Genomic DNA, 72,089 nt, shown 5'->3' with positions numbered 1-72,089 from the left:
ATGTAATGTCTTTTTAAAATTCATTTTGCTTATGTGTTAAAATTATTTTTGGCATGCACAATTAAAATGAATATGCAGGTTCAAATTTAATGCAAATATAATGTAATCATATATAGTGGTAAGGCCATACTATTTTATCAGCTAGAGTACTCTAAATATCTTAAAACCAACCAAAATTATATCTTTGGGAACATTAGATGCTTCATAAATCTTTAAAGTTCTATACATAGATTTTGGCAAAGATTTCCTTTCAAAACAGATTCTGAAATATACTTATATACATTTTTATCTTTTTATATAATGGGTAACATAAAATTCATGTGGGGTTTTCAAAATGTTTGTTTTGTTTATTTGTTTTTTCTTTTTATCAAGGGCTGCTAAAAACACTATTGGCATAAAAAATTTAAAATGGACCTGTTACCATTTACAAATATCGTTTTAAATGCTCTAAGAAGTAAAGGTAAGAATTATAAATATAAGATGTTGATAAAAGTGTGAAAATAGCCGGGCGGTGATAGTGCACACCTTTAATCCCAGTACTCCGGAGGCTGAGGCAGGTGGATCTCTGTGAGTTCGAGACCAGCCTGGTCTACAAGAGCTTCCAGGAAAGCTTTCAAAGCCACAGAGAAACCCTGTCTCAAAAAAACAAAAACAAAACAAAAAAGTGTGAAAATATATTTGTTAATGAATTTGAAATCTGTTTTTCTGTTTATCCTCAAAAGCAGAAGCGGCTAAACTGAACTTCATTAATAAGAGTGATAAAAATGAAAACTTCCCTGCATTAAAAAAAAATATATTGAAAGTACTGAAAAGACAAATCACAAACCTGGAGAAAGCATTTGAAAGTCACACCCTCTCTCTCTCTCTCTCACACACACACAAAGACTTAAGCACTGTATAAAGAAAGGTCATAACTTCATAATGTAGAAAACACATGAGATGACTCCATATTAAAAAACAAAACAAACCTGAACTGAGACCAAAATGTATTCAGCCATAAAATACGGACGAAGGATCTGAATGGACATTTTCCATGAAAGAGTTACAGGTGGACAATACACATACTTAGTTTGTTCAGTCTCATTACACTTGAGGTCATCCAAGCTCAGTGTAAACAAAGCAAAACAATCTCACCATCAAAACAATTGAAAACCACAGTGAGGTAGGGCTTCCTCCTCTTACCTGATTATAATCTAGACAGAAACAACAGAGAGCAAGGGGAGACCTCAGGATACTGCTGTATTGCTGTATTGTGGGTGGCAGCTCGTTGGAAACAGTCGGCCACTTCCGCAGACTTTAAAGATCCTGATCATTAGGCTCATTAGAGAATAATAAGAGCAGATACACATGCACCGCTTACAGGGAACTGGGATGGGGACGCAGCAGCAGAAGGGTGTGTCCCTATTTCTCAAAGTCAACGCCCACAGCCAGTTAAACTCCTCAAAGTCCTGTGATAAGTCTTCCACCCACTCTTCCTGCCCGCCCAGCTCCTGGGATCCCTGCTGCCACCACTTCCGTGCTCAAGCCAAGGACTGGCCAGGAGTTCCACCGGATGCACCTATCTGTCTTCCCTGCCCACTCAGAAACAACTGTGCCGTCTTGCTCCGTAGGATTCCCATTTCGGAACACAGGTAAGGATAACCTCGATTCTGTCCAAGAACATGATGGTATTTCCACCCAATTTCCCCCTTTCCTTTCCCAGCTTGCACAGTCCTCTTACCTTGTGTAGCCTACACAGGAACTCATGGTTTGCTTGGTGCTGTGTGTAGGACACCACAGGAGCTTAAGCAGAGAGGCACCCTGGTCTTTTTCTAATCATATTTTGCCTCAGTGAGAGAATAAAGAAAATAAAGAATTATGTTCTTGGTGATGTCTGCAAAGATACATGGACGTAAGAAAGACTTGAGACCGAAATGTAGAACAGGACAAAAATATGGTACATGAATAATAATAAAAAAACCAATAATAGTCAAAAATTGGGAACAAAGCTAATATCAGTCAAATTAGAAATGAGAACGTGTGTACTTTCTGTTATAAAATAGATTTAATATTAGGTAAAACAAAACTGTCTATATCCTACATGACAGTACTTTCAAACCTTGTAAACATTAAAGCCAGTCACAAAGCACCACCCATTTTCTATCAACTACACGAAGAAAAGCTCAGAGTAAGGAAACAAGGATATTACATAGCTAAGGGGTCACAGCCTGTGTCCCAAAAGCCAGGTTATACACATACAGAAACATACACACACACACACACACACACACACACACACACAAAGCCAACCAAAGAAACCAAATTAATTGTGAAATGCAGAAAAAACAGATTTATTCATTGTGATCACTTCAGGAAGACAGACAATGAAAGCCAGTCACCCTTAACCTACTCCATCTTTGGGATTCTGACAAGCCATGTGCATAGCTAAAGCAGTCCACCATGGTGTGGTCCCTTGCCACCATTATCTTAGCTCCTAGGCTCTTTAGAAAGCTTTGTCTACATACCTTGTAAATGGCCCTCTTGAGGACAGACTCCTCCTGGGTGCCCCCAAGGCTTCAGACATTTCTTCTCCTAGCAAAAGGTCACTGGGAAACTTCTAATTTCTTGGGGTCCATTCTTTCAATAGTCTGATAGTCACAGAGAGAAGCAGAAGTGTCTCAAAATATATTCATTCCTGCAGGCTGACTAGTTACAAGAAAGCAGAGTCCTGGTTGGGCAGAGCTGGACCCAATGGGCTTCTATCTAGGATAGAATAAGCTCTAAACTTAATTTCAGTGTTTAGAATTCTGAGCTTATACTGTGAACCGCTGACTCATATACCTAAAATCATTTAATAGTATGGTAAATGATTGATATTTCCAACATTCATATGAAGACACACTGTGATATTTAAAAAAAAAAAATGTGACCCAAGAGTTATGTCTTTCTTTCAAGTTCTTTATCAAGGAAGCTACATTAGAAGAAGGCGGGAGAGAGAGAGAGATCTCACTTTCCACTGTTCTCCCAGTACATTATGCATTCAAGGTCACTGAAAATCATGAGTCATTTCACAGTTTCACATAATGCCTTCTGGTTTTTGCACTTGGTATCCAGAGGCTATGACTACCCAGTGTGTGTTTGCTTTTGTGAGTACAAGTTACACTTTAACTAATTATTACTCTGTCTATCTCTTCAGGAGCAGAGCAATCACCATTTGAAAGGCAGTTCTGAATTTAACCAAGATGTCTGTGAAAATTATAGCAGCCCTGCTCCTGCTACAGCTGAGTGGCTTTTTTGGACCTGTGAGTGGTGGGAAGGTGTTGGTTTGGCCAGTGGAATTCAGCCATTGGCTCAACTTAAAGACAATCCTAGATGAGCTTGTGAAGAAGGGTCATGAAGTGATTGTTCTAAGACCTTCAGTTTCCTTTTCTTATGAGGTTGAAGACACATCTGCTATTGAATTTGAAACATACCCTACGACATATGACATGGATGGTTTAGAGGAATTTTTCATAGAATCCATCAATAAATACATTTATGAGCTACCAAAGCTATCATTTTGGAGATACTTTTTAATGTTGCAAGAACTGTTTTTGTTAGAATCAGAATATTCTGAGAGTCTCTGCAAAGATGTTGTTTTGAACAAGGAACTCATGACAAAGCTACAAAATTCAAGCTTTGATGTCATCCTGGCAGATCCCTTCTTACCCTGTGGTGATCTGCTGGCTGAGATTCTCAAGACACCACTTGTGTTCAGTCTCCGCTTCTTCCCTGGCTCCACATACGTAAAGTACAGTGGCGGACTCCCACTACCTCCTTCCTACGTGCCACCTGCCATGTCAGAATTGAGTGATCGGATGACGTTCATGGAGAGGGTACAAAATGTACTCTATGTGCTTTGTTTTGACTTCTGGTTCCAAACATTTAATGAGAAGAAGTGGAATCAGCTTTACACTGAAGTATTAGGTGAGTACTGTTGAGTTGGAATTGTTCCATTCTCAATTGCTGTGTCATTGAAGGAGACTTGAAAGAAAAGGATTGGCAGCAGAAGGTTTTATCTCTCCTAGGTAAAATGGTGAAAAGTCTGAAATTATCTGTTAAATTCAAAGCATTGCAGAAAAGCCTATGTCCCAATGCCAAATTGAAAAGCCTTGGCTACTGGGTTCCAGGAACCCAGTTCCAGAGAGGGAGGAGTGATGAGCAAAGGGGTTAAGACTGGGCTGGTGAAACCCACAGAAATAGCTGATTTGAACTTGGGGGAGCTCAGGGACCCCAGACTGAGAGCTGAGAGGCCAGTGTGGGACTGATCCAGATCCCCTGAATGTGGGTGTCAGTGAGGAGGCCTCAGCACTCTATGGGGCCTTGGGTAGTACATGGGTATTTACCCCTGGCACATGAATGGACCTTGGGAGCCCATTCCACATGGAGGGATGCTGTCTCAGTCTGGACACATGGGGGAGGGCTGAGGCCCTGCCTGGGATGATATGACAGACTTTGGAGATCCCCCATGGAGGCCTCACCCTCCTTAGGGAGCAGAGGCAGGTGTGGTGGGGACTTAGGGAAGTTGGTGGGTGGCGGGGGAAGAGGGGAGAAAGAGAGAACTGGAATTGACATGTGAAGCAAGCTTGTTACTAATTTTAAAAAATTTTTAAAAAAAGAAAAAAAGAAAAGCCTCGGCTATGACTTGCACAAAACACTTCACTATGGCACATACTCACCAAGCAGTACTTTGTGGGTTTCTCTAAGCAAGTACATAGCCATTTACTATTTTACCTCATGTTTTAGAACAATTTTACCTGAGTGGTGTTACAATAAATCTTTCCTGCCAAAAGCCGCCAAGCACTACTGCCATGTGTGTGCTTTATACCAGCCCCTTGCTCGAGTTAGGATCCCAGATAGTACACAGAGACTTCTATTATGTACAAATGCTGCTTGGTCAATAACTAGGATTCTCATCTGTTAGCTCAGTCTTAATTATCATAAATCTATATATTTTATAAGACTTATCTTATCGGATGCCTTCCATTTGCATCCTCCCTTGCTGGTGGATCACATCACGAATTTGGAGGAAGAGAGGAACGGGAAAGGGACCACTTCCTGCTTGTCCTTCCTTAAATATGAGTCTTCCTGCTATGTCACTTCCTGCCTGGATTACCACTTCTTTACTACATTTCCCAGAATCCTCCCACCTAACTTGCTGCCTCATTGGCCAAACAGTACTTTATTCAACAATCAATAAGATAAACAGACACAGAAGTACATTACCCATCAGAGTGGTATTTTATCATAATCATCATCACCAACACTATTATCAGTATTATTTATTTGTGTACTGGTTGGTAAGCTGAATGTTAAGGTAACACATGTGGAATTCAAAGAACAATCTGTGGAGTATATTCTCTCTTTACACTTTTACACACAATCTGAGGATGGAAGTGTGTTTGCCAACTTGCATATCAAGTGTTTTAATCCATTGGCCCATCTGGCTGACCTCTAAAATGGTTGTTTTAAACTCATTCAATTGCATTCGAGAGTGACAGAGGGCTGACACATATTTAAACCACAGTTATCTAGACAGGATGGAGAACTTATCACTCCTAAGATAGTTATTTTATGTAAAATTTGAACATTTTCTGACCTTACATAATGAATTTCTACCACAATTTTGACAAATACTGTCTCTGTCTTAGACTCAGCAAGTTTATGAATGCAGGATTTTAGGAACCCATGTTCAGTCACTGGGTGTTTAAAATTCTTCTCTTTTAAACCTTTAATAGTGCCAGCAAATGGCTCACTATGTAAAGGCACATGCCCCCAAACCAGAAGACATTACACCCATTCACAGGATATAAGTAGTAAAAAGACAAAAATGCCTTCCTACAAATGTCCTCTGGCCTGTGACCTCTACACACACACCCAGACACACCCAGACACACACACACACACACACACACCCAGACACACACACACACACACACCCAGACACACACACACACACACACCCAGACACACACACACACACACACACAATGTAATTAAGTAAATAACTTTTACAATCCTACAATGCTTGTGTTGACATGGAAATTAATAGCTTTAGAGTTTTAAATGGTGTCTTTTTAAAAGAAAAAATGTAGTAAATAAGGGTCTCTTTCTATATTCTAGGACTTACCACTTATTATTTGCAAACATATACATACATTCAGTCATAATTTAAGAGCAGTACCAGGACAACAAGCTCAGGCATAATCAACATTTTCATGGTGGTCAGTCAGGAGGATATAGTAAGAACCTGTCTCAAAATGAAATCCTGAAACAGAATCCCCTCAAATGTTTACATTGGACATGGCAGCACATACCTGTAATCCCAGCAGCTGTGATGTGTTGGAAGCAGATCTGGAGTTCAAGGTCAACTTTGACTACATAGTGACATAGGGACCACCCTGGGCTCCATCAGAAAATCTCAAAACAAAATAGCACAAAATTCTCAGTTCACTTAGAGGAACATACATCAAGGTTCCAGCAACTACACAGGGCAAACTAGATAGAGAGTCCCGAGAAAGGTGTTTCCTTTAGTATAACAAACATGATTCATATATAATGGCATTTGATTATACTTCAGTGGCATATCTAGATATTTGTTAATGCATTTCCAAGGTGTGTTACAGTAGTGTTATCTTCTCCCAAGTATCAAAAGTGCTTTCAGAAAACTACCTGGAATATTCATCTTCACCTGATGTTTTTGTCACTGTTGTACCTTCACTGTTCTGATTCCTTTTCAGGAAGACCCACAACACTCCTGGAGATAATGGGGAAGGCAGATATATGGCTCATTCGAACCTACTGGGATTTGGAATTTCCTCACCCTGTGTTACCAAATTTTGATTTTGTTGGAGGACTGCATTGCAGACCTGCCAAGCCTCTGCCTAAGGTAGATATATTCCTGTTTGCTTGCTTCTCTTTGCCTTGCACATTTGGCAGGAGTGATACATTTCATTCCCTCAGAATGTTTGTGTCAAACTTAAGAGCATCACAAGAAATTAAGAAACTGGCCAGTAGAAACAAGAGTCTGAATTTCCTTTATTGAGCTCTATGGGACATCTGAGGATAGGGGCAGTTAGAGCACTACTCAGCACAGAGAAAATCTCAATAATTCATGCAGAACATACAGACAAGTGACAGGGACACTCCACAGGAAAGTGCTGAGTATACAGAGACACAGAGTGTGCACAGACTTACCCAGAAACACCAGCAATTCTACTTCAAAGACAAACTGTGAGCAAGCAACAAAACTATGGAAATGTTACACTGAGGAAAGGCCAAGTGGCCTGGCAGTAAAAGTAAAGAGGAGAGATGGAACACACACAGGGAAATAGTTTTGCTTAGTAAAGAAAACTCAGTATGTCTCTGATCACTAAAATCTGCCCTTAGTTAATGATTGTAAATTAATTGTGTAAGCTCATAGGATGATATCACTTTGAAGGGTCAGAGGAATGCTTTGTGATTTTAGCTAATATAATACTTCATGATGCAAGAAAACTGAAAGGTTTTTTCTGCTCTAGAAAGAATTGTCCCTGGAGACCCCTCCTTTAGTTGTGCAATGACAGCAACATACAATCTGATATTATGCCCAAGACTACATGTCTGTTTCCAAAGCTACTTGAGATGTCTGAGAAGTAACTGAGAAGTCTGAAAGCTGAGGGAAGATTCCTAAGTTCTGTGCAGGCCAGTGCTGTTTACAGGAGCTGTGTTCAGGAATATTATTTTGACAGGACGAAGGTGTGTTACATTTGTTTGTGCTGCAGAATGGTACTTTAGCTATGTAGAGCTGTGCTTCTTTTGTTTATGCTGCATTTGTTTTGTGTTGCATTCGTTTCACCTTACCTGCCTAAGGCACCTGATTGGTGTAAAAAAAAGAGCTGTACAGCCAGTAACTAGGCAGAGAAAGGATACGCAGAGCGGTCAGGCAGAGAGAATAAAGAGGAGGAGAAATGTAGGCTTGAGAAGAAAGGGAGGAGGCAGAAGCCAGGCAGCCTTCAGCCAGTGAAACCTAGAGAAAGCAAGAAAGTAAGAAAAGGTAAAAAGACCAGAGATAAAAGGTAGATAAAGAGAAACAGGTTAATTTAAGTTAAAAAAGCTAGCCAGAAATATGCCTAAACTAGGCAAGCATTCAAAACTAGTAAGTCTGTGTGTTATGATTTGGGAGCTGGTTAGCGGCCCTAAAGAAAAAGCCTGGTACAAAGATTTTGTCTTAACATTAAGGGAATGTCAATACCAACATTTTGGTTGGTATTTGGAGGGGGGTAGAGGGAACACTTAAAGAGTGTGCTCAGGTGAGGTTCAGTGCTGGAGAGCTGGCCCCACATGGCCAGTGCAGCAGAAAGGAAGAAAGAAGGAAGCAGAGGTAGAAACATGTTTACTCATGATAATTAGGAATAGTATAAACTGTACGGAAATTATAGGAAATAGTTTTCAGTCTTAAAATGTTTCAACAGTTTTGATCCTTTGGATGGGAATTATCCCTCCAATGTTCTTTCTTCCTCTCAGTAGACACTAAAATTTAATGTGCATTTGAAAGTATATATTTGACAAAATACATCAAGGATACAAATTGCAGGCCTTCTAGGTGGCTGGGGCTTTAAAGGCACTTGGAAGAAAGCCTGTGAATCTGAGCTAGATCCTGGGGCCTAAATGGTAAAAAGAGAGAGTTAAGTCTCAAAATTGTCTTCAGATCTCATACACAAAATAATAAACTTAATGAATTAATTAAATTATACCAATGAAAATCATTTAAAATGCACATTTTAAAACATTTTGTGAAGCCAAGTGGTGTTGTCATATACCTTTACTACCAGCACTTGGGAGGCAGAGGCAGGAGGATCTCTGTGGGTTTGAGACCAGCCTGGTCTACAGAGTGAGATCCAGGACAGGGCTATGCAAATAAAACCTGTCTCAAAAAGCAAAACAAAACAAAGAAACAACAAATAAAAACATTTTTGTATATTCCAAAGTTGGTAAGAGACAGGATTTTAAGAATTCCCAAACTAAAACTCTGAGTAATATATAGTTGGGTGAATGTACTATTTACCTTGATTTAAGTGTGAATAAAAAAAATCATTGGCATTTGTTTCACAATACACTCATAGGAAACTATACATAAAAATAAGTATATTTAATTATTATTCATAACAATTATTCATAAAAGAAACAATAAAAAGAATTTCAGCAAGCAGGTGTTAGTTATAAATGTATACTGTGTGCACATTACAATTATTGTATCAGAATTCTTAAGTATCTAGTCAAGCATAGCACAGGTGTGCTTAGAAAATGTAAGGGGGTAGATGCAAATTTGACATTGTACTTTCTTTTAGGACTAAAGATTTAGATAACAGGATTTTCTTCCTAAACATATATATCATATTGTGGTTTTATTTGTGTGTGTGTGTCTGTATTACACAAATAGAATAAAAATAAATTAATTGCTGTGTGTGCTTGCTGGGATTGGACCCAAGGTCTTGTGCACACTAAGCTCGCAGTAAATCATTGAATGATATACCTAGACTAAAACCATACATTTTGTTAAAGCAGACATAGTATTGCATGGCAAGTATGAGTAAATTTTAATTTTATTCCTACACTTTTCTCTAATGGGCATTTTTATTATTCCTTTTATTTTTTGAGATTAAAGTTACATCATTTCCCCCTTCCCTTCCTCCCATATACCCCTTTTTGCTTTCTTCAAATTCATAGCCTCCTTTTCATTAAATGTTGTTATATACATATTAGTGTGTGCTCACATATGTAAACACATAAATACAACCTGTTTAGTCTGTATGAATGTTTTCAGGGTTGACCATTTGGACAAGAAGCTATGAAATGAAAATAGTCTATCTCATTAATGGCAGTTTGAAACAGGAATTGTTCTAAGAGTACAGAGCAAAGTTCCTACTGCATAGATAAGGAGGCTTCAAAAGAACATCAGCAACTTAGAACACTGAATGAAGCTGCTTCGGGTAAAAGAGTGTCCCACACATACATCTGAGTTATAGGGATGCTGCATTCCTCAGGACACTGGGAGGTCCAGCTAGAAACTATGCCTTTGGAAAAATGCTATGAACAATGTCTGACAGTGAGAAATTTTTCATTTTTTTTATGTTTGTATGTTTCTTTGAAACATAGTTTCTCTGTATAACACCCATGACTGTCCTGGAACTCACTCCATAGACCAGGCTGCCCTCAAACTCAGAGAGATGCACCTGACTCTGTTTCCCAAGTGCTGGGATTAAAGGTGTGTGCCACTGTGTTTGGCATCATTTTCATTTGTGTAAAGAAAGATTTATTTCTGAAAGAAAGATTAGATTATGTGGTAGTTTGAATGTAATTGGCTCCCATAAGCTCAGAGGGAATGGCACTATTGGGAGGTATCACTTTGTTGGAGTAGGTATGGCCTTGCTGGAAGAAGTGTGGCACCATGGAGGCGGGCTTTGAAGTCTCATATATGCTCAAGCCATGCCCAGAATCTCAGTTCACTTCCTGTTGCCTGTAGATAAAGATGTAGAACTCTCAGCTCCTTCTCCAGCACCATGCCTGCCTTCAGGCCACCATGCTTCCTTCCCACCATGATGATGATGGACTAAACTTCTAAACTGTAAATGACCCAATTAAATGGTATCTTTTATAAGAGCTGCCATGGCCATCATGTCTCTTCACAGCAATAGAAGCCCTAACTAAGAAAGAACAATTAGAAGGAGAAATATTCTTTTTAGGAATGGTAAGTTGTACCCATTGTTGTATTAAAGGAAAAGGGAAGACAGTACCTTGAAAACAAGTTCTAAAAGTGAATATGTGCTTGTAGCAAGATTTCTGGGACAATTTTGGCAATGCATTTGATTTTGTTGTAGAAAAGCTCACTGAATGATATACCTAGACTAAAACCATACATTTTGTTAAAGTGGAATCTGTAAGGAAAGAGCTAAGGAGTCACATGCTAGAATGACATTCAGAGAATTCTTGACAAACACCCCATGGGAAAAGTAAGGGACAGAGTAAGGGAATAGTTCCCAATGTAGAGGCAGGGAACAACTAAGACTTCTACTGAACAGGTTCTTTTTCATCCAAGAACCTACAAATATAACAAAGATTCTGCCCGTCCACTAAAACTGAGATATCTAGGGAACTGGCATCCTTTTTGCCCCTGAGTTCTAATTAAACTTAAAGAAGATGGTTAGGTCACTAAAAAACAATACCCAGGATCACTAGCATCAGTAGATGTTTTAATTCAATACTTATTAGCCAGTCAGTCATGAGTGAAAAACATGGTTTGACAAATGCCCATGAATGAAGAGTCCAGAGCTTCGGGACACCAAAGATGAATCTGTTGCATTCTGCAGTAGAGCACCATAACTGTTATGGGAAAAAAGTCATTCAAGATATTTACTATCAGATATCCTCAAGGAAGGACTATGCAGGAAAAGGGAAATATGTGCAGGACAATCAGGACTAATGTCAGCATCTGGGTCACATTAATTCAATAAGATTCTGTAAGAGCAGTGGCTCTCAAACTTCCTAATGCTGTAACCCTTTAATACAGTTCCTCATGTTGCGATGACCCCTAACCAAAAAATCATTTTTGTTGCTACTTCATAACTGTAATTTTACTGCTGTTTATAAAGCTGTAGTGAAATGATTTTGGAGATAAAGATTTGCCGAAGGGGTCATAACCCACAGATGGAGAACCACCATGTTAGAGTGCAGCTTCTGAAATCTGAGTGCACATGAAATCCCCTGATGAGATCAGGAACTGTTGGTAGCTGCTGGGAGAGGGAAAGTCAGTTCTCTCTAATGGCATGATGCATGGTAGGGTGTCCACATACCAGTGTAGGCCCATCCCCAAGACTAGATGGGGAAAGTAGAATCAATGGGGAAAGATGAAAGAGAAAAAAGGAAAATTTCTCAAAGTAAAATACATTGAATGAAATTCTTTAATAATAAATAAAATATTGCTAAAAATTGACTATGCCAAAAAAATACACAAACACAAAATACAAAGAGATGAACCAAAAGCCAAGTTCTGAACAATGAGCTGAGATAAGACTAATATAATTTGCGTCTCGGGATTTCTATTGCTGTGACTAGAAACCATGACCCTGGCAACTCTTATTAGGGAAAGCATTTAATTGGGGCTGGATTATAGTTTAGAGGTTTGATCCATTATCATTATGGCAGGAAGCAGGGACTCATGCTGCAGACATAGTGCTGGAGAAAGAGCTGACAGGTCTACGTCGGGCAGCATGAACAGAGGGTGACACTGAGCCTGGCTTGAGCATCTGAATCCTCAAAACCCATCTCCACTGACACATTTCCTCCAACAGGGCCACACCTACTCCAACACAGCCATAGCTCCTAAAAGTACCACTCCTTATGGGCCAGCGGGGCCATTTTCATTCAAACCACTACAGTCTGGCCAGGAAAAACATTTTGTGAGGTATACAGTTGCTTTCTCTGCTTTTTTTTTTAATGAAACAGACAAGAATAAGAACCTTCTTGTCAACAAACACATTTCTACATACATATACACATATGCTTGCACATGTATGTACAATAAAAGAGAGTGATCTCAAATAGGAAATATTTTTCTAACAAAACTAACAACAAAAAAAAACATGCTACTGAAAAGAAAATGGAGTTTTCTGTGAATTAGAAATGGATTTCTGCATCATGGATTCCACTCCTGGATGTGCAAGTAACAGAAGGATCTCAAGAACATATCTGTGGAAGGATAATTATAGGCGTAGCAGCAATCTAAGAACAAATAAATAGGTTTTTGGTAAGCAATACATAGTATACCAATACAAAAACATATAACTAAGCCCTTAAAATCCATGGAATAAGGACACACGATGACTTATAAGAATCATAATGAAATCACACCAGGTTAAATAAATATAAGAATATCATAGAGATCATGACACATACTATGTTCTAGTCAAAATCAGGGAAGCATAAAGGAAAGTTACAGTAAACTAGAGGCTGGAAAGGGAAATGAGAATTTTGGACTTAATTACTTCAAATTATGTTTTTCAAGATGAAAATGAAAAAAAGAAACGATGACTGTGTTCCAAGGCTGTTTCTGTGAGCACATACATACATGTAACAGAGAACTGTAACCATCCAATTGGCTGCAACTGTACATCTTATATGTGGGTGTGAACAGTTTTAAAGCACCCACTCCTCTAACATTTCTAATGCTGCTCCGTGTCTTCCTGTGGAGGGTGGTGTCAGTTTTTATGCAGGAGGTTTGGTGTTGCTGCTCTTTGTGATGGGCTGATATTTCATTTACAGGAAATAGAGGACTTTGTCCAGTCTTCTGGAGAACATGGTGTTGTGGTGTTTTCCCTGGGATCCATGGTGGGTAACCTAACAGAAGAAAGGGCCAATGTGATTGCAGCAGGCCTCGCCCAGATTCCACAGAAGGTGAGATACAGTGCCTCACTGTTTCATCCTCACTAAGATGGTTACATCCTGTTCAGGTGTGACTGCAGAGACCACCTGTGTGACACTGAAGCTGTGGTGATTCCTCTAGATCATCTCCGAAGTCATCTGTGACACAGAAATATGGGGGACAGGTGCCAAATAGTGGGTGGTGTTTTTGATTAATAACTTTGTTATTAATATTGTGTTTAGAAAGAAAAACACTTAAGTGTTTCTGCACTTGGTATTAGAAAGGCATTATAGGCAGATAACAGAATCTGCCTTGTTATTTCCTCCATTTTCCTCGAGGAAACTGGGGACTCTACACATAGTACAGTGTAATCAGACTGCTATTAAATTGTAACCAGTAACAACCAGTAGCAATAAGCAGAAAATTGGCAGTGGTAGGAGAAGAGAGGAGGAACATTCTTGAAGGGCATGTGTTGCTCACACAGAAGACCTGAGCTTACTTCTGAGCCTCCCTGTCTGGCAGCTCCACAACTGCCTGTAACTGCATCCCATGGGATCCAAATCACTCTCTGGCCTCAGATGACAGCCACAAATATTTCCCATACATATGAACACACACACACACACACACACACACACACACACACATGCACGCAAACACTAACTTACACATAAATGAAAATAAGTCCTATTTTTAAAATGCAATTTGTACTATTCTGGATTGTTCACTTTCCCTTCATCTCATGGGTTCTCAACCTTCCTAATGTTTTAATAGAGTTACTCGTGCTCTGGTGACCCCAACCATAAAATTATTTTTGTTGCTACTCCATAGCTATAATTTTGCTACTGTTATGAATTGTAATGTAAATACCTGATTTTTCTGATGGTCTTAGGGAATCTCTGTGAAAGGGTCATTTGATCCCCAAAGGGGTGTTTCAGATTATTGTAAGAACAGAGAGAAATTTCGGGTACAGATTTAGATAGGAGGGGAGATAAGGAGTTGTGGGAGAAGAAACCGTGAGTAGAATATATTTCATAGAAAAAAATCTCCTTTAAATAAAAGAAAAATAGCCAGGCGTTGGTGCCGCATGCATTTAATCCCAGCACTCGGGAGGCAGAGGCAGGTGGATCTCTGTGAGTTGGAGACCAGCCTGGTCTACAAGAGCTAGTTCCTCCAAAGCCACAGAGAAAACCTGTCTCAAAAAAAAAACACACAAATAAAAGAAAAATATAAAATATAAGTTTAATAACTTAGAGTTGGAGTTGTAGTCTTAAATTTGTATTCTTGGCCAAATGAGATCACAAACATTGTAATATAGGCCTATGCACAGTACTATTTACCCTGCTATTCCAAAAGAAAAAGACAGGATTTGCCAGCCTCAGTTCCAGCTGTGGAGACTGACCTGTTAATTCTGAACAAGAGATAACTTGGGAACTTGCTCTGTACTTAGACAGTGTCACACTTCAAGAGTCTAATCTAATAAAATACCTATATAGAAGGGATTATAAGTGAACTAATTCAAATACCATGGGCAAATAGTTGTAGTGAATTTGGAAAATTAAAAACTGCTATAAATATGTATTGGAAAAACAAAACCAGGTATATAGTAGTAACTTTGATGGATTATTGATCTAGAATTACATTCACACATTTCTTAACTCCTGATTGACATCACTGAGCTTAACTTTGCCTAAGTTGCTGTTGACTAAATGTGAGGTGACATGCTGAAACTTGAACAAGCATGAGAACAAAAGCAGGAGAGTGAAAGGCACCTGCATCCTGACTGTGGTACTCTTCATGGTTCCCATCATCCATCCACACTGCCTGGCTCTTAGAGACTGGGCATTTATCTCCATTGTTTCTTAATCTAGCCAGAATTCTAACAGGAGTAACTTGATATTTGACCAAAGTAATAGAGGCTAGCTTCATTTTAACAGGTTCTTTGGCGATTTGAAGGCAAGAAGCCAGACACCTTGGGCTCCAACACTCAGCTGTACAAATGGATCCCCCAGAATGACCTTCTTGGTAAGCATCAGGAGACCCCTGAGACATGAGGAATGGCTGCTCAGGAAGGTGAATGTCAGCACTGATGCATTTATGACAACAGTGATCTAGTCCTGGAGATAATGAAGAACTGTTATGAATATGCTATACAGTGACAGTCGAGATAGGAGAATCCATTTCTATCTCCGCTATAATTACTGTTCAAAAACATTTAAGTCAATCTTTCTTTGCACCTCCTATTTCTGTAACTTACATCTACTATTTCCCCTACTGTAGGGCAATTATAAATGACAATGGGAATGATATTCTTTCATTAATGACTCTTCATTTACTATGCTCCCCGACAGACCCCACATCATCAGATGGTACTACATATGATGAAGTGTCCTCAGTCTGATTCCATCAAAATGAACCCTCAACCCCTATTGTGTGGAGCCAACCCATCCAAAGCATTAGCTTCACTATTTCTTTAGGAGAACATACTCTCCTGAACCCACTGCCTGTCCTCCCTTTTGGAGAAGCGCTTCCCTTTTTGCACATTTCACAAAATCATTCTACTTCCACACTCCACCTGCCCTATGTGACCTTGAGTCATCCTTTGGGGACTTGGAATACTCCTTCTTCTAAGTCATAAGGGCATTCAGTGCACTCCCATGGTTATGGTTATGATAATGTTGTCTAGAGAGTATTGGCCCTTTACGTGCTTTTTTCCCTGCCTCTCATTTTCTTCCTCAGACATAAGACTAATAGTTGCCTTTAATCTCTCCCCTTACTAGGTCATCCTAAAACCAAAGCTTTTATAACTCATGGTGGCACCAATGGCATCTATGAGGCGATCTACCACGGGGTCCCTGTGGTTGGCATTCCTTTGTTTACAGACCAATTTGATAATGTTGTTCACATGAAGACCAAAGGAGCGGGTATGAGACTGGACTTTCTCACAATGTCCAGTACAGATTTGTTCAATGCAGTGAAGACAGTCACAACTGACCCTTCGTAAGTACAGTGACCGTTTAATTTGTAGTGTTCCAGATAAATTTCCTCAACAATAACTGTTGATTTTACCTAATATTTATCCTAATTTTGAAGAAAATTACTGTTACCCACTGTTGAATGAACTTTTACTGTCAACCAAGACTGCAAACTTTCCCTGGGGACTTCTGTAAAAGAACTTAGTTTAGAATAATTTGCCACTGGAAACCTTTTTCTCTTGCTAAATTAAAGGACACAATTTTCAAAAATCTGATCAAATCAAAAAACAGGATAGTAAATCTGAAAGATAGAAAATGTATTAGTTCAAAGCCCAAGGTTTCTGAAACTCCTGTTAAACTATTCACTTATTAAAGAGTAGATAATTACACATACATACATGCATACTTACAAACATACATCAGAGAATATGTAAAGCAAAATCAGGATACTCACATTTCCATCTCCTTAAAATTGTATTATTTCATTTGTCACAGTGTTGCTCTTTCACTTCTTATTAGACATGTAAATTGTGAGTCACAGTCACTGCCTCTACTGTAGTGCACTATCCTGCTATCCAGTAGCAGGATTTATCTGTTAGCTGACCTGTCTCTAACCCCTTCCCTCCTTTCCTTCCTGGACTCCAGTTACCACTGTGCTACCCTCTCTTCTATGAAATCAGCTCTGGTAGTTTCCTCACAGTAGTGAGAATGTGCAGTATTTTCCTTTAGGGTCTGGTTTGTATGATTTAATAAAATATCCTCCAACTGTATATTGTTAGTGCAAATTTCCTTCTTTGCAATGGCTGAATAACATTATATAATATTATTATATTTTATTATTTTTTAATATAACAATAAAGAACATATTCAGTGTTTTCATACCCCTTTTTTATCCATTGTCACACAATGGGCACCTCAGTCAATTCACTTGGCTATTATAGCTAGTGCTGCAATAGCCATGGGCTTCCAGGTGTCTCTTTGATATATTGCTGAATGTTTCTTTTAATAGACTCATAGTGGTAGAAAAATTCAAGTTCAACCTGGGGCATTTCTGTTTTCAGTATATTCAGGAATGCATTGAGGTTTTTCATAGGATCCATGCAATATTACACTCTAACCAATCTCAATAAGATTTCCACTTTCTGGCATCAGCAGATGGGTGAGTGGGTAAAGGTTCTTTCCACCAGTCCTAACAGCTTGAGTTCCATCCCTGGAATTCATATGGTGGAGGAGTGTTCATGCATGCACATGTGGACACACACACACCACATACAGATGTATTTTTTAATTATACTTTCTCTGCATGCCGAGCAGGCAATATTTGGGTTTTGTGTTTGGATGTTTATGTGTTTGCAGTACTAGGGTTGAATTCAGGCCATCAGGTATTCTAGGCAAGCTATCAATTACACCCTAGTACTTATATCATCCTTTGAAAAACATGTATCTTTCTCTTCATTTATCTGTTTTTAATCAGTGGCACAATCAGTCCTCAAAAGCATCAACATGATCGATTACTCAGCATTCAACTATCTCACTTACCGTGGTTGGAATGGCTTAATAACAACCATATCCTGAAAAGATTTACTTCTCCAAATAATTTTCCATTTCATTTTTCCCCTTTTTTTCCTTTTCATTTTTGAAAAGCACTTCTCAGAGAATACCAGTTTACAGGCGAACTTTCAAACATGCCCCTCCCCAAGCCATACCCCTCCTACTGTTCTTCTATGACATGATTTGGTCTCATTATGCTTTCTCTGACCTTTCATAGGCCTGATGCTCTTCAGTGAATTGATTGACATTTAATGTTGATGTTTTTGTGCTTCTCCTTTACATTTATCTTTAGCTATAAGGAGAACGCCATGCGGCTATCAAGAATTCACCATGATCAGCCAGTGAAGCCCCTGGACAGAGCTGTCTTCTGGGTTGAGTATGTCATGCGCAATAAAGGAGCCAAGCACCTTCGTGTGGCAGCACATGACCTCACCTGGTTCCAGTACCACTCTCTGGATGTGCTTGGATTCCTGCTTGCCTGTGTGGTGACTGTGATCTTCATCATTACAAAGTGCTGTCTCTTTTGTTGTCAGAAATTTGCTAAAGGTGGAAAGAAGAAGAAAAGGGAGTAACTGAAGTGGGGAGGACAGACACATGGACCTCCTCCAGTGCATCACAGCAAGGGAAGGCTGGGTTGGAACATTCCTTCATCCTGTGACAAGACACCTTTTCTCTCCTTGACTCATCAAATCATAGTATTATTTACAAAGTTTTAATACTTGATTATATTTTAGAAATATTTTTGGCCACAGTGCAAGACAGTAGGAAAAAGTAAAGATCAAACAAACTGTATTAGTTCCTCTTAAAATATACTTCTGTGGTGTTGGAGAGATGGCTCCATGCTGTGAAGAGCACTTGTTGTCCTTGAGGAATATCTGAATTTTATCTCTAAGACCATCAGTAACTCCAAAGTATCTGATGCCCTCTTCTGACTCCTTCAGGAACTGCATGCACACTATGTACATATATTCAAGCAGGCAAGAACACTCAGCCACATAAAAATAAACAAATCTTAAAAGAACTGCTGTAAGTTACATGTTACATTGCCATAATTTACCAGGCTTAATTCCAGTTCATAAGTCAATGATGGGCATAAGAACAGCTACAAGATAAACAAACCCTTATCCAAACTAAAAAACAGAGAGAGAATATCCAGATTAACAAAACCAGAAGGAAAAAAGGGGGACATAACAACAGACACTGAGGGAAATTCAGACACTCATAAGGACATACTTTAAAAATCCATACTCCACAAAATTGGAAAATCTAAAAGAAATGGATCATTTTCTCAATAGGTACCACTTACCAAAGTTAAATCAAGATCAGATAAACAATTTAAATAAACCTATAATACATTGTGAAGCCCGGCGTTGGTGGTGCAAAAAAAAAAAAAAAAAAAAAAAACCTAGTGAAATACAACCACTCACTAAGCCTGCCAACCAAAAAAAGCCCTCTAATTCATTATTTTGAGATTTTTGTATCATCTCAAAAAATATTACTTGAATTAAAAAAGATCATAGATACGTTAATAGGTTTAACTTCAGTAAACATTTTACTATGTACATACACACCTTAAATAATAGCAATTTAATGATTTATTTACTGAGTCAGCAAGGGATGTAATGTTAAAAAACCCTACAATTTAGTATTGTAACAGAAACCACAAATAAAAGAATGAAAAACTTAATAAATCACATAGGAAAAAGAAGTAAATCACATAGATTTACTTAAGAATAAAAATACATTAAAAATTAGAAATATCTATGATTTACCTGGGTGACCAAGGCAACTATTAGGAGAAAGCTTAATGGGGCCTTGCTTACAGTTTTAGAGCTTTTGTCCATTATCATCATGATGGGGACCATGATAGCATGCAGGCAAATGCTGGAGCTATGACCTGATACAGAGGCAGAAACACTGAACCTGGCTGGGCTTTTGAAACCTCAAAGCCCAACCCCAGCGACACAGGTCTTCAAACAAGTCCACACCTACCCTAACAAGTCCACTTCTCCTAAGCCTTCTAATCCTTTCAAAGAGTGCTACCCTGGTGATTAAGCAATCAAATATACAAGCCCATAGGGGACATTCCTATTCAAACCACCACAGTGACTATTCTTGGTGTTATTTCCTACACAGTTAAGAGATAGAAAACGGTGGATTAGACACACACAGCATATTCCTGCAGCTTCACAAAACAAGTCAGTGAGCTAACATTCGATGTCCACTTTAGAATTCAGAAGTCAACAGGATAGCAACATATTCAGCCTGAAATTCATCAGGATACATAACAATTCTAAACCAAATGTGAGATATATTCATTTTGTTAATGCTACTTTACAGAAACATGAAATCATCCTCTCCTTGTCTATGCAAAGGGTACTACTTGGGACAAAATGGGATCAAACCAAAGCATTCCAGCCTTCTCACCATAGCCCAAACAGCAGAGACATGTTGGACAAGACACAACATGGGGTATTTCATATGAAGAAATTACTTTAAATCTACTTCAGTTCTTGTATGTGCTATAAGATATTGCATAATCGTGTTTATACCTTTCAGATAAAATCATACTGGGTGACTTTTTAAAATTACAGTATGACATCATTTTCTCTCAATTTCTTCTTCCAATCCTTCTCATTTACCCCACACTGCCTCTAAAAATCATGGCCTTTTGTGTCTTTTGTTATGATCTCATACACACACACACACTTAAATACATAAATAGAATTTGCTCAGTCTGTTTGGTCACATATATATATATATATATATATATATATATATGAGCTCAGACCATTGGATAACCAATTGGGGGGTTATCACTAGGGATGTGATATTTTATGATTTATTAAAACTTGTCTGAGGGTACAGACAGCAAAGCTAGCCACAATGTTGATACACCTTTAATCCCAGCAGTCATACTAGCTAGTCATAAAGCCAGGCAGTGGTGGCACACACCTTTAATCCTATGCCTCAAGAGACAAGCATATGGGTCTGTTAGTTCAAAGCCACACTGAGTTAAAGAGAAACAACTCACACAAAGGTGATCTGGAACTTGTGATCACATGCCTTTAATCCCAGCACTAGGGAGGTATAAGAGGAGGAGCCAAAGGGTCTCATGAGAGAATTGTTCTCCAATCATGCTGAGGACAGGGTAGCCCTTTCAGCCTGAGATAGAGGTAAGAGCTCTCTGGTGGCTGGTTACTTTGCTTCTCTGATCTTCAGTTTGAACCCCAATATCTATCTCTGGGTTTTTACTTTTCGTGTTACAGGGAGAACTATTTTCCCTCTGTCAACATTCCTTGTAGTCTTGCAGTCTTGCAGACCTCTGTGAGGTTTCTGCCTTTCCATGTTGTTAGCATGTCTACTCGTGTTATATTTGACCATGTCCTGTTTTAACAGCAATATTGTTGAGGTGTCTTAAGTGAAGCTTCCCTAGGGCAGTATCATGGCAGCTTTCCTGGTCTTTTGCTTCTTGAGTGATATTTGTCTTTTTTAAACTGCAGTGGGCATGTTATGGATTTAGAATTACCAAAAAAGATCCTATTATTTGTGAAAGGGATGCTATATTTGTACAAAATTTCAGAAGCTATTCTCTCTCGTTGAGGCCTAGACTGGATTGGAGATGATTCAGGGGTGCTGATGATGGGATGTGGGCATTTTGCCCCTCACCAAGCCATGTTCATGTCAGACAAAACCAACTGTGGACTAGTTGGCACCAGGGGCAGGGGATGAGGTATACTCTGGGAACTGACACTTACCATGTACCCTGTGTCTACACAGAAAGTTGCAGGCTAGTCAAGGTCATGTAGTAAGAGTCACAAACAAAAAGGGCAACCTTTACAGTTTAGAAAACAGTGACAACATATATCACAATCCAATCATTTTATATGTATATTCATATAGTAAAAAGATGAAATGATGAAATAGAATAGAACATTATCAGAAAAAAATCATGGTTAATAATTTTCTGTTGGGAATGGGAAAAGATATTCACCAACCCCACATCTGACAGAGGGCTGATCTCCAAAATTTACAAAGAAATCAAGAAGCTAGTCCCAAAAACACCAAATAATACAAATAAAAAGTGGGGTCCAGGACTAAATAGAGAATTCTCAATATTCTAAAATGGTTGAAAGACACCTAAGACAGTGCTCAACATCCTTAGCCATCAGAGAAATGCAAATCAAAACCACTCTGAGATACCAGCTTACTCCTGTCAGAATGGCTAAAATCAAAACCATCAATGCCAGTTTATGCTGGAGAGGAAGTGGAGAAAGGGGAACACTCCTCCACTGCTGGTGGGAGTGCAAACTAGTACAGCCACTTTGGAAATCTGTATGGCGATTTCTTCAGGAAAATGGGAATCAGTCTACTACAAGATCCAGCAATTCCACTCTTAGGCATATTCCCAAAAGAAGCACATTAATACAACAAGGGCATCTGTTCAACTACGTTCATAGCAGCACTATTTGTAATAGCCAGAACCTGGAAGCATCCTAGATGCCCCTCAACTGAAGAACAGATAGAGAAAATATGGTACATTTACACAATGGAGTACTACTCAGTGAAAAAACAACAACAACAAAACGGAATCTTGAAATTCGCAGGCAAATGGATGGAACTAGAAGAAACCATTCTGAGTAAGGTAACCCAGTCACAAAAAGACAAACATGGTATGTATTCACTCATATATGGATTCTAGACATAAAGCACAGGATTACCAGCCTACAATCCATACCGCCAGAGAGGCTAGGAAACAAGGAGGACCCTAAGAGAGGCATACATGGTCCCCAGGAGACAAGATCTCCTGAGCAAATTGAGTGATGGGGGGAGGGGAGAGGGAACTAGGAGAATGAGAAGGGGAGGTGGGGAGAGGAGGACATGCGGGAAGGTTGAGTGGGGGGAAAACAGAAGAGAGCAAAATAAGAGATAATATAATAGAGGGAGACATTATAGGTTTAAAGAGAAATCAGGCAGTAGGGGAATGTCTGGAGAGCTACAAAGGTGGCACCAACTAACAATCTAAGCAACACAAGAGAGGCTACCTTAAATGCCCTCTCCTGATTGAGATTGATGACTAATTTATATGCCATCCTAGAGCCTTCATCCAGCAGCTGATGGAAGTTGAAGTAGAAGTAGACACCCACAGCTAAACACTGAAGTGAACTGGAATCCAGTTGCAGAGAGGAAGGAGTGATGAGCAGAGGGGTCCAGACCAGGCTGGTGAAACCCACAGAAACAGCTGACCTGAGCAAAGGGGAGCTCATGGACCCCAGACTGATAGGTGGGCAACCAGCATGGGACTGATCCAGATCCCATGAACATGAGTGTCAATGAGTCGGCCTTGGAAATCTATGGGGCCTCTTGTAGTAGATCAGTACTTAACCCTAGCATAGGTATGGACTTTGGGAGCCCATTCCACATAGAGGGATAGTGTCTCACCTCAGATACATGGTGTGTGTGTGTGGCGGGGAGGGGGGGTGCTAGGCCCTATTCCAAAGGATATGACAGACTCTGAAGATCCCATGGAAGCTCCCTGGGGAGCAGAAGGGGTATGGCATAGGTAGGGTGTTAGTGGGCGGCAGGGAAGGAAGGGAGGGAGAGGGAATTGGGATTGACGTGCAAAACAATCTTGTTTCTAATTTAAATTTAAAAATGAAAAAAATTAAAATGTGCCGAACAAGAAAAAAATAATTTTCTGTTGGGCAGAGACAGGTCAGCAGTTCAGAGATCTTGATACTGTTGCAAGGGTCCTGGGTTCACTTCCCAGCACCCACATGCTCGCTCATGATGCATGACTCAAGATAGCCTGACCAATTCCAGATCCAGGGTATCTGTGCCCTCTTCTGGCCTGTACTAGCACTAGCATGTATATAATCCACTGTTGATTATTACAAAGCACATGAAAACAATCTACCATTTTTAGTAACTTACAAATAGTGAATAAAAATATTATATAAATCCAGACATATGCCTGGAAGAAACTGTTGAATTAGGAACAGTCAGATGGCTCAGTGTGTAAAGTCTCTTGCTGCCAAGCCTGATGACCCAAGTTTGATTCCCCAGAAGTTACATGGCGGCGGAAAGAACAGACTCCTATAGATTGTCCTCTCAGATGCATGTGGGAAATAAGGCACATACACTGACACACACTGCACATCTTAAACAGCATTTATTAATGGAGAAAAAAATCACTGAATTGGCAACCCGTGGAAATTAAATTAGACTTTTATGTTTTGCTTTTGTGGTTGAAGAAATTATACCTTTTATAGCTTCAATGTGTAAGTATAAATTTTTCCAACGTTATCACTTTACAGAAAAGAAACAAAATTCCAGCTAATAATCAGATAAACTTGGGCTACGATAGCTTTTAAAAAATCTGATAAAGTTGCATGTAGTTGAAGCTGGCCTCTCAAATGTTATGTAGACAAGGCTAGTCTTCAATTCCTAACCCTGCCTCTATCTGCTACGGTTTCAGGCACTCACCATTACCCCTGGATTTTTACAAAACATTCTTACTTTCAACAGACACTTTGTAAGTCATCCATCACCAAAATTTAAGTCTCACCCATTTCCCTCATCAACCCTTGCTCAGCATCTGGCCATGCTTGCATTCTTCTTGATTGCATGCCTCCATACAAGTCATACTCCTTGAAGGAAAATTCTCTTACACTTATCTCCCTGTGGCGGTTCAGAGAGTATGTCATTGGGGTATAGCTCTGCAAGTTTAGAGTCTCACCCTACTGCCAGCTTCTTGGTTGCAGCCAAGGATGTGATCTTTCAGCTTCTTGATCCTGCTACCATACCTGCAGCTTGCCTCAATGCTTACCCACCATTGTGGACTGAGTCCTCTGGATCTCTAAACTCTTCCACAAGTCACTTTTGTGCATACCGTTTTGTTTATCACATAAACAGAAAAGTAACAAATACTCTCTCCCAGAGTCTCATTGGAGGCACTTAACCATCTTCTGAATCTATGTAAATACACTGGTAGACTGTGTTTTACCTCTTCCAAATTCCCAACTAGTGTTTCTGCTTTCCTTTTAATTGGGGCTCTAAGACAGCTCCAGTAGAACTAGTGTAACAATGCTCTAATGTTTCTATCATTCCTTACCAATACCCCATCTGTATTTATTTTCCCACATTGCACCAGAAATGTTCTAAAAAGTTAAGTCCTTGCTTCCTCCTTAGAAGATAGAGGGCCAGTTTCATACAAGCCGTTAGAACATGATGTGAGCTAGGTGGCACATGCTTTAATCTGGGAGGCAGAGGCAGGTGGATCTCCGCCTCCTCTGGAGTTCCAGGACAGCTGGGGCTTACAGAAAAACGCTGTCTGAAAAAAACAAAACAAAAAAACACGATGTGGACAGTATATGACATTAAGGCCTTCTTCCTCTGGTTTTTCCTTTGGTTACAAAGAACTCTGGGGACTACCTTCCAAGTTAAGACTTGTCAGTCAGATGAGCTAACTCATTGTCAGTGCAGTCCCTGTTCACAGAAAAGCACACTATCCAGATGCTTGCCGATGCTGCTATGCAGTTTAATCCATTATTCCCCTTACCAAATTTAACCTGTTTCTGTTATAACTGTCTACTTACAAAGTCTTTACCCAGTGAATTAGAAAAATTTCAGTGTTTGCAGAAAGATCTACTCTTCTCCATTTTCTAGTGACCTTTTGCTTTTTTCTCTCTTTAGGCTTCACATTCGCATCATTTATTGCTAAGTGTAACACAAAAAACTAAAAGACCCAGAGACTGATATTAGGGTTCAAGCTTCAAGCTGAAGATCAGAAAAGCAAAGCAGCCAAGCTACCAGGCTCTTGCCTTTATGTCAGGCTGAAAGAGTTGATTCTGTCTCCACGAGCTCTCACCAAGCCTCAAACTACTGCCTCTCAGCATGGCTGGAGAATCAATCCTTTCTATTCTCGATGTGACTGGAGAATAAATGCTAGCTCTGAGATCCTGTTCCTGTCCTAAATACCTCTCATGTGTCCTGGGATTAAAGGTGTGAGCTGTTACTCTTTTAGACTTACTCAATCTCATGTATCCCTGGGTGGCCTTGAATTTAGGAGAGATCCATCTGCCTTTATCTTCCAAGTACTTGGATTAAAGTTGTGTGCCACTGAAAGATCCAACTCAAGCCTAGCCTGATACCCACCAGCATGTATTTAAAAGTCACTCTGGCCACACACAGCTCTGGGACAAAGAACACATAAAATGGTCAGTCATGATGACCAGTCTCTGGAAACTGTTATTATTACTAGTTTCTATTATCTTCAACAACTGTCTGGTTTCTAAAGCACCCAAGTTTTGAAAATAAGTATAAGTCACTCTGTTCCCAGAAAAACCACTAGCTGTCCCATGGCCTTGCAGGTGTAAAAAACAAAATAACATTCCAAAACCCTCGTGGGCAAAACTGTAAGTTCAGTTCCCAACCAATCAGTAAATGACTCATGTATGTTATACCCAATCAATATGTTGTCATACTCCTGCCTAGTGACCAAAAAGACATAAAAACTGCTTGCTTTGGAAACTTTGGGTAGTTCTCGTCCCAGGGAGCGACCCCAACGAGTTGGAATAAAATCCTTTTGCTTTTGCATCGAACGTGTGTCCTATGAGTGACTCTGAGGTGCGTCTCCCAGAGTTGGACTTCACTTTTGGGTCCAACACCACCACTGCCTAACTAGTATGACTGCTTTGCTAGTTCGATTTTCAGTGGCTTCAATAAACCATAAATATCACCACAGCTAAGGACAAAGAGTGTCTTCTACTATATCCTGAGAGCAAATAAACTGTTCCTAGCAATTCTGGTTTGCCCAGCATCTCATTTGCCTAAGGACTACACACTGTCTAGTCCTCAACCAAGCTCTAACGAAGAAGGCTATCTAGTCCTCAACCAAGCTCTAACAAAGAAAAACCTGAGTTCGCAAGAGAATGGGATCACCATATTTTTTCAGTCCAGAAGCCAGTTGAATGGGGTGACTTATTCAAAGAAAACAAGTTTGGAAAAATAAATGGGAGCCTGTATTACAAGAAGTCAGTGTTGGGAGACATACAGCTTGGCATGAACCTTTAGGCCAAACTTGGCAAGCCACAGGGTTATAGAATGGTCTTTTGATTATAAGTGGCTTCTAGAAGCATGAGCATCCAGAAGGAACATGACCCAGACGTCAATTCTTTGTTCCAACCACAAGTCCACTTACCTAAGCAACCCTCCCTCTCCCCACTACCCATGAATTTTTTACCCTGCCAATATCCTCCTTCTATAGTTTTCTAACATCCTGCTTAAACTAACAACTGGCTCTTGGCCTCTTCTCCCCCTCCCCTTTACCCCATACTACTGACTATATAAACTAGTCTGGAAAAAATAAAATTTGCCACTTGATCAGAATCCTGTCTTGTGGTCATTCTCTTAAGTGTCTTGTCTCCATTTCTCTCCCTGGACTTCTTGCTCTAGGTTGCTGTCCTGCGGGTCAGGACAACTACAAGTCAGTAAATTTAAAGGTGTGTTAGAAAGCTGGTGGAATCTCTTCTAAAAACACCACCTTCAAATTGTGTCCTCATAGCCATGACAAAAGCTCAAGTTTTTTTAAAATGTCTTCAGGATGAGAATCACAGTCCTTAAATGAACATTTTAGAAGAAAATATGATTTGTTGGGAAGTCAGAAATATTTTAACCTTATGCAAAAAAGTTTATAGTAGTGACTTCATACATTTAAATGGTGACTGAAACAATCATTTTTAATTGTTAAGTCCCTATAATTTTTCACAGGTTATAGAAAAAAAATAACAATTACTTCCATAGTAATGAAATACAGAATTTAACACAATGTCATACAAATTACTTAATTTTCTACCAGAATATTCAACTTCTAACCCCTACAGAGTCAATAGAAACTAGGCACTTTTACTAACTCATAGACCAGCCATCCAAACCAGGGAAATAACTAAATTCAGCTCACATTCCTGAACTTAACTTTAAAAGCCTCCTGGGAACTATCACTAACTGAAGCATTTTGTCTATATAACTTAAAGACAAAACACCACATAATCTCACTTTGTCAAATCTAAAAGAAAATTGACTTCCATGACTGGGGTGAGGCGGGTGATAATGGATTCACATTTAGTTATATCAGAGTTTGACAGATTCAATGCACAACAGTGACAATGACCTGCAATGTATGCTTGAGCAACAGACTGCATTTAAATCCATGTTAAATGATCTTCCCTAAAGACAGCAATTAGGAGGTAGTTACTACTAGATGGATCAAATCACTGTATGATGGATATAAAATAAAACATAAACCACATTTTGGTCCACTAATTCTTAAGGCAGGCAGGCACTCACATTTAATACCCAAATGAGAGACAGTAGCAGGTGGATCTCATTTTATATCCAGGCTGATCTACAGAACAAATTAGGATAGCCAGGGCTACCTAATTAGACCAAGTGTCAAAAATAATGCAAACTTTTAGAATATTCAAGGTTTTGTGGAAGTGAGTCTAGACATGGTCTCAGTCCATAGCCCAGACTGTCTTTGAACTACTGGAGATCCACTGCCTCAGGACTACTGTGTGTTGGGATTAGAAATGTGAGCCACCAGAAGCCTAACACCCAAATGACAGAGCATCTTAGATGGAGAAAGTAATGACTGGCGAAGCCTGAAGAAAAAATAATGCTTAAAATGATCAGGATATACATCTACTCATCATCTTAGAAAATGCCCAAATTCTTCTTATGAGCAATGACAACTTCTGTGGGAACACAAACTGGGTAATTATACTCTCTGAACCTGCTATCCAATTCTAGTCAGAGATCAGAATTCTGTGTGCATGTAGTCAGTCACTATAGAGCAGCTCAAAATTGCATGGTGCAGTTTGTGTTCAAGGTGATTTACAACCCATTTTTAAGAAGTAACTTTAATGTTGCCTACTAGTTCTGTACAACTATTTAAAAAAAATTTCTGGTAATTACTTTCTAATGAAAGTATTTGGTGTTATGGATTTGGAAAAAGAGTAGACATCAGTACAATGTGTAACTTACAGATGGAATAAAAACCCTGAGTGGAGTCACCAAGGAAAAACAAAAAGATGTGAAAGTAAGATGGAGACTTGTGAGCAAGATGGGCAGGTAGACAAGAGGGAAGTGGGAGATAAGTAGGACAATATATAAATGTATAAAATTATTAAAGAATTAGTAATTAAAAATATGAGTTGCATGACTTAACATCACCAACTAGTTAAGTTTAATTAAACACAATGCCAGAATGGGAACACTAGTTTCCTAGGAGTTAAATACTACTGCAAGTCTTATCACCTATGTATTTATTTAATAAATCCACAGGCTGTATTCTGACACTGGTTAAATCAAATTGTGTCTGTATAGGAAGATATGTTAAAGGTGATAAAGTTACACTTTTAAACACTGAAGTTCCTGTGTTCTCTGCAGGCCTACAAGCACAGACAAAACACAAAACTGTGTGTTGATTTTGTTAGAGCTCTAAGTACAACACTGTCAAAAAGGAAACTGCCAAACTCACATTCCCAATGTTTAGTAAATTTCACAAACACCAAACTTCAGGTTCAAATCAAGAAATTAAAATGCAAAACAAAAAATTATTTTACAAACTTTTTATATGGCTTACTATGTTAGAAAACTGTTACAAGGATCGACAAACAATGTATGAAAATGTGAGAACACGAAAGACTAAGAAAACAGAAAACTGTAAAAAGCAATTCAACCATAAAAGATGGAAACAACCTAAAGTATGGTTTCAAAATACCATCAGCTATAGTAGTAGCAAACTAAATTACCAACACAATCCCATTGCTTGGGATTTTATATTCTAGAGAATGTATTGTTATGCTTATGCAGTATAAAACTGGCAATCAGACAAGGAATACAGTTGTCAATCTTTTACCAATTTATTTCATACAAAACAGTAGCAATGTAGAATGTGGGGTTATCTTCTGCTGCCACACGCAAATTGTGAACATTCCAAGCCGATGTACAGTTTAGAAGGAAGGCTAAACAATAGCATCAACCATGCTACTGAACACGGGAACTTTTTATTTAAAAAGATTAAAAATTAGATAGCAATGTCTTCTTAATATTGCTCTCATCATTGAAGACTAAAAAAAAATAAGAAGTGACTTTATAGGTTTAAAAAAAAAGGGAAGAGGAGAAACAGGCTGCTACAACACTGCCATATAGTCAAACCATCATACTTCAATATTTGCATACTTGATAGCAGCATTATTTTTACTGAACTGTGTGCAGCTACATGTAGAAACAGAAAGCAAAATACTATGGCAGTTATTGATCAAGATCCAAAAGAAAGAAAACAAAGTAACTCTAGGATGAATACACTGTAAAAAGAACATTTATAGAGAATGAATCAATATCTACATTCTTGGACTGTTCCGTTCTGCCCCAATAAAAGTGTCAACTGTCAACTGTGCATTTTTGGCGGATTTGAGATTTCCAGTTCTTATTCTACTGCATGCTTGGAACAAAGATGATAATAAATCCTTCTACACAATGAGCTTTAAGTAGACAGCTGAAAATAAATTTACTACTTGTAAACACACAAAAAAAATACAATATTTTTTTTTATCTTCAATCAGTGCTTCCAAAAGCGCATTATCTTCGATAACGACCTCTCTCCCCTCGGTCTCTGTCCCGATCACATATTCTTTCTCTTTCTCGATCACGACCTCTGTCTCGCTCTCTGTCTCTTCTGTTATCTCTAGGACGGTCTCGTTCTCTCTCCCGATCTCTTTCACGGGGTCTACTTCTCCGACCACTGACAACAGCTTGTGTGCGTCGAAGGAAATCATCCACCCTCATATCATAATCATGCTAGGAAAAAGGAGAAAATTGGTCAATGAAGCCAAACTTCCCATGGGATTTATGAGATCTCACAGTTGACTGATAAAGAAGAAATAAAAAAATGTAACCATGATTACTTTGGACACTCATAGCATAAGCTGGAATCCACATCTTTTCCTGTAATTTCCTATTCAACTTGAAGATTTAGTCTAAACTTCTTTTAACTTATTGTTAACAGAAATTCAAGCAAGTTGATGAAATAAAATTTTGGGAATCGGATACACTACAAAATTTACTTCTGAACTATAAATTTATTTCAGTAAGACTGGGAAACTATCCCACATAAAGCTAACAACGCACTTTGAAGGGTGAAGAGGACTAAAAGGGATAAAGTAAAGCCCAGGCATAAGGGAGATACAAGACAAAGCAGAGGTCAAGTAAGCCTAAGCTTACTTAAGATTTCCAGTAAGTTTTCAGGTCCTCTTTCTTACTTAGCGTGGTGTATTTTCAAAATTCAGCTTCAATGTATAGAAAGCAAGGTTTAGAACACAATTCCACACTATTCTGCATATATAAGTAAAATGTAAATGTACTGTAAAGATGCATTATGTTTTAATTAATACAATTATTGCTAAGTCAAGGTCCATAAAATAGAACTTGTCTAGCCAGGCAGTGGTGGTGCATGCCTTTAATTCCAGCACTCAGGAGGCAGAGGCAGGTAAAGCTCTGTGAGAGTTCAAGGTCAGTGTGGTCTACAAAGTTACACAGAGAAACCCTGGCTCAAAAAAAAAAAAAAAAAAAAAAAAAAAAAACTTGTTTGCAAGGACTAGTTAACTTCAATGATCTTGGATTGATTTCCTATTTCAAAGACTGTCTTACTGGTTTTCTTTCTTTTTCATTTTTCGAGACAGGGTCTCTCTGTGGCTTTGGAGGCTGTGCCGGAACTCACTCTAGGCTAGCCTTGAACTCACAGAGATCCACCCGCCTCTGCCTCCCGAGTGCTGGGATTAAAGGTGTGTGCCACTACTGCTCGGCTCTGTTTTTCTTTTCATAAGGGCACTATAAAACTAAGATTTCATCGTATGTAGTCCAGATATTGTTGACAGAAAATAAAGCCTGCCACTTTTTACCCTAGCAATATTCATTAAATGTTAAAAATTGAATAGACTCTTTCTTTGAATTAAAGAATAATACATAAAAAAAAAATAACCCTCAAAGATAGGATATGAAATTAGTGCTCAGACCTTCTCTCTTGTACTTATTACATAGTCTTTTCTTTTTTGTTTTTCGAGACAGGGTTTGTCTGTGTAGCCCTAGCTGTCCTGGAACTCTCTCGGTAGACCAGGATGGCCTCCAACTCACAGAGATCCAGCTGCTTCTGCCTCACAAGTGTGCCACCACTGCCTGGCATATTCTTTATCTTTAACATTAAACTACCATTCAAAAAGTCACCAAACTTAAATGTGTATGGAAATATACTTCCAATCAAGTACCAGAAAACATTTTCGTTAAAAAAAAACCTATTATCAGAAAATTGGTTTTAATAATCAAACAGCCCTACTAGTATGAGAGAACTACCTAGAATTTGTGTATGCCACATGTTTACTAGTTTTAAATAAAACTTGGTTAAAAAAAAATTTAGAAACCATCTTAAAATTTATCATCTTACATGTAAAAGTAAGAAATTTAGAAAAAATACTAGCAGTTTTGAATTACATAGCTAATAATTAAGATCCCAGTAATGAATAATATTGTAAGTATACTTCTACAACTCTTACACATTCACACACACACATACACTAGTATTCAACTCATGAAATATGAAATACAAGTCTATCTAAATAACCCATAGAGCATGATCAGCTACTTTTAAATGAAACAAGTTTCGAATTAATATTCAGAGTCTGCAGTAAGAATACAAATGGTTTATCTACTATGTGCTCATATGTAAATTACCCACAGAAATTCCAAATACTTCCCTCATACCTCTGATTTTTTATGTACTTACTACTCGTTTATCTCTGTATCTTGCTTCATGTGGTACAGGATGGTGTCCTGAGTAAGGGGGGTGGGCTTGAGGAGGTGGAGCATGGTGCTGGTAATAAGGATGGTGTGGAGGCTGTTCCATTCCCGGGTAAGGAGGCTGCAAAAGAAAGATCTACATTAAAAAAAAATCTACCAAATACTCCTACAGACAAAACCCATTCTTAGAATTCCTATTCCCAAATCACATCAATCCCAAACAAATAGCCTCACCATTTACTATTCATATACATTAAGAAAATATTAAGAATCCCTGAAAATAGCCTTTCTGATTTTAAAACAAAATACACATATTAAAGATATACTTTTAAAGTCTAACATATTTCTACCTTGCTACTTGTATCATTTAAATTCTAATAGATATAAAAAACACATGCCACTTACTAAAACCAAAGCACTATCCCTAAGAACTTAACACTTATTTGGCAATTTAATACTATTTATACTATTTATTTATACTATAATTTATAAATTTATACTATTCCTACGTTAAACAACTAGATTACAGTCCTACTTCATTAAAGGCCACAACAGACAAACGTACACAGCAGGGGTACAATTGTAGTACCCTAGGCTCTGGAATAATTTACCCACAAATTTTCTCCAAAATAAAGTCTAGGAGCTAATAAACTTTAAAAATGCCAATACAGGGGCTGATGAGATGGCTTAGTGGGTTAGACACCTGTTGCCAGGCATGGTGATCAAAGTTCAATCCCTAGGACTCACTCTGTGTATTGCATGCACATGCCTACAGACACATCAATAATTAAATATAATGTTCCATTGTAAAATTAATAAAAGGCTTATGACAGATTTTAGAGTCAAGTTCATCTTAGTATTTAGATGCAAAGAATTTTCAGGAAATTTGTATGTTTAAGATTTCGGGAAACTGCTTGAGGTGAAACCAAAGGAAGATAAGAAGTCACCTAACAGCATTTAAAAATAAAATAAGCTGGGCTTTGGTGGCGCATGCTTTTAATCCCAGCACTTGGGAGGCAGAGGCAGGTGGATCTCTGTGAGTTTGAGGCCAGCCTCGAGCAAGTTCCAGTACAGCCTCCAAAGTCACAGAGAAACCCTGTCTCGAAAAAAACAAAAATAAATCAATAAAAATAACTAAGAAGCACAGGAGTACTTCAGCTACAAAGTTTTAATTCTTGTCAACTGTTTCCAGGTATTACATGTCAGAATATACTTTAAGAATATAAAATTTTCTTTGAAGACAGAAAATTAAAACTCGAGTTTTAATTCAGTCTCATTTTAAATGGAGTCACATTTACTTATGCCATTAGGTACAATTAGAAACTTCACATGAATCTTACTGAACTTATTTTCTGCACAATCCTAAATTGACACTATTTGACTGATGGTTAAACTTTATGAGATGGTCATAACTGTTCATTTATCAACACACATGGCAAAGCAAGCATACTTCTTTGCACAAACTACTCAATATTTGTCCGATGAACAAAAGAATGAATGGCCAGTAAATTTTATGCACGAAGTAGGCAGATATTACCATGAAACTTGGCCAAAGTGTTAGAAAGATGAGTGGGTAAATCACCCAGGTTAAGAGCTTATACTAACCATTACCATGATGTTTTACGGGTATCTATAGTAAGCCCATATTAGTTTTTCATTTTAACCCATAATTTATCACCAAAAATTTGTACTTTAAGGCTCATGAGTATCACGTTATGAGTATGCAATGACACTGAAAATGAAGTTAAAATAATATTACAAAATAGAGTAATACAAACCATTCCTTGCCAAGGAGGTGGTGGTCCCATGTTATGAAATTCCCTCACATAATCATTGTAGGACTAAAATAAAAGATGATATTGTCAATAATAAGCAAGTTAAAACTGAAGGGATACCAAAAAAAAAAAGAAAAAAGAAAAAAACAGTCCCTAGCTTTAAGTATGTAAAATTTAATGCTTACCCCATTTAAAAACACATCTCGGCGAACTCCTGAAAATCGTCTGTTGGGAATAAGATTTGTGAAACTAAATTCAGGTAATTCATAAACTAGTTCCAAGAATGTAATTCAAAACTAAGCAAGATCGAACCCAACTTACCTGTCAACTTCCTGGTATCGGGGATCCTTTAAATACCCTGTTCAAACATCAAGCATTTTAGTAAATCAAATTTTATGTTTTTACTATGGCATTACAATTAAACCTTCCTTACCCTTGTTTCAATTCTTCCCATGAAAAATATACTTTAAAAGATGTTACCACATTCAACTACTAGGTTTTCACATGTATTATGTCAGCTGAGGGCAGAGGACTAACTTGAGTGTACAGTCTGAACCGGCTAGAGGACACTAGAGTAGAATCCTTTTAATGAATGTTTACCTTTCACCCTGAGAACTTACAGCTAAGTTTTAAAACATAAAGACTCAAAAAAGGACACAAAATTGCAAGAGCTGCAAAAATGAACATATATACTCCAAGAACCAAATAACAAAACAAAATCTATTCTATCCCCTACTTCCATTAAGAAATTTCAACAATATGTTAAAATGTCTGACTTGCCCTGTTATTGGGAAGTATTTGTCCTAATAGAACACAATTACCTCTTTTAAGGAAAAAAAAAAAAAGTGATTCTTATAAAGCCATTTGTTCCAAAACACTAGCTAACCAAAATGAGTTTTACCAATGTGTCAATAACTGTAATTGAAGCATACCCCTTCTCTTTAATCCCATTGAACAACACACTATCTGAAAACTGACACTTGGATGACAAGTCAAGTGTTTCCCACCACTCTCAAAATCGGTATCAGGATTTTTAGTTTTTTAAAAGGCATAATTTCTATTTTGATTCCCGATTAATGCTGTATAATTTAGGAAACACTGCACATCAAAGGGAACAGAAAGCACAACAAAACAGGTCAGTTTCTTCCTGTATCTCACACATGTACATATCAATTTCCATTTTTGCAAAGTCAGCAATTTCAGGTAATTAATAAATTATGACTCGCTGTAATAGACAGAACAATCTAAACATGGTAGGGGAAGAACTACTAATTAGAACCAGTAATGGTTTCCTAAGGTATAAAGTAGTCATGCCCTAAATAATCTTTACTTTTAAATCTATTGGAAGTTTTTTGTTGTTTTAATAATTTTAAGTCAAATAATCTTCAGGATTATAAAATATTAACCTGGTCTCTGGTGAAACTCAGGGGGATAGTCAATCCTTGGTTTCTTTCTGCTGTTATGAATATCATAATCTTCTGGTCGACGCCTACACAAATTAGACACATTAGAAATTAAACCAAAAACAGCTGGGAAAACAAACAGCAAAGCAAGAGTTTGACAGAAATGAATACAAAGAATAGCCCAGGGCCTCCTAAAAAATCTCCACTAATTTTTGGAAAACAATTTAAAGTTCTTAGATTTTAATTCCTCAAAGGCAAATCTTACACAATGGAGTAGATAGATAACTCTGTAATCTCACACTATGAGACAACCCCAAGGATTACCTAATTCAAGCTTGTAAACCACATTTTAGTAGTCTAAACATATAAGCAGTTCTTTAACAAGTCAAACAGTTTCCCAAGTGTTACCATTCAGTTGAAAACAGGAGAAAAAAATGATACCAGCAATTATGAAATAGCTTAATCTAAAATTTATATAGATATTGTAATTTTAGATTCAATCTAAACAAAATTAAGAATGTCTTAAATGATGCCTCTGTGCTTTACACAAAACTATACTTTTCATGATTATACAGAAAGTTTTAAATTTAATAAAGCTATTAACAGGAAAGTTTTGAAAATGTTAACTATTTGAAAAACTAGTATCTCAGCAACATTTACTTTCTTTAATAACACTAGTAATTAAGGTATTTTTCCCAGGACAATGCTTTATAATAAAATAGCTCTCACTGTCATGTAGTAAGTTTTAACAGAGTTTATAAAACTAGGTCAAAATTTAACTTTAGAAGGTGCTATTAATTTGCAGAGGGCTGTTCTTCACTGTCTTTCATAAACATCATAGACATTATAAAAACACACTTAGCATTTAATAAGAGCTAAACAAAAAAATAAAAACAAAAGGTCCAAACATTTAGGAAATAACATATCCTTTTACTATTAGTTTCAAATATATAGTTTAAAATAACCCAGCATTGCTAGTTTTTTTTTAGCTATTTTTCTAAGTATTGAATGCTTTGTTTAACTTTTGTAACAAGTCACTCAAACTGCAAAGTTAAAAATCCAACAAACCCAAGCATCCCCCCAACAGAATAAAAACAGTTGCATCTACAATAAATAGTACTAAGAAAATTAAAAGCTGGTTTATAAAATAAACATACCGCTTTCTTGTAGTTTGGGGAGTGCATATACGACCGGTATAAAACATGATAGTAACAGTTCATATAGTAGTCCAACTACTGACTTTAAGCTGTAAGCCACATACATAAATGGAGGCCCTGGCAGGCTTGAGAGAAGGTGTAGTGGTGTTTTAAGTATAGTTTGCAGTCCATTGCAAAACTGAGGAAAAACTTCACTTGTATATACTGTATTGCACTGGAAACCTCTTAGCTTAAAACTTCAAAAGACATCTTGGTGATCAGTCCTTTTAGGCCAAAAGTAAGGGGCTCTGCCAGGTTTCCTCCTACCTACTTGACAAAGTCCTTTTTAAGCTCAAAGAAATGGGACTCTTGTTGGATTATCTGTACCTACCACAGGTTGTTTCCACCAAAAGGAAACTTAACCAAAGGTTTCATCCCATCAACCACACATCCAATAGTCTTTAGCAGAATATTTTAGATTTAGCTGTATGCAAATCTATACAGGGGAAGGTGTTGGGTAGAGGGCTTAAATCAGTTCTTTTCAAAGACTTCTCTCCAATTCTGTAACAAGTTAAACCCCCTTTTCCTGGAAAATGCTGTTTAGTTCATAAGGTAGTGCTCAATAACCATGGCGATCCTCTAAAAATCAATTTAAGTCCACAGGTACTGCCAGCATCTGGAAAAGTTGTAAACAGACACAGCAACAGCCCTTCGTTTTGGTTTGTTGCCGGGTCTCCCAGGGCCACTTGATCCCCTTTGGAAAGAACCTATTGTTTTCAGAAGCTCAGCAGGATGTGTGAATTCACTGGGCACATGTTACAGAATATGTGGCAATGGGGTTAACACATCACGGTGACAAAATTGGAACAGTCCCAATAATGCTCCTCTTGAATATGAAATAACTTATAACATTTTATCCTCTAAGTGAGGCGTCATCTTCTCAAAAAATATTAGTGATCCTTTATAAAAGTCCCATATGTGATAAGGCTTATCCAGAGACACACCTGAAAGAAAAGGCTTTTTATAAAATATTAACATTTTTTGCAAATAAAGACTTTCTCCTCTCTAACCTGTTCTTAGGAACAAAATGCCTACCTCATTTCTCTTGCATACTGTTTTATCTGAGTACTAGCTAGTCTAAAGTGGTCATCACTCGTTAATAAATTATTTTTCTGCATTAGGAAAGATCCCCATTTTCCTCTTGAAAAAAATGACTGAGACCAAGGTGACCATGTGAAATCCTCAATGAAGCCACAAACTAGTCCATGCAGCTTGATTTGAGGATTTTCTCTTTCTTCTTTACCGCAGGACAAACTTTTGACGAATCACATTCCTCCATCATGTTATCCCGATACATGTGCCTACTATCAGTCCAAAGAACGTTTCTAACCTTCCCACATCCCGGACTGGTTCTCGACGGGATGGACGTCCTCTTGATCGAGGTTGAGAATGCATTCTTCTCTTGTGACGCATTTTATGAATGAGCTGATACAAGTCAATACTTTCATCAGGGGGAAACAGAAGACAAAGCTGGGTTCCACATTCAAGTTCAATTTCCTGGAATGTTAAAGTAACAATTAACAGCAAAATAGAATCTCAAAAGACTTAACAGTTCAAAGACTTTTTCCCCTAGGGACTAAACACTAGATTCTAATAAACTTAGAGGTTTATAAAACCCTTCCGCTAGCATATTTGAAGAACATAAACTGCAAGTGTAGATTCTCATCCACAAGAGCAGATGCTTAAAACTCATATTGCCTTCTATTCTATTTCATTTTACCCAAAGAAATATTTGCATAAAACAAAAAGCAAGAAAGAACATGTGTAAGAAATACTTAGAGAGGCAGACTAACCTACAAGCTTACACAAAATTGTTACTTTTGGGCCCAGCAGTGGTGGCACGCGCCTTTAATCCCAGTAGCACTTGGGAGGCAGAGGCAGGCGGATCTCTGAGTTGGAGACCAGCCTGGTCTACAGAACAAGTTCTAGGGCAGTGTCCAAAAAAGCTACAGACAGAAACCTGTCTCGAAGAACACCCCCACTCCAAAAAAGTTACTTTTAATTATCACCACTTTTACTCACAAGTGGTAGGAATAATGAGTATCTGTTGGTACCAAATCATGTAAGGGAACTATAAGCATAAGTGGTTTGGATTTATTTTAAATCCCTACAAATGTTCAATTTAATTTGCAGATGTGTGCATACATGTATAATTTGTCTTTTCAGTGGTCATTTTCCTATTCAGAAAAAAAAAGACATGCTAATAGCAATTCTAAAATTATAAATGACCAAATTTTAAAGAATTTATAATGAGTGCTTGTTTCATCAGCACATATGCTAAAATCAGAATGATACAGATAATAGTAAGCCCCTTGCAAGAGGATAAGATAATGCAGACCCATGAAAATTACACATTTAAGAAAACAAACAAACAAAAAAACAATGGCTACTTCTCTTTTATCACGTTCCCTTCAGTTTTATTTGTAAAAGTACCATTTACCTGAGTACCAACATTAATATATCTTACTAGTAGTCACAGTAACAGGAATCTATAATTCCCCAATACTGTTTTAAACAGTTCATATTTTTCAGACATGGTTTTAAAATGTCCTTTGATAAAGGTCTACAAATAGCTAAATAATTTTAACTTAAAAATTAAACAAACCTGTCCATCACGCCCAATCTTGACTGGCTTATGTTCATTCCAAGGATTGGTAAGATGAGCTGATTTAGTAAAGGGTAATTCACGCCTAAAGTAAAATAGTACAAATTACATTCTTTTGCACAATCTTTTAAGGATGTTAATACTCAATCAATATATTAACTGTGAATTAAATGTGCCAAAAATTTAAAGAATCACTTACACTGGTAGAATATATAACCCTCTACCAAGAGCCCCTTTCAAAACCTAGGTTCTTTAAAAAACCTAATACAGGTGGTTTGTTAACTTAAAGAATTATGTCCTCTGTGAAACCCAAAGTTGAAAATACATTAAGTCAAAAATACATTTACCACATTTAACCTGATAAACAAAGCTTATCAACAAGGCACAATGTGGACCATGGGTTATTTATAAAATGGAACAAGCATGTATCATCTACAAAGGAAAAATAAAAATGAAAGCAATGAAAAGACTTCAGTTAGCTGTCTATAATGAGTAGTACCAAGTTAATGAACTTACAACACAAACCAAAGTATTCAAAAGACACCCAGGGTTCGTAAGATAAATGGCACACTACTATATCCCTAACTTTTTTTCAGAGGTAGGTGGCTCCATTAACATCTGGCTTTGTTCAGCCAGGTGGTGACTGCACAGGCCTTTAATCTCAGCACTCGGGAGGCAGGGGCAGGTGGATTATCTATGAGTTGGATGTCAGCCTAGTATACAGGTGAATTCCAGGACAGCTAGGGTAGATACACAGAGAAGCACTGCCTCAAAAAACAACCCCCAAAAACAAAAACAAAAATCTGGCTTTGTTTTTATTTATAGATAGACAGACAGATATTTCTTTTTCTTGTCAAGTTACCACCAGTTTGAAACATTTAAGGGGGGGAGGGGACTGAGAGATGGGTTGGCAGTTAAGAGCACTTGGCTGTTTTTCCAGAGGACCTGAGTTCAATTCCTAGTGCCCACATGGCAGCTCACAACAGTGAGCTAACTCCAGTTCCAGGGGATCTGGTACCAATGTACAAAAAATAAAATTAAATAAAAAAAATCATGTAACTGAAAACCTACAGGTAATAAAATAGATTATTATTTTTATCCCTGGAATGTTAACAGCACAGTACCCAATATCTAAAATAAGGTCTCTGCCAAACCAGACACATCATTTAGGGCTATGACTTTTTAGTACCATCAGCCATAATTAGACTGAAGAAAATACACCCTGCTGGGTGATACTAGTTAATCTCAGCCAGAATGTGACAGATATCTGTGACACCATAGAGAAAACAAAATTTAGCATGTTAGAACTAACGCATCCTTGACCCACGTACCACACTACCTGCTCACAGTTACAAAACATCAATCTAGTCACTCTTAGAGCATCTGAACTATGAAAAAGAGTGCAGATATGACACTGACAATATTAAGTACACCAGAAAATATGGGAGACCAAGACTTAAGTCATTTTGTGGGGGACAAATTTAATAAAAGAATATAACACAGTGAAGCCTTCATTCGATAACAGTGGTTTGGCTATTAACAGCAAAATTAATTCTGGATAAATAGTACTACGCGGATTACAGCGTTATTCTGGGCCCATTTCAAGTGGCAACAATGTAAGCATGCCTCCTATTCATTCCACTCCAACCTCCATGTGCCTAAAGTACCTGACTTATTGGGGATTCAAACTTAGAATGGGTTTCAGTACTCTAGAATGTTTAATGCTTTTAGCTCTGACAATCTAATGTAAATCTCATTTTGAAGAGAAGAACAAAACTCAGCCTTCAGATGACTTACATGAAGTAGCAAGTATCCATAAAATACTGTGTCCCCCAGAACTTTCATGAAATTACAATCTGATAAAACTTGAGTGTTAAAAATACAGTTTTCACCCTAAAACAAAAACTGAATCTAGGTACACCTAATAATCTAAAAAAGTGCCTTAAACTTTATATCCAGTCTAAGAAGGTTGGAGTATATTGGCGTATCCTCATGAATTCCCATGAAGTTTAGTTACAAAGTATAAGATAGCCAACGAGTCAATGTAAAAAAAGTATAAATATCAAAACAACAAACAAGACTTATCTTGTAAAATTAAGCTTACCAACCTGAGAAAATAAAAATCAATACAAGTAACATCTAACAGAATATGCTATAGAATATAATTTTGCTCTTGCCCCCCAAAACATTTTACAATGACATACTAACAATATTTCCTTTGGCCTTTACAATAAATTATGCACCCACAATTTATGTGTATCAACTAAAAAATAATCACAAAAATTTCATAGTATTTTGTGTGTTGTGTGTGTGTGTGGTCAATTTTCTCTCCTTTCAAACTAAGTCCTCAGGCATCATAGCATGTACATTTTCCTGCTGATCCATCTCAACAAAAATTTTCAAGTTTGTATTATAACAAGTAAATTATTATTTTCTAAATAACTACACATATGTAAACCAGGGAAGGAGGAGAAAGAGAGTCACCAACATTAACAGTCTCATTCTAATGCACTGTAATTATCTATTTTTTAATTTGTTCAAGTTTTAACATGCTATTGCATGGACATTTATTTTTGCAAAATGTTCACTTAACATAGTTCACTTAACCAATTTTATATTTACTTAACAAAATCTAAATGCCTTTCAATTTTTGCTATAGAATATGATCATAAAATATGATTTGTGGGCCACAAGAGACAGCTCAGTATAGAGACATTCAGGGTTCAAGTTTCCAGGACTCACAATTGTGGACTCACAGCTACCTATAACTACAACTGCAGGGGAACTGATGCTTCTCTAGACTCTGTGGGCACCTATACTCACATGTGCATAGACACACATGTATGCATAAAATTTAAAGGAGTAAAAGTCAGTTGTATGCCTTTAATCCCAGCACTTATAATGCAGAGGCAGGAGGATCTCTGTCCAGGATAGCCAGGCTACATAAAAAGATCCTATCTCAAAATAACATAATTCAATCAAACAAAAAGAAGAAAAAAAATCTTTGAAACAAAACTAAGATCCTACACAAATGTGATTTGCAGTTTTCAGGCTTTCTATTCAAAACAACCTAATACATTATTTCCATTTAGTTTCAGGAAGTCCTGGCTGGGCCATACCATTCTTCACATTTTGGCTCCTCACATCCCTATTTGATTCACTCATAGTATGAGTATTTCCATGCTCCATCTTTTGCAGGTCTACTTTCATGAAAAGAAACAGTATTTCTCCTCCTCATTTGGTCTGGACTTAATATGAAGTTTAGTCTAGCTTTTAACTCAGTGATCCTCATGCCCATGTGTTAGTGTTACAGCAGTATGCCAACAGGCTTCATTTATTTATATGTAACAACAAGCACTTCTAATTCCTTTAAGTTCCAACAGTCAACTTGTAAAAAGCAGAATTCATATAGTACATTTCAATATTTAATGTTTATGTAATTTATGTAATAGATATGAACATGCCATGAAAAAGCTCCCTTAAAGTAGTTTACTCTCAATCAGTTGCCCATTCAAATCATGCCAACTTTCCCTGTACTGTTGTGTAATTTACCTGCAAATCCAGTCAATTTTAAAGACACCTCCAAGCATTTTAGCACTCATTCCTGCTGGAAGCACCCAGTGTATAGGAGATCCACCATGATGTGATTCTGAAGATAGTCTGGCAAAACCTAAGGGAACAACAGTATCACAAAATAAATTTCTTTAGTTTTACTGTAATTATTGTTGTTATATGTCCAAAATAACGATTTTATTCTTACCTTGAAATTTTCCACTTTCTCGGACAGAAAATATTAAGATAACACTCCTTGCAGATCTAAATGCAAGATTTAGTTTCTTCTCATTTACAGGCAATGTGGACCATACACCCTATAGAAAAATAATGGAAAGATCACAAGTCACATTAAATACAAGTTTGTTAACTATAATGATAGAAGAGTAAAAGTTACTATGTTGGTGTTTGAAATTTAGGAAACCTCTAACAGAAAAGTCTTATTTGTTAGATGTAAAAGTATTTGGAAGCTACGCATCTGATAAAATATGAAGAAATTAAAAATCATTAAAAAAATCTTAACAAAGGAGATTGTCAGGTAAGTCTTATGAATTGGAATTCTGTATTACCAATCACTACAATTATAAAATTAAAATAATTTATTCTGGTAGGAGGTATATGTTACTGAAAGGTGAATGGCAACTTGTCTTCCTCAATACGTGTGACTAATTACATAATTTAAAATGGTTTATCGCTTGGCGTTGGTGGCGCACGCCTTTAATCCTAGCACTCGGGAGGCAAAGGCAGGCGGATCTCTGTGAGTTCGAGGCCAGCCTGGTCTCCAGAGCGAGTGCCAGGATAGGCTCCAAAGCTACACAGAGAAACCCTGTCTCGAAAAACAAACAAACAAACAAACAAAAAAAAACGAAAAAAAATTGGCTTATCAGCAGTAAAACCATAAATGGGAAAAAAAAAGCCAACTTCTAGTTTTTCCTAAGTTCAAATTTTATATAAGCTGAAGAAGTCTGTTTTTAACTAGAGCTGGAGCATAGTTATTTAAATTCATGAAGCAGTTTTAACCATTTTTTTTCTCTTGGTTTCTCAGTATTTTTACGGGGTTTCTCAGTATTGTTCTGGAGCCTGTCCTGAAACTCGCTTGGTAGACCAGGCTGGTCTTGAACTCAGAGATCCATTTGCCTGTCTCTGCCTCCTGAGTGCTGGGATTAAAGGCGTACACCACCAATGCCCAGCCTAAACAATTTTTATTTAAAAAAAAAAAAAAAAGACCAAGAGGAAGGTTAAGGCAAAGAAGATCTAGTTCTCTCTCTCTTGAGTAACCTGTGGTCTTTTTATTTCAGCAAGTCATTACCTCAGCCTAAAACTAGCAAGGCCACTTGCTTATTGTCACCTTCACTGTAATTGTTATTTATAATATCCAGTAAAATACAAATGTGAACATTCTGATAATCAGCTGAAAATGTTACTCAATTGAAGACTTTGAAAATATGAACATGAATTTACTGTATTTCTTCAGTATCCTCCAGCAAATGATAATCCTTTTGGTAAAATCTTAGGTGGACCTTTAAAGCTATGGTTCTCCCTTCTTCCTAAAGCCAAGTGACATTAAATATATTAATGCTGGATATAAAGAAATATTAACAGAAACACATCTATTACAGTATAAATGATACAATCTTCAACACTGTATTATGATTTCTGTAACAATAGAAAAAGGAAAATTCATACCACTACCAGGTTTCCTTACTCGCCACAAACCAGATCTAGAGTGGCAGCTGGCAAATTCAAAGCATCTTATGCTATGTGGAGGTCATTTTTATTGATCATTTCACCTCAACATTTCAGAATGGGAACTGTTTCAATAGAGCTGATGCTAATACCTTTGCTTTGGCAAGAGACACATTTTCATGGTTGTTACTCTTTATGAGGAAAAATCTTGCATCCTGAAGGACGTATTTGAGTTTACTGGTTTGATCTGAAAAAAAAAAGAAATAGTTTCATTAATCACAGACATTGTAACATATAGGTGTGCCAACTATACTAAGCTAGCCCTCCAAACCCAACTAAACCCATAAAGAAGATTCCAGTAACCCAGTCAGCCTAGAAAGTTTAGGCACAACAGAATAAAGCAAAGCTAAGGAGAAAGAACCAGCACTGTGCAGGGCAGCCTCACCCAGCGATGTTCCGGTATATCAGACCCATGCTTATTCTTATAAACTTTCATCAGATTCATTTAAAGACTGATCAGACTATTGTGCTGTTAAAAACGTGTCCAAATGTGTGAATATTATCAATCATGTCTAAACACGTCTAAAGACTAAAATATCCCAAGCTATATAAAATTATTGTGAAAGGCAATAAAAAGCAAACACAAAACACAAAATGGTCTCTTTTAAGTTTATAATGTTTTTTCCCTTGACATGATATATCGGAACATGACCACATTAAAACCAACCATTGATGGAGAACCAATAAGGTAAAATAATGACTTTATGGAGCATGCAATGAAAACAATTTCAAATTTAAATGATACCTTTTCGGACAGCACGAACGGAAGATGATAATTTCTCATGCTTCTTTTCTGAACCTGTATTTAGCCAAAGTACATTTGTTCAGATTGAGCTTTAATAGATGAAGACAAAATTTCTACAGTCTTGTCACATAAAATTCTCATTCAAGACAAATTAATTCTTCCTGGCGCACCCACACACACAAAAAATATTTCGCAATGTGTACGAGTGTTTTGTTTTTTGGGTTGTTCAAATTTTTTTCTTTCTTTTCTTTTTTTTCTTTTTTGGTTATATTTTAACAGTTTCCCACTCAGAAAACTAGTCACTGAATCATCATCTTCCAAGAGAAAAAAAAAAGTGAAAATTGAAAATTCCACTGAAGCAGTAACAGAACAGGATTAAAATAAGAAAAAGCTTAGTTTCCTCTAGAATCATTACACTGAACATGCCAAAATTCAGTACTAATGGACATCAACAATTCACACTAAACTACAATCTTCACACTTTCTAAAGCAGGCTATAATCAGTCATCTATGATCCTAAAATTAAATGGGATTACCTGCATATGACTCTGATGCAGAACTGCCACTTCTATCAAAAACAATGGGTGATATGCCTCGAGCTCTCTTCCTTTCCTTCTTTTTCTCATCTAAAACAAAAAATCCAGACAAGTTTTTAAAATATCACAATACAAAAGAAGCTATAGTAGGCATTTCAAATGAGAATTTGTCCTGGATCTAGTCTTGTTATCCAGCCCTTAAACATTAATCATGTTTCTTCATCTTCTCATTGCTTAACTCCTTCACTGTCTTATAAAAACACTGCTAAAAGTATGTTTGGCCCCGTCACATATTTCAAGCAATACAAACACATGAATACAAAAGAAGTTAGGCACTTACTCAACTGCTTGATGAAAAAAGTGTTCCCCAAGAAAGGGAACTATGTAAAGCAAACATAATTTTCTTCAATAAAACTTAGTGTGTTTTTTGTATGTACCATGGAGTGCTGTAGTAAGTCCTGTTGCTTGTTTGAACTACACTGCCATCTCCCTCAAGTCTTATTGTGATGTATGCAAACATGAGAACAAAGCATTCTGATAGAAAAACACACGCGAATCAAAAACTGATTCACTGTCCACTACATCAAGCTTAATTTGGAACTTTATAAATATATATGAAGAAACAGAATTGAGGTCTTGTGCCTCTTGCCATTGTAATCATACAATGATAAAGCCCCTTTAACTGGGAGATAAGGAATATGAGGATACAGTATCTTAAAAAAAACAATAAAACAAAAACCCCAAAACCCAACAATGGAAATGCCGTGCAGGACACATATGTAACACTCTACTATAGTGTCAGTTTAGCTATTTAAAAACTAAATTCTCTTCTCTCTTAATTCAGCACATTTACTGAGGTTTACATATATGAAAACCTTGACCAAACAAAAAACCCCAGAAGCAAGCAATGATGAGAACCCAAGTTCCTCAGTAGCAAGACACAATTTGAAAGGCAGGACCTTCAAGCTAAAGAGTATACTACTGTACTCTATTCTCTCCACTCCCCTTCCTTAGTAATGAAAAAAATTTTTTACGGATTTGCTGTGTTTTGAAAGCATTAGTACTTATCAGGATGATCCCTAACACAAGTGCTGCAGATCACCAATGGTACTATTAATGTATACTAATGTATAAAGAAAGGACATTTTGGCAATATTCTTGAGCCAGGAAGCAAAAAACTCTCGAAAACTAGGTGAACACTCTAGAACTAGCTAATGTTTTGGTGGGTTCTCTTCAAAAATTATTTTTTTTTTCAAAAGCTGTGTTATGTCTTAAGTTTCTTCCTCAAACATTTCAAGAGTAAAAACATTACAAATTCCTTAGCCCCAAAGCGCTAAAATCCTTCACAACCGAATTTAAGGTATAACAAACATGTCATTAGTAAATGAAACAGCAAAGAAATTTTCAGCGTATTTTATAAATAACTTCTACTACTTATAAGTACATGGAAGTTATTACTCAGAGGTCAAAAGCATAATGAAACCCTGCCCCAAGCTTTTTAAGCAACCACTGAGTTATTTTTATATATTACTAAAAATTCTGAGAAAAGGTAAACAAGAGAAATTAAAATAAAATCTAGAAAACTAGAGTGAGACTGAGCTTAAACATGGTCCCTAATATTAAAAAACTGGTATATCCAAATCAAAACGTTCCACAGCGACCCCATTTCTTTCTAGTAATATAAAAAAAAAATTACCTAAGAAAAATTACCTATGTTTAGATAGTACCTTAAATAGATTCCATAAAAGGACTTTTCAGTTCCAGGTATCTCTTTTATAAGAATCTAATAATGAAAATTATGGGTTTGTTGAAACATATTCTCCATAAAAATATGAAGTACTGTACCACAGTAACAGATTCATGTAAGAAGTTACTAAAAAATGTTTCAGGTCCTAATCATCTCAGTAAACCCCTTTATTTGATTCAATACCCAAACACACAATTCCTGTAAGAAAATTTCTTCTGGTACTATGAGTGGTTTCACACGTCTCCAGAATGACTGAGGATTATTCACATGAGCAACACTTTTGACTTTTGTCTTACACATTTACCAGGGTGGCCTCAAACCCACAGTATTCCTGCCTATTCCCAAGTACCTAAGATAACAGGCTTATAGGACCACTCCCACCTTGCCAATCAATTTATACTCCCTATCCATTACAGAGTACAAAAACTATAGCCCATTAGTTTGTAAAATGGATGGAACAAGCTTTCAGTAGCTTTTTACATCAAATCCAACTATCATTTACTTGGTTAAATACTTCTTTAAAAGACTTCTCTCAAAACATGTCTAAACATGGTGAGGGCAGTATATAAAGAGATATAAGATAAATACTTAAATCCTCAAACCCACTACTCCAGTGAAAACATGGTTAAAAGCACTTCAGCTGCCAATTACTACAAAGCAGGTGGTCAATTACTATAATTTATACTACACATAAATATTATTTACTTCCATGACCTACTAATGGTACAATTCTGTAATATAGGTTAGGTTATTTCAATTAGGTAGCATATCTGATTTGATAGAAGCATCCTGACAAGAAATGCCCATGAAACTCTAAGTACCTCTTTTTGCTGTAACATCTGAATCTTTCTTCAACAAAGGGCACCTTGGCCTTGTTAGTGGGCTTATGTTTTATTCCATAGATGAAGTAAGTATAAAGAAAACATGGTATTAAAGAGATAATCTAATGTGGCTCTTACCCAATCTTTCTACAAGACAGTTATATTCTTTTTCATACTTCAGCCCTATACAGGCTATCTCAGTCAACTTCTATGTGTAGAATAAGAAAAAAATCTTGTGTTTTGGGAAAAAGAAGGTATTTTGGCTCTACTGCTACATGATAGAAATGTAGGAGCATTTTACCATGAAAATATCCTAATAACTAGTGGAAAGATTTCATGTAAATATATACCAAAAGCATATGTATCTGAACAAGCTGTTGTCTATGATGAAAATATTAGGAACCTACAACATTAAAGCTTGAAATACACTTTTCATATAAACAACAATTAACTCACAAAACATGTTAAAATTTGTGAATGTTCCTCAAAATTATTAAAATTATTACCTGATATTCAGGGAAACGTAACTAGCTATAAAAGATGACAAAACAACCCCTTAGGATCCCCAAAGGGGAGGACAAAAGTGTCTCACATTTAAAAAAACAAAACAGTACCTGATCCATCCGTTCCTGAACCAGATCTAACAGATCCATCTGTGAAGGAGACCGACTCAGAGCCAGAATCACTGGCCTCACTCCGGGTGTCATAGTCATTTCCCTCTTCCTTCTGATCTCTCTCATCCTGTTCATATTCTTCCTCTTCCTCCTCTTCCTCCTCTTCTTCCTCTTCATCCTCCTCTTCCTCCTCCTCTGCATCTTCATCCACTTCCTCATCATCTTCTGCATCTTCATCTACCTCTTCATCCTCCTCTACATCTTCTTCCACACCTTCCTCCTCATTGTCAGTGTTGTTGCCCTGTTCATCAGAAGAACCACTGCTCCCTGTCTCGTGGTCAGAGCCATATTCTTCAGAGTTAACCTCTTCCTTTGAGGATTGGCTGGATCTGCTTGCACGTCTATCAACTTCAAGCCCAATTCTCTGATGTTTAAAGAAAAAGGGAATCAGCAGTCATTAACAGACCAAGTCAAGACGAATAAATAGTTCTAAAGCCTCAAAAAGAACTGCTTTATTATCTGCAATAACATTTACTACCTCAGAACCATCTGGTGTAGGAGACTTGGCCCTTCTTTCAGAATCCCTTTTCCGTAGACAAGCTTTTTCTGGTTGAGTCTTGTAAGGTTCTCTAGAAGAACTACTTGACAGACGAATTTTTCGATCAGCATCTAGACGCTTGTTCCTTTCAGATCTTTGATATTCCTCATTTTTATATTCTGTAACCGACTTTCCTTTTGTACTAACTATTCTTTTATTATTGCTAACAGATGAGCTTAGTGGCTTAGAAATCAGCTGCCTTGAATGGATAGAAGGCTTCTGTCGCTTGCTGTCAGTAGATTCCATTCGTTCACTTTTTCTTTTTGATCCTTTAAAACACAATTTAAAGATATGCAAAAGTATTAGTATTACTCCATTAATTTCATCAAGATTTACAAATAATGTGCATCAATCAGGTATTGGGGGGGGCAATACAAAAACCACAGAAAATCTCATTACTTTAAAATATCTAAAATATTTTAACTCCAGAACAAATTTAAACAAAATAGCTTTCCAAATGCAGACTAAAAGCCCACTACTTGAAAGATTTAAAAATATTACTTTTATTGTTTAATGTACTTTTTTTTTTTTGGCCTGCATGTATATGTGCCCCAGAGTATGTCTGGTATCTGCAGAGATCAGAAGCAGGGGCTGGACCTCCTGTAATTGTAAACAGACATGAGAGTGCTAGAAACTGAACCCTGGTCCCTCTGCAAAAAATAAGTGCTCTAAAATGCCAAGCCATCTTTCCAACCTCTTAGTTTTGTTTTTGTTTTTTAAAGTACTTTTATACATACTAATTGGGGTCTGTCATACAAAAGTTTATTATGGGCTTTTGGTCCCAAATGCTAAGGTACAAGTACAAAAACAGAGATCTTCCTTAATAAAATTGAGTCTCTTACAGGCGTGGTGGCCCATGCCTTTAATCCTAGCACTCAGGAGGCAGAGGCAGGCAGATCTTTATGAGTTCAAAGCTACCCTGGTCTACCGAGTAAGTTCCAGGACAGACTCCAGAGCTACACAAAGAAACTCTCCTCAAAAAAAAAAAAAAAAACAAAACAAAAAAAAAAAACAAAAAAAAATGAATCTCCTTTATTTAAGCTGTGAATTTTAACAAAAATAACAGAACTCTTACCTTTTTTCTCATTTTTATCCTGTTCACTCTCTGGATTGTACAGTTCATCATCCTGTTCTGGTACTTCAGTTAAAATATCATCTAAAACATTAAGTTCCCCATCTGCAAACATTTAAAAATTAGAAAAATCAGTATTATTATTTGCTTTTTAGTACTTACTAAAAAATCATTTATTTTGAGTAATTCAGAGTGTCCATAACTCTCAAGGAAGTTTTACTTAAGGATCAAGCCCACTAAACAATAAAGGATATACATATAGTTCTCATTTATCAAACCGAAGTATACCATATAAAGTATGTGTTACACACCGGTTGAATCAAGCAATCAAAGTTAGTATCAAGTTAGTACCAAGAGGGCACAAATCACCATCAAAAATGTCCAAATACAGCTCACTTAGATCAAAATAGTAGTTTTGTGATATTCATATCCAAAATTGCAAAATATGAATGCCTATTACAAAACACAAAAAAAACTATTTCATGACATAGGAAACGAGACAAAGATAATCATATCCAAGGTTTAACTGTCGAAATGTGTAAAATCCACATGGGACTAAGTTTTAATTTTGTGATTTTGATATTATGCTTAAGGAAATTTAAGTATTTATGGGCAAAAGATGTATTCCACCCACAGCAAATAAATAGTTGAAGAAAAAAAAAAATACAGGCCTGCAAGCATATACCCACATTTTAATTAGATCAACTTGAAAGGAGAGTGAATGCCTGACAGAAAATGAGAGTGACACAAACACAAATGTGACAAATGGTAAAATTGACAGAATGCAGTTGAAGAATACACAAATTCTCTGTACTTCTACAGAGTAGTTCTACAACTACTTTATCTGAAACTGTCATTAAGACAGTTTTAATAATAAATACTACTGAGACTGGGCAGGGGGTTCTCAAACTCCAGACCAGCCTGGGCTACATAGCAAAATAAATACTGTGCTATAAAACCCTAAATATTTGCAGTTTGCTAATCAAAGAGATTCACTCATTCAGAAAGGTAGCTCTATCTAAATTGGCATATTTCACAATCCCCCAAAACACAGAACAATTGTTTCCCTATCCTCAACCCAATAAGAAAAATAAATCTTAGAAAAGAAATACCAATTTAAATTAAGTATGAAGTATACACTAGCTCACAGCATACAGTAAATCTTCCAGTATAAACAAGTTTGCTGCTCCTCAGCTGGGCAGCACATTAGCGCTGACTCTGTTGGCAGAGGCATGGATGAGCTGGCCCAAGTGTGTGTGAGGGATAACTGGCCACACCCCTAGTCTGCAAGTAAAAGTTGACCCCCCCCCCTTACCAGCTGAAATCCAGGGTGGCCCCTGCACCTGGCGTGGGCAACACAGTAGAGCTGGCCCTGAAGGTGTGTAAGTGTGGGAGAGCCAACCCTGAGGACATGAAAGAAGAACTGGCCCTGCCCCTTGCTCATTCCTGCAATGGGTAAACTACCTGGGGTTAATGCTAGAGAACACACTCTGGTGGTGAGGATGGAGGAAAGCTGATGGATGGGTTGACTAACTAACCCAGGCCCAGAACCAGGGTTATGACCTTGGCCCATGGACATCCCTATGATCTGCTGGAACATGTGAAGGAGATTTTTACAACACACAGGGCAACAACAGGATATCCAAGAGGAGTCCCAGTGAGGGTCCAACATCAATAGTACAGCAGAAACCAGAGGCCTCAAACCAGACCAATGATTCTTTGCAATGAATATTTACAGGTAAAGATATATGGATAAAGGGTTTACTCTGTCTTACTGTGTCACACTACAGCTTCCATGATGAGATTTTTTCCCCCTTTTTATTCCTCTTAAAATTTTATTTTATGGGGAGGGTTTGCAAGGGTAGAGGGCAGATACGAAGGGATGGGAAATGAATGAGATCAAGATTCATGATGTGAAAGAGAATAAAAAGTTAGAAACCTTTGCAAATTTATAATGGTAAGGAATTACAGTCATAAAATCTGATGAAACAATTACAGTAAATAAACAATAAAGCCTACTCAAAGCACAGTGAGGTTAACAAAAAACAAAAAAAACAACAACAAAAAAACAGGACTAAAGATTCCTGTAACAGCACAAGCAATATGCAGGAAAACAAAGTTACACAGAAAATGAAAATGCTTTTTCCCATTCATTAAAGATTAAAAAATTAAATCTGCTACTGGCATGACTATTGACTTCTATGGGTGCTATGAATATTTATCTATACTTCATCACTTTTCTAAAGTGAAGAAATGAGTCATATTTAGTCCCAGCACTTGGGTGGCAGAGGCAGGCGGATCTCTGTGAATTTGAGACCAGCCTAGTCTACAAGAGCTAGTTCCAGGGCAGCCTCCAAAGTCACAGAGAAACCCTATCTTGAACAACCAACCAACCAACCAACCAACCAACCCAAACCAAACCAAAAAAAAAAAAAAAAAAAAAAAAAAACCAAACCCACAACAGCACAGCCCTAATGTTTTGTAATAAGATTCTGAAACATAATGCAAACTCTACAGAAAAAGGTCATAAACCTTAACTCCAGAGACTGATGTAGCAATCCTGGAACACATAATTTGACCACATTAGACTGTAGGTCAAACACCACAAAATACTATTTGTTTTGGGGTTCATCATCAGGTTAAGACTAAAGAAAACTGAGATGTTAAATATATATGTTCAAACCCAGGCAAGGAAATTCACCACTCTCATTGTTCTCGTGTAACACAGTTTCAGTGAGTAAAACAGATGTCCTGCAAGCTCATCTACCTTTTATCACAAAAATCCATTTACATTAGGATAACCCCTCAAATATATATTTGTTAAAAAACCATCATCCTTTTAAATGTGTCAAAGTGTTTCGCTTACATATTTGTATGTGCACCATGCGGCCTGGTGGTGGAGATCAGACATAGTATCCTGAACTGGAGTTAAGAACAGCTGTAAGCTGCTACATGGGTACTTGGAACTAAACCAGAGTCTTCTCAAGAGCTACCAAGTGTACTTAGCTGCTGATCCATCCATCCTTCCAGCGTGCAAACTATCATTCTTCTAAATGATGTTCAGAGACTTGATGATACCTTCCCATCAATACTTTCCACCCTCTATACCATCAATCAACATCTAAGGATCATATTTTCCACTTACTTCAACTACAGGTAAACCAAAAGAAGACCTAAAATGGGAAAGGGGAATGTGTACCAAACCCATAATGTTTACAGAGGCATTCCTTGCTGACCACAACATGCATACAAGTGTATGTCTTATCAACACACACACACACCTCTGAACTTTTCACTGTTCATGCTCAGTTATTCATGAAGTTCAAATATGTAAATATTTAAGGCATAAAGGACAGTTACTTTAAAAGACACTTAAAAGCAAGGCAAATATATCACTTGCCCTCCTGAAGCTTGCAGTTTGGAAATGTAGAAAGTTACTTGCAAAAATGAAAACTCATACACATTTTGGGCTAACTATTCTTTGTAGACTATACTGTAGGAGCTCAAAATTCATGCAAAATGTTACTTTAGCAGAAAAGATGTGCATTTCTTCATCCTACAGAAAAATGAAGAGCTGGGGATGTGGTTCAACAGTGGAGTACTTGTCTGACACACAGAGCACTTTGTTGTACAGCATCATCAAAACAAAACAACCCCACAAAACAGTGTTTGGACAAATTGTCAACCTGATAATTTGTCCAGATACAGAGGATTCATTGATGAATTATAGGAATTAATGTATTTATTACAAAATGCAATAAGCTAAGAATTCCTAAGATTTTCTTTAAAATTCATTCTGTGATAACACATAGGAGTTGCAATTTTCTGCCAACCAAGACTTGTTTTTTAATTAAGAGCTTCCAAAACATAGGGATTTATTAAAAGCTTAGCATGGCTAAGGTTGTTAGAGGCCATAGCTTTATAATTTCTTGTTAAATATATAACACGATAATCAACACTCAATTTTTCTTGTTCAAGTGTTACGTATTGATTCAAATTCTGCTTATAATTCATAGCTGTCTGAAAATGATCAAATGAAGCCAAGCACTTCCAGTAGATTACTAAGCTGTTTGGATAGAAAAGATAATTTTGATTTTAATTGTAAAAAGAATCACTTGAAGCTGTATGGTTGTGGTGCACACCTTTGATTCCAGCACTCAAGAAGGAGAGGCAGGCAGATCTCTGTGAGTTCAAGGCCAGGCTGGTCTACAGAGTGAGTTCCAGAACAGGCTCCAAGGCTAAAGAGAAACCCTGTCTCGACAAAAAGAATCACTTGAATAGAAAATTTAAGTAGGAAAGCATAGTTTAAAATATTGTTTTAAAAAGTTATTTCCAATACTTCTGAGCATTGGTGACAAGTGATACCACTACTTCTCAATAATGGAAGTTTATGGGCTTGGACTGCATCTTTACTATTAAGTGTATTTCTAAAACCAAATGATCATTACTTTTCCTCATTTTGCATTACTGTATATTTCTCATTTCTAAGTTATGTTCACCTTAAGAGACAATACATTGATAACTGAATTTTTTTTTTTCAATTTTGTGTTTGGTTCCCCTTGCCTACCATGGCAACCACTGGAACCCCATACTTCAAAATCATAAATCTTATCCTACAATCAAGGTTTGAATGAATCTTTAATTGTGGATAAAATATCCTTAAGATCTTTTTAAAACTGACTTTACTATAATAAAAGAAAGTGGCTTCATTTATTCCCTAACAGAATTGTTTGTTCACATTTCTTCAGGATGTCTCAGGAGCGGTTCTGGAGTGTCAGTTTAAGAACAGAAAATAAAACTGCAATTAGTAGATGAAGAATTGCTTTAAGTAAGAAAGAGTTGGCACGTGCCTTTAATCCCAGCACTCTGGGAGGTGAGGCAGGCAGATCTCCGAGTTCAAGACCAGCCTGGTCTACAGATCGAGTTCCAGAACAGCCAGGCGCTACACTGAAACCCTGTCTCAATAAATAAATAAATATCAAAAAAACTACAATCACTGCTTATGACAAAGGTGTTATCTTAAATATAGTCTCACTCATTCCTCTTCTTCCAAAGCCCATCTTTATCCTAAAGCAATTCACTGATGCATACCCATCTATTGAGGTAGATCAGAAAAACAGAAAAAGCTTCATCTAACTGAACAAGTCTCATCTGAAATTAATGATCCACACAGAGACTTGAGAAATGTGGGGCAGCAACTGTGCTGTATTTTTGTCTCACTAACTACTCCAAGACTGCCCATGGTAGCCCAGGAGCTGAGAAATATCTCAAGACAGCAGCCAATCTGGATCACTCTCCAGGAAAGCACTATCTGGAGACTACACTGGCATTTGTGGTCTCTGCAAAGTCAGTATTTCAGAAGAAATGACATTTTATAAGCCTAAGTCCTTCCTTTTTAATCTCTCGAAGTCTCTCACTACCTACACCTAGGTACTCCTGGCTGTACCTTTTGGAGGTTACGTACTGTTTTTATAGGATGAGCTGCCAGGACTTGGGGTGCGTGGGGGGAGGGGTCGTATTATTTTTTTTTTCCTAGCACCTTCCTTTCTAAAGCGCTCGAGGGAAAAAAAAAAATCTTTGCTTCTCTGAGAGAACAGTTAGAAGTTACTTACAGGGTATGTCTAGAAATTAATAATAATTCACTCCTAACATTTAAACCAGCCTAATCACTAGTCTACCAACGCTAACTATGGCACTGTTTTTGGGGGGTGGGGGTGGGGGGAGTCAACCAGAAAGAGAGTTCAGAAAACAACACGCAAATTACATCCGCATAATCCTACCAGGAAACAAGCCCGGGGGCGGGGGAGGGGGCAGGCAACGCGGAGCAGGCCCTCTCCCAACCAACCGCTCCAGGGACGGCAACAAGCTAAGCCTGAAGTGAAGTCCGGACCGAAGCAAAGCCCTGGTCAGGGGGTTAGGCCCCGTGGAAGGCGAGGACGCTAGGCCGGGGCCGGGCAGCCCAGAGAGCGGCTCCCGGCGCGACCGCCCGCTCGATGCGAGGCCCTCACCTCCAGCCCCGCCCGCAGGCCGTGGCTTCTCGGTCCCCTCGCCGCCCGCCAGGCCGCCCGGGGTCGCCGTCCTCCGCACTCACCTTTCTCCTCCCGGCTGTCGGCCGCCATGGCTGCCCTCCGGCTTCGCCGCCGCCGCCGCCGCCACCGCCGGGACGCGAGTCGCGCGGGCGCCGCAGCCGCGGCCGCAGGCGCACGAGCCCGTCCGTCAGTCCGTCCGGCGGGCCGCGCGCTTCGACACGACCTGCGCCACTCAGCTCCTACGCGCACCCGGCCTCCCGTTCTCTCTTCTCCTTCCCGCCTTCCGCGCTGGCCTCGGGCGGCCCGGGCTTCAGCCTTCCTGTTGGGACGCAGCCACCACAGGGACGAGGGGGAGGGGAGAGAAACAGATGGCGACGGCGGGCGGCGCTAAAATGGAGCCTGCTTCCTGCGTGAAACAATCCCGCTCCCGAAATGCATTGCGCTGTTTACGCCCCGTGCCTCGCGCCGGACGTCACAGCGCTGAGGCGGGCGGAGGAGGCGCGACGTGAGGGGGCGTGGTCTCGGCACGTCGTCACGCCCCGCGCAGTCTGCACGTCCAGGGAACCTTCCTCCTTCCGGGGGCGGAAGGACACGTGATCTTTGTTTTTTTTGTTTTTTTTTTTTTTGCCTTCAGCGGCGCTTCCTACACCCAGAGGTGCAGATTTCCCACGTGAATCGTTTGGTAGGCTTTAAATGATTGTGAGACAGAATCTGAGGCTGTTATATAATGTCCTTTTCATTTACTTATTCAGTAGTGTCTACAGTGTCTCCTTAATTATTGTTCTAGGCCCAGGGATTAAGAATATGGTTAGGATCTGTTCTGTGCCTTAAAGGAAGTCTGACTTTATCTTCTAGATAAGGCAGCCACGGCATGAATGAGTAAAACAGCTTGAAAGTTGTGATGAAGCTGGGTGGTGGTGTCTCGCGCCTTTAATCACAACACTCTGGAGGCTGAGGCAGGTTGACTTGGAAAACCAGCCTGGTATATGGAGTGAGTCCCAGGACAGCTAGGGGTGTACAGAGAAACCCTATCTCATTATATATATATATATATTAATATATTAATATATATTAATATATATTAAAAAAAGAAAGACAATTGTGATGAACTCTGTGAAAGAAAAAGTAGGCTGTATAGTGATAAGAGCTAGCACAGAGGCCTTCCTGTTAAGATGAGGACTGATAGCTCAGATGAGTAAAGAAAATCTAGCAGTAGATAGGCACGATTGTCTTCCAGACAGAATGAACAAATGCTTTAATATCCAAGGAGAACTCCAGTAAGAAGGAATGGGGATGAACAAGAAGTATTGAGACAATGTTCGAGAAACAAGTCACAAATTAGAAGTAACAGTAGCACAGCCCAGCAGCAGGGGCAGAAGCCTTTAATCCCAGCACTCCGGCAAGCGGATCTCTGAGTTCAAGACCAGACTGGTCTACAGAGTGAGTTCCAGGGTAGCCAGGGAAAGAAACCCTAACTAGAAAAACGAAACTGCAACAACAAAAGGGAAAAATAGAAGTAACAGTAATACAAGATCTTCAAGAAACATAATTTGGCGTGGGCTCACTTGAGTATAGGAAGTGAAAACACCTTGGGCATTCCAAAGAGCCACTCCTATAAAATGTCAAAACAAGTCTACACTTGGAAGATGACAATCCCTAGTTTCTAAAATATTATTCATGATATTCATTCTTGCTAACCTTAACACTTTACCCATTTCCAACACAAGTGTGTGTGTGTGTGTGTTTACTGGGTTCTTTTTGTTTTGTTTTGTTTTGTTTTTCGAGACAGGGTTTCTCTGTGTAGCTTTGGAGCCTATCCTGGCACTCTCTCTGGAGACCAGGCTGGCCTTGAACTCACAGAGATCTGCCTGCCTCTGCCTCCCGAATGCTGGGATTAAAGGCATGTACCACCAACGCCTGGCCCACTGGGGTCTTTCAGTCTTCCATCAGATCAGTGTGTGTACTACTCTCTAAAGTTTGTCTTCACCGCTCCTCACTTGGCCTAGCCCTGGCCAATTTCACTGGTCCTCAACACACCTATCAAATATGTACATTTGTAGAAAAAAGTCATAGTTGGTTTGTATCGCCCTGTCTTAAGAAAGTATCAGTATTTAAGGAAAAGTAAATGTATAGTAGCATAGAACATTTAAAAGGCAAAAGATTTATATGATCTGAAGAGAAACCAAAGTATAGCACAGAACATTTAGTCATACCAGAAAGCTAAGGACTAACCGGGCAGTGGTAGCACATGCCTTTAACTCCAGCACTCGGGAGGCAGAGGCAGGTGGATCTCTGTGAATTCAAGACCAGCCTGGTCTACAAGAGCTAGCTCCAGGACAGCCTCCAAAGCCACAGAGAAACCCTGTCTCGAAAAACAAAACAACAACAACAACAACAAAGCTAAGGACTTGAGTTAAAGTGGCTCTGTTACCAACTTGGAATATTTTGAGCAGCTGTAAAGATAAAGTTGCATTGGTTGAAAGATATAAAATATGCTTTAAACCATAAAATTATTGTAGTTCAAGCAATTCATAAAACCCTTTGGATATCAGTAGAAAAATAGCCAATCATTTTTACCACATTTTGCTTTGTTTCTTGAGAAAGTACCTTTCTAAAAAAGTGTATGCTTGACTGTTCTGAGTCCCGTGATCTTCCTGCCTCTACCTTACAAGTGTTAGGCATGTGCTAGCATGCTGTGGTTCATAACACATTGATATAAATAATCATTTATCTGGACTTTTTCAATTAGATTGTATCTCAAAATGAGTAGTCCCATAGTCAAAGAACCAACCAGCTAAGACATCAACATTTTACAGTCTTTAAAGAAATGAACATATACTGCAACTAGCTACAGGAATGTAGTAATAGAAATAAACTAGGTGTAGTAGTACATGCCTTTAATCCCAGCACTCAGGAGGCAGAGGCAGGCAGATCTCTGAGGTCAGCCTGGTTTACATTATGAGTTTCAGGGTAGCCAGGACTACAACAGGGAAACCCTGTCTTTAAAAAAAGGAAAGAAAAGAAAAAGAAAAAGAAAAAGAAAGCAATAGTTGTAATAATAACAACAAAGACAACTAGATGCCAGGTGCCTCCTGGTATAACTCCATCAGTCTGTGGTAACTGATTGCATGGTCAATTTGACTAGCCTCAGAATTATCTAGAAGATTGCTGAGGCACTTCAGTGTGTCTCAGAGGTGTTGTATAGCAGTTTCCTCTGAGATTGAAACATGCCATCCTGCAGGGACACCCCTTAAGCAGGAAAGTAAACAATTCAAAATAGCTTCATGAAGTCCCTGAGACTAAGCTGATCCTCTTGTTCCCCCCACCTCCTTGCCAGAGGAAGCAATAAAAGCTGAGAATCACTCTCAGACATATGTCCTACATACATAGTTGTGCAGATGAGCTTTCGAGGGCCAGACATGAAAGGCTATGATTTATTTGGGTGTGAAATGCCCTCTATAGACTCCTCTTTTGAACATTTGTTTCCTGTTGTGCTGTTTTTCTCTTTTGGTTTTTGCTTTTTATTCTTTTTTTTTTTTTTTTTTTGGTTTTTTGAGACAGGGTTTCTCTGTGTAGCATTGGAGCCTGTCCTGGCACTCGATCTGGAGACCAGGCTGGCCTTGAACTCACAGAGATCCGCCTGCCTCTGCCTCCCGAGTACTGGGATTAAAGGCGTGCGCCACCCAATGCCCGGCAAGACTTATTCTTTTAGAGTGCCTGGCCTTAGCTTGGCTTGTTTCTAACCAGCTTTTCTTGTCTTAAATTACCCCATCTACCTTTTTCCTCTGGGATTTTATCTTTCTTAATTCTGTATATCTTACTTTCCTTCTTACTTCCTGGCTGACTGGGTGGCTAGATGGATTGGTAGCTGACCCCTGAGGGCCTCCTCTTCTTGTTCTCGTTTCTCTCCTCTTGCTCCTCTTTGTTTCTTCTATTTATACTCTCTGCCTACCAGCCCTGCCTATCCTTGCTCCTGCTTGTTATTGGCTGCTCAGCTCTTTATTAGGACCAGCAGGTGTTTTAGACAAAGAATCACAGCTTCACAGAGTTAAACAAATGCTACATAAACAAAAGTCACATACCTGAAAATAATATTATACCAAGCAGGGTGGTGGTGGCACACGCCTTTAATCCCAGCACTCAGGAGGCAGAAGCAGGTAGATCTATGTGAATTCTAGGCCAGCCTAGTCTACAAAGCAAGTTCTAGGACAGCCAGGGCTGTTACACAGAGAAACCCTATCTCAACAAATAAAATAATAATTAATAATAATAATGCCAAGTTCGTGAGACCTTCAAAAAAAGACCACCAAGGAGCCGACTCACTGATGCAAATGCATAAGGGTTAATGTTAAGTTACAAGCCTTGGCAGGGAGCCTGTTCAGCAAACTGGCATAGTAGCTTCAGGAAAAGGGTACCTGGCCTCAACTGCAAGGGGTTTATAAATGAAAAAACTGCAAGCAGTGGTACATGCCTGGACTCTTCCGGATTGGGTAAGAGTAGGTGGCCTTTGGATTCATTGACATGGGGCTAGGGGAATTTCAAAGTTGTTACTAACAGTTGCCCACAAAGACAGTTGTGGCGAGAAGATGTTATTTACCAAAATTTACTCATTGCCTTATGGGGTCACTTTGTCCAGGGTGAGCACAGTTTGGTTCCCCTTGAAATTGTTTATGGTTCCTTGACTGGAGCTCAATCAGCCTTGAGACACTCAGAGAATTCCTTAAGGTGGCTTTTTCTGAGGATGGAGTTAACTCCATCCTCCCCAGTTTACCTTGCTTTTACAATAGTCTACCACAGTTCCCTATGGCCTTGTGAAGGCCTTGGAGGCTTTAAAACATGCTGTCCATCTGACGGAAACTGGTTACTAAGAGCAGGTCTCTGCTTAAAGTCTAGCTTTCTGTTTCTTGGTCAGACAAAATGTGAAAAACTGCCACCAGGCATCCCTGATTCTGTGCAGCTGCTCCTGTCCCATTCCTTTTGAATCACCATGGGCTGAACTCGCTCTGAAACAATGAGTCAAACAGAACTTTCCTTCTGGTATTCCAGATGTTTTGTTTGTTCACAGCAATCCAAAAGTTACCTACAAGCTAATCGTTTTTAGTTCATCCTTCCTGCCCTTTCCATCTTCACCATTCATGTTGGTAACCTCCCAGGTAGCTCCTTTCTGCTGGACCCATTTTTGTCATGCCCGAAACCACCAGAAAAGTCTTCCTAAAATGCTGTGGTCACTTACTTTGTTCTCTAATATACAGGTAGCTCCTTGGTTTTCAAGAAATAATTAAACCTTAAACAGACTTTGCACATTTTGCTACTACTTAACTTTTTACTCTTATTTCCTACATACGTAGTCTAGGTGAATTAAATTTGTCACCCCATTCTCTGGTCAGCACACCTTATGGTTTTCTAGATTTACAATTTGCTCACAGATTTCTCCATAGAGTCTTATTTTTTCCTGTTGTTATCAACTGCCATCTCCACTAGCTAGCCTTTTCCCATGTACTCACAAGTTTCTTTAGGATTATGTTTATTAAGCCAGGAATGGTGGTGCATGCCTTTAATACCTGCACTTAGAAGGCAGAGGCAGGTGGGTCTCTATAACTTGTAGCTATAACTTGGAGGCCTGCCTGGTCTACAGAGTGAGTTCCAGGACAGCTAGGGGTGTTAAACAGAGAAACCCTGTCTCAACCTCAACTCCCCCCAACCTCACAGCAATATTATGTGTATGTCTATGTGTCTGCATCTCTCTCTCTCTCTCTCTCTCTCTCTCTCTCTCTCTCTCTGTGTGTGTGTGTGTGTGTGTGTGTGTGTGTATGTATGTGTTTGAGTGTGTGTGTAGGTTTCCAAATTTCTATTACATGATATACACACACTGACTAGAGTTAATTGGATTAGGGCGAAGCTCCTGTCGAAGACTAGCAGGAACACCTAGTATTGTGTGAGTCAATCTCCTCTTTTAAGGTGTGTTTCAATAACAATACAATAAGCAGATACTAGAAAAATGATAAAGCCAAGTGCTAGGGACCATGTCAGAGGAACCTAAGGTAGCAATTGAGCTTCAGGAGATATATTCACCAGGAAGCAAGGCACTGATAGGTGAATCTCAGATAAGGCCCGGAGGACCTCAGCCCCAGAATGCCTTTTGCTACTGCTGTGCCTTTACATGTTTGCTGCTGCCATTTTTCTCTGGTATCTAGCATCGTGTGAATGGGTGTGGGGGGAATCCCCAACTGCCTTTCATGTAGTATAATTATCTCACGAAAATATCCCGTTCTACTGGGCATTTTTACCTATGGATTGTCATGATTTCCTCTTAAACTGTGCTGTTTAACTGAAGTAATAATAGTGTTAGTTTAAATACAATTTTGATGATTAAGGGTTTCTAACACATATAGTAAGCGATTGTGTTAGAGGTTAGTTTAGTAGGAAAATTAATATAAGAAAAGATAGACTATAGTATTGCCCCTGTCCCTGATAAAGCAGGGGCTGCAGAGGATAGGAAATAAGAACAACGGAGTGTCACACAGCTAAGACTTATATGTTTCTCTAGAGGAGCCACATAAACTTTTAGGTTAACAATTAAGAAAAACAATCAAATCCCAGGAGTTAGCTCAAGTTCTTTTCAATATTGGGATATGTGTTCACTGGTTTTGGTGTGTACCACAGCTAAAACAAAGCTTTAAATAATGACTTCTTGTGTCTAGACAACAAATAATTGGATGGTTAGTTAAGGTAATTGAACTGGACTCTGAAATATGAAAAATGAAACTAGTAACCTGTTTTCCAGCAATTATAAAAACTGCCTATGTAAATGGTAGAAATCTAAAGGATAAATGTTTAACTGTATGTGGGTTCCTGGGGATAATTTGTTTTTCACTTGTAATACATAAAATGCTTAATCATGTAAGAGAGATGAGAAACATGTTGTTTTTCGCTTGTATTCATTATAATCATTCACTTAAATATAAAGTGTAACCACAATGCTAGTTTTATATTGCTTGAAAGATTTTGCTGGGGTAGATAAGCTGTAAAGGAAAAAAAATAGAGAAACAGAAGAAGGGAAACAGGGTAGAAGAACAGAAGAGATAGAGAAGGACAAGCAACAAGAATAATAAAGAAGTAAGCTTTACTCTCAGAAAAGTCATCGTGTGTCTGTTTTTTCAGTAGTTCCTCTCTGCATTTCCTCTTCAGTTTCTCTGACCTGCTGAAGGCTTGCCATTCGTCATCACTCTAGGTGAGATCCTGATATGGTGGAGGTGTGTATGTGTGTGCGTGTTTCCCTTTTTCTCCGGCCCCAGAGAATTAAGTTTTGCCCTGCTCACTGGCCCTAGAGAATTAAGTTTTACTCCCTCAAATAGAAAAGTCAATTGAGTAATTAGTCTGCCAACTCTGTGGCTCCCCCTCAACTCCTGAGCTGCTGAAGGCTGGTGCTTACAGCAGCATGGAAGCCATGAATAGAAAAGAGGAATGCAGCCTGAGCATGGTGGCACATACCTTTGACCCCAGCACTCAGGAGGTAGAGGCAGGCAGATCTCTGTGAGTTCAAGGCCAAACTGAACTACAAAATGAGTTCCAGGACTGTTACACAGAGATATCCTGTCTCAAAAAATCCAAAAAGAAAAAAGGAGTCAGTTAAAACACTGTTACTAACAAAAGACTTGGCAGAAGTAAATAAAATCTGATGTCAAGCAGAGTGGCACACATCTTTAATCCTAGTTTCAAAAGGCAGACAGGGGGCTGGAGATGGCTCAGCAATTAAGAGCACTGACTGTTCTTCCAGAGGTCCTGAGTTCAATTCCCCAGCTACCACATGGTGTCTCACAACCATCTGTAATGAGATATGGTGCCCTCTGCTGGCATGCAGGCAGAAGACTGTATACATAAATAAATCTTTTAAAAAACCAAAAAAAACCCCAACAACACACAAACAAACAAACAAACAAACAAAACAAAAGGCAGACAGACTCATCTCTGAATTCAAGACCAACATGGTATCTATGGTGACTTCCAAGAGAGTCAGCACTAACTACATAGTGAGACCATAATCTCAAAAAGAAAAAGGTTATTGTTGCAATGATAGGTTAATTTTTCCACATTTCTTTCATTTTTGAGATTATAATTACATTATTTCTTTGTTTCCTCCATCCAAACCCCTCCTTGCTCTTTCAGATTCGTGTCTTTTTCATTAATACTCATTACATGCATCTATGTATATGTATATACATATGTTTCTAAATGTAACTTCCTTCATCTGTATAACATTACTCATATGCATATAGTATTTAATATTGGACTAACTTAGTATTGGACAAACAACTGGTGTGCTTTTCCTTGCAAAAGACTATTTCTTCTGCACTCAGTATTCCTCAGTTGCCTATAGTTCTTGGTGTAGAGTTGGGACCTCATGGACTTTCCCTGTCCACTTTGGCATCTCTATTTTTTTTGTTACCTATTTTCTCTTTTTTACTTTACTTAATTTTTATTTAAATTAAAAGCAATCTTATTTTGCCTCTCCCACCCTTCCTCCCACTCTCCCCCCACCATTTCCCCATCCATTCCTCAGAGAGGATGAGGCCTCCCATGGGGATCATCAAAGTCTGTCACATCATTTGGGGCAGGACCAAGGCCTTCCCCCCTGTATCTAGGATGAGCAAGTATCCCTCCATAGGGAATGGGTTCCCAAAGCCCATTTGTGCACTAGGGATAAATACTGGTTCCACTGCCAGAGTCCCCATAGACTGCCAAAGCCCCCCAACTGACACCCACATTCAGGGGTCCTAGTTCGGTTTTATGTGCTTAGCTGTAAATCTTTGCTTCTGCCTCCATCAACCTACTGGATGAAGGTTCTATGATGTCATTTAAGGTAGTCATCAATCTCATTATGTGGGAAGGGCATTTAAGGTAGCCTCTCCACTATTGCTTAGATTCTTAGTTGGGGTCATCGTTGGGGATTCCTGGGAATTTCTCTAGTGCCAGGTTTCTTGTTAAGCCCATAATGGCTCCCTCTATCAACGTATTTCTTTCCTTGCTCTCCTCCTCTGTCCTTCCCCCAACTATACCTTCCTGATCCCTCATGTTCTCTTCCCTCTGCCCTTGTCCCTTCCTCTTCTTCCTCCCTTCCCTCTACCCCCAATTTACTCAGGAGATTTCTTGTCCCTGTTCCCCTTGTGTGTGTGTGGGGGGGGATTCATACATGTCTCTCTTAAGATCCTCCTTGCTTCCTAGCTTCTCTGGGTTTGTGGACTGTAGGTTGCTCTATGTCTAATATCCACTTATGAGTGAGTACATACCATGTTTGTCTTTCTGTGTCTAGGTTACCTCACTCAGGATGGTTTCTTCCATTTGTTTGGCATATCTATCACTGTTGTCCTTTTTCAGTTCATGTTTAAGCAGTGTTGTTAGTGAGAGTTTCTGGGTGTAGCTAGAAGACAGCCTGGGCTGCACTAGGAGGTACAATCTTATAACAAATTCCATTAACAAATCCCCAGCTCCTCTGGCTCTTAGAGTATTCCCACCTCATCTTCTTGCCACCAAGCCTGATCACCTGAGATGGATCTGTAGAATCCACATGCTGGAAGGAGAGACCATGGTAGAAGGAAAGGCCAGGTTGCTCTTTGACCTCCACATGCATGATAGCACACAGCCACTCCCCTCCACTATTAGATATATGTAAATAAAATAAAAATTTTGAGTTTCTTTTGGTAGTGAGATTAACATTTTAATTCTCACCACCAGCGATCAATGATTAAACCTTAAGCCTGCCTATTTCTCTCTTTCTCCTCTGCCTCCCATTTCTCACCCTTTCTCCTCACCATCTCACTGTGTAGCCTGGCTATCCTGGAACTTACTCTGTAGACCATACTGGCCTCGAACTCACAGAGATCCACCTGCTTCTGCCTCTGGAGTGTGGGATTAAATGCATGGCACTAAGCCCAGCTCTTTTATTACTAAAGCTAAGGATTCTTTGTTTTTTGTTTGTTTATTTTATTATGTTTTGGAGACAGTGCAGCCCAGGCTGTCTTCTAGCTTGCTGTGCAGCCAAGGATCCATCCCATAAACTCCTGATCCTCCTGCTTCAACCCCCAAATGGGGTTTGTGTCACCAGCCCTGATTTATGTAGTTCTGGAAAAGAGCCCAGGGCTTCATGAATACCATCCAAGTCCTCTAACAGCTGAGCCACATCTTACACTTCTGTTTATTTCTCTGGTATTTCTTTTAGCAGTTTGTCATTAGGTTATCTAATATGGTAGAAAACAACAGGTTTGTTTCATTCATGTGTATCATTATTAGTGAGGTAGGACAGCTCTAAGATTTAGAGGCCCCTTGGTGTAGCCCTGAGTTCATAGGTAGTGCTTCTTTTTAGTTTATTCAAGCAAATACAAAGGAAACTTCCTACTCCGTAAGTAATGTTCCTCAAATTAAACTTAAATATGGGGCATTATATGCTTTCTTATAATGCAACAGTTAAATGGAGGTGCAAATGACTATGTAGCAGTATAATTTTATGGCATCAAGGGATGTCCTAAACCTGGATCCATGCTATGTCTAGCTCACAGCACAAGTAGTGGAAGGAGGGATAATGTGACTGGCCAGCTCTCTCACTCGATAAAGGATAACAGGTCTAAGTACCTACCCAGTGCAGTTATTCCGTCTATGCAATCTGCCAGCAGGTTAAGTGCCCTTTCCTGATTAAACGAGGCCAGTTGAGGCTCCATGGTAACCTCAGGTTGCCAGGAACACACTTACTGGATCCATTTCTCCTTGCAGGAAGAATGTAAAACACTCAACTTGAAATGATGGGAGCTTTATTATTAACTACACTGTTTCTGGTGCTAAAAAAATACCTCTCCTTTCCTTCCCAAGTTCATACAAGGAGAGTTAAAGTTGGCATGGGGAAGGCTTATTTTGTTCATTATTCATATTTAATAATTTTCAGGGAAGTAAACTTGTTCTGTAGTCACTTTTGAAGCTGGAATATTAATATTTCGACAGATTAAGACAAAACCTTGCTCATAAACATTATGCTTGACCAGCTGTATTTAGAGGCTAGGTTCAACACCTAGTGGCAAGAGAGGCTAACTAAAAGTAAGCCCTTAAAAAAATAGTCTCATCAGCTGACCTGAGCTGTGGGAGCTCAGGGACTCTGAACCTATGCTTGGGAGCTTGCATAGAACCAACCTAGGCCTTCTACATGTGGGTGATAGTTGTGTAGCTTGATCTGTTTGTGGGGCCCCTAGCAGTGGGACCAGGACCCACTCCTGATGCATAAACTGGTTCTTTGGAACCTATTCCCTATAGTGGGATGCCTTGCCTAGCCTTGATGCAAGGGGGAGGGCCTTGGTTCTACCTCAACTTGATAGGCTATGCTTTGTGGACGTCCATGGAAGATCTTACCCCTTCTGAATGGAGACTGAGGAGGAAGGGATGGGGGTGGGGTGGGGCAGAAGTAGAAGGTAGGTGGGGGGAGGCCAGGAGGATAAGAGGGAAGGGAAATTGTGCTTGGTATGTAAAATAAATTAAAAAAAATAGTCTCAGGCTTGGTGGCCCACTTATTTAAAAGGAAATCAGCAAATATTATAGGACCAGATAAATGTCACCTTTATTTTGTTAAACTATAATAAAATAAGCTTCCTATGTAAAATATGGTGTGGATGTAATTTTCCATGGTGTTAGGTAATAGAGGAAAATAATTTCTTTCCTGACCAGTCAACAAACTATTCTAGCTGTCTGGTAAGCTCAGTTGCTTAGAGGGTGGTGCAAGCATTGATCATCATTAAACCTTTTGTGATCTCAGAAAAATGTATCTTTAAGCCAGGCATATTGGTGCACACCTTTAATCCCAGCAGAGGCAGAAGCAGACGAATCTTTGTGAGTTCAAGACCAGCTTGGTCTACATAGAGAATTCAAGGACAGCCAGGGAGATACTGTCTCAACAGCCCCCCTCCACTGTTTCTTTAACTCATAAAAACTGTTGAATTGTATTTTAATAGTTGCAGGGAGGAGATTTGCCAACTAATTTGGATCAAGATCAGTACTGAAAGAAGAAGAAGAAGAAGAAGAAGAAGAAGAAGAAGAAGAAGAAGAAGAAGAAGAAGAAGAAGAAGAAGAAGAAGAAGCAGCTGCTGCTGAGTGGTGGTGGCACACAATTTTAATCCCAGCACTTGAGAGGCAGGGGCAGGTGGATCTCTATGAGTTCGTGACCAGCCTGGTCTGCAGAGCAAGTTCCATGACAGCCAGGGCTACACAAAGAAACCCTGCCTCCAAATAATAAGTAAATAAACAAACAAATAAATAACAAAACAAAAAACAAACCAAAACCCATGCCCCCCCCAAAAAAACCAGAAATACAATTTAAGGAATACATCATGATCTTTATGAAATACCCCAATGATCCCTTCATGCTTCCCCAATACACCTTCCCATACCTGCATAACCTTGTTTTAGACATAGAGTTCAGCATTTTCACAGGCTTAACTAAGTATTGAGCCAGACACATCCTGTTCTTGCTGAATATTAGCCCATAGGAATGACAGTCAGTTAACCACAATCATATTCTGACTGACATCTGGCTACAGAGTTCTTGTACCCAATACTACCTGACTGACCCAGTCAAAAATAGGAGCCAATAATAAAGCTGTTCATGTAAACCTGTTTGTTTGTTTGGTTTTGATTTGTTGTTGTTGTTGTTGTTTTTTTTTTTTTTTTTGAGATAGGGTTTTTCTGTATCGCTTGGGAACCTGTTCTGGAACTCACTCTGCTGACCAGGTTATCCTTGAACTCACAGAGATCCACCTGCCTCTGCCTCCTGAGTACTGGGATTAAAGTTGTGCGCCACCACCACCTGGCTGTCCTACTCTTACAAGGTACCTTCATGTAAACTCTTGGCTATGAATGTTGCTTATATGTCTACAGTAGTATTCACAAATTATCTATGTATGTGCTATTTCTTATCCTCAGTAGTGAAATACAAAATGCTATATATAATTATTCATATTGTGGACACTGACCAATCAATCATGTACTACCAAGGTACTAAAACTGGCTCCTGAATGTTGTGCCCTTCATGTCTGGATTATGGGTATATCTGTATTAGGCAGAGGTACTGGCAAGACATGAGGGAGAGACTCAAGGTAGCTTCTATTTATTATGGATATTGGATTGTATATTATTTTAATAATTGATATTATCATGTATACTGGCTGAATATTAACTGATAAACGACACTTTAGACACAGAAAGACAAACACCGAATGATCTCACTGACATGAACTCTAAAAATGTTAATCTCAAACTAATCAAGAAAATAATAGTAGTTAACAGAAACTGTGCAATGTAGAATGAAGGAAGAAATGGACAATAATGAGGAGAAAAAGTTTTGGAGTTCTATGCCACAGTAGAGCTTAAGAAATTAACTGCATTCTGTACCACAAAATAGTTTAAAAGGACTTTGAAAGAAATCCTTCATAAAGAAATGATAAAGGTTTAAGAAGTTGGATATCTCATGAGTTGACTTTTGTACAATTAAAAATAAACCCAAACATTAGGTTGTGCTTATAAATGTGCAAATATTATGCCAATCAAATATCAAATTAAAAAGTCCATTATAGCATGATTAAATGAGGATGCTTGAAGCAAAATATATGAAAGGAATATCCTCAAATGAAGGCTTCATGGTACTCACATATACATGGGCCAGTGATATTCTCCAATAGCAGGAAACAAAATATTTGAGTCACACATTACACTTGCAATTATGCTAAAAGGTTAGAAAAGATCAAGCAACTTCTAAGATGTCCTCCCAGGTAAAAAGGGAAGCTTAACCACCCATCAAAATAATTGCAGGCTTTCTCTTTCATCATTGAGGTTCTTTGCTTATTTCTCATTTTTAATGTAAAAAACATCCAACTTTTCAGAGTTCATTGTGTGTTTGCTAGCATTAAGAAGCTTAAACCTAGGGAGCTAGAGAGATGGTTTTAGTAAAGAGCCATGTCAGGCAAATTTGGAGACCTTAAGTTCTCATCCACAGTGCCCATGTAAAAGCCACATGTGGTTTCTATCTGTAACCCCAGTACTTGGAGGAAGACAGGACAGAAGATAGGCAGACCCTAGGCTCCATGTGTAGCTAGTTAGTCTAGCTGAATTGGTTAGCTCCAGGTCTGGTGAGAAAGCCTGTCTCAAAGCAAGTCAGAGAAGCAATTGAGGAAGACATCTAATGTCAACATCCAGACTCACCCACACCCCTGAGAGTGTGCATACACAGGTACACGTACACACACACATACACACATACACACATACACACATACACACATACACACATACACACACACACACACACACACACACACACACACACACACACATACACGTGGATGTGGTGGTGGGGGAATAAATACAAATGGAGGAAAGCTATAGAGGAATTCTGTATCACAAGACTTCCTTTTACTATACTTCCCAGAATCCTCCTTGACTCCTAGTCCCACCTATCTTGCTGCCTCATTGACCAAACAGTGCTTTATTCATTAACCAATAAGGTAAACATACAGAAGGACATTTCTCATCGTCGTTGACTGTAACTAATAAAACCTACTGATATTTCCAAATGGTTAGTATGAAGGATTCTGAATGTTCTCATCATACAGAAAAAATATATGTGTAATATGATGGGTATGCTAATTACTGGCTTTTATTTTTTTAGGTGACCCCACCATCTCTTCTCTAGACATTTGTGTCTCTTCTGTGGAGGTGAAAACCTGTTTCTGCCAGTTTAATTGCCAGAAAGTTTTAATATAGAAAATTATACATATTTGCTCATGTGTACACTGCAACTGTTTTTTTTTTTAATCTTGAGGCTTAA

General features: G+C 38.4%; 2 protein-coding genes and 1 long non-coding RNA gene across 6 annotated transcripts; 2 read left to right on the top strand and 1 right to left on the bottom strand.

The window, feature by feature from the left end:
* The first annotated feature begins 3,221 nt into the window (after positions 1-3,221).
* On the top strand, positions 3,222-18,515 carry LOC100763430 (UDP-glucuronosyltransferase 2B31). The gene is made up of 6 exons (XM_035452564.1): positions 3,222-3,945; positions 6,759-6,907; positions 13,318-13,449; positions 15,355-15,442; positions 16,198-16,417; positions 18,236-18,515. Exons 1-6 carry the CDS (start codon positions 3,222-3,224, stop codon positions 18,513-18,515), a joined length of 1,593 nt encoding a protein of 530 aa, XP_035308455.1.
* Positions 18,516-29,843: 11,328 nt separating this feature from the next.
* On the bottom strand, positions 29,844-57,660 carry Ythdc1 (YTH domain containing 1). 4 transcript variants are annotated; one of them, XM_027390990.2, is made up of 17 exons: positions 57,298-57,659; positions 51,210-51,311; positions 50,075-50,403; positions 49,537-49,960; positions 46,355-46,444; positions 45,819-45,872; positions 45,166-45,260; positions 43,536-43,644; positions 43,328-43,445; positions 39,776-39,860; positions 38,501-38,667; positions 35,978-36,060; positions 34,893-34,929; positions 34,757-34,820; positions 34,575-34,637; positions 32,783-32,917; positions 29,844-30,804 (listed from the first exon to the last, which is right to left on the bottom strand). In XM_027390990.2, the coding sequence occupies exons 1-17, from the start codon at positions 57,323-57,325 to the stop codon at positions 30,586-30,588; spliced, it is 2,202 nt and encodes a 733-aa protein (XP_027246791.1). In that variant the 5' UTR covers positions 57,326-57,659; the 3' UTR covers positions 29,844-30,585. The 4 variants fall into 4 exon arrangements, with proteins under 4 accessions (XP_027246791.1, XP_027246792.1, XP_027246793.1 ...); XM_027390991.2 differs by having other exon boundaries at positions 34,757-34,796; XM_027390992.2 differs by lacking the exon at positions 45,819-45,872 and having other exon boundaries at positions 57,298-57,660.
* A 43-nt stretch (positions 57,661-57,703) lies between these two features.
* LOC103163583 lies at positions 57,704-69,352 on the top strand. The gene is made up of 3 exons (XR_004772255.1): positions 57,704-57,917; positions 64,397-64,466; positions 69,223-69,352. It is a non-coding gene; the product is annotated as an uncharacterized LOC103163583 (long non-coding RNA).
* The last annotated feature ends 2,737 nt before the right edge of the window (positions 69,353-72,089 follow it).

This window comes from Cricetulus griseus (assembly GCF_003668045.3).
Source record: "Cricetulus griseus strain 17A/GY chromosome 1 unlocalized genomic scaffold, alternate assembly CriGri-PICRH-1.0 chr1_1, whole genome shotgun sequence".
NCBI classification, from domain to species: Eukaryota; Metazoa; Chordata; class Mammalia; order Rodentia; family Cricetidae; genus Cricetulus; species Cricetulus griseus.
The sequence above is the reverse complement of the archived record's forward strand: the minus strand, read 5'-3'. Positions and strand labels throughout refer to the sequence as shown.

Bases quoted from the DNA above. Each gene is read 5' to 3' on its own strand.
- LOC100763430 (XM_035452564.1), top strand. From the start codon at position 3,222: ATGTCTGTGAAAATTATAGCAGCCCTGCTCCTGCTACAGCTGAGTGGC. The intron at 6,908-13,317 runs GTAGATATATTC...TTTCATTTACAG, and splicing joins CTGCCAAGCCTCTGCCTAAG to GAAATAGAGGACTTTGTCCA. The intron at 13,450-15,354 runs GTGAGATACAGT...TCATTTTAACAG, and splicing joins TCGCCCAGATTCCACAGAAG to GTTCTTTGGCGATTTGAAGG.
- Ythdc1 (XM_027390990.2), bottom strand. From the start codon at position 57,325: ATGGCGGCCGACAGCCGGGAGGAGAAAG. The intron at 38,668-39,775 runs GTTTGTTTAATT...TTAACATTCCAG, and splicing joins AGATTGGGCGTGATGGACAG to GAAATTGAACTTGAATGTGG. The intron at 30,805-32,782 runs GTAAGTACATAA...CCTTTTTCCTAG, and splicing joins GATACAGAGATAAACGAGTA to CATGATTATGATATGAGGGT.